The sequence below is a fragment of the Vanellus vanellus genome (assembly GCF_965231255.1).
Source record: "Vanellus vanellus genome assembly, chromosome: 1".
NCBI classification, from domain to species: domain Eukaryota; kingdom Metazoa; phylum Chordata; class Aves; order Charadriiformes; family Charadriidae; genus Vanellus; species Vanellus vanellus.
In genome coordinates this window covers 150,751,926-150,824,014 of record NC_138905.1, presented here as the reverse complement: position 1 = coordinate 150,824,014, position 72,089 = coordinate 150,751,926, and the positions used below count along the sequence as shown (strand labels likewise).

General features: G+C 41.2%; 2 protein-coding genes across 2 annotated transcripts; both read right to left on the bottom strand.

The window, feature by feature from the left end:
- Positions 1-3,370: 3,370 nt before the first annotated feature.
- IL1RL1 (interleukin 1 receptor like 1) lies at positions 3,371-31,240 on the bottom strand. The gene is made up of 11 exons (XM_082484686.1): positions 31,186-31,240; positions 26,003-26,073; positions 23,568-23,769; positions 23,101-23,269; positions 22,851-23,013; positions 20,203-20,271; positions 17,783-17,915; positions 17,535-17,692; positions 9,447-9,590; positions 7,424-7,582; positions 3,371-3,732 (listed from the first exon to the last, which is right to left on the bottom strand). The coding sequence occupies exons 2-11, from the start codon at positions 26,067-26,069 to the stop codon at positions 3,386-3,388; spliced, it is 1,611 nt and encodes a 536-aa protein (XP_082340812.1). The 5' UTR covers positions 26,070-26,073; positions 31,186-31,240; the 3' UTR covers positions 3,371-3,385.
- A 24,405-nt stretch (positions 31,241-55,645) lies between these two features.
- On the bottom strand, positions 55,646-65,171 carry LOC309679702 (interleukin-1 receptor type 1-like; the record flags this gene model as incomplete). Its single annotated transcript, XM_082493084.1, has 10 exons — positions 55,646-56,037; positions 56,510-56,671; positions 58,056-58,199; positions 58,497-58,645; positions 60,721-60,841; positions 61,420-61,485; positions 63,132-63,294; positions 64,108-64,294; positions 64,603-64,846; positions 65,144-65,171. 10 exons carry the CDS (start codon positions 65,169-65,171, stop codon positions 55,646-55,648), a joined length of 1,656 nt encoding a protein of 551 aa, XP_082349210.1.
- Positions 65,172-72,089: the final 6,918 nt, after the last annotated feature.

Genomic DNA, 72,089 nt, shown 5'->3' with positions numbered 1-72,089 from the left:
GCAGGGTCACCTAGAACGAGTTGCCCAGAACTGTGTCCAGGCAGCTTTTGAATAACTCCAAGGATGCAAACTCCACAACTTGCCTGGGCAACCTGTGCCAGTGCTGGATCACCCCCACCGTAAAGAAGTGTTTCCTGATGTTCAGAGTACATCTCCTGTGTTTCAGTTTGTGCCCGTTGTCTCTGGTCCTGTCACTGGGCTTCATTGAGAAGAACCTCACTCCCTCCTCTTTGCACCCTCCCTTCAGATGGGACCCTTCTCTTCTCCAGGCTGCAGAGTCCCAGCTCTCTTTGCTTTTCTTCATAGGAGAGATGCTCCAGTCCCTTCACCCACTTCATGGCTCTTTGTTGGACTCTCTCCAGTATGGCCATGTCTCTCTTCTACTGAGAAGCTCACAATGGGACACAGTAGACCAGAAGTTTCCTCAGTGATGCTGATGTAATGACGTTAAAAGTATCCCACAGTTCTTTCCGTGCTTTCTCTTTAACACTAAAAATGTGATAACATCTGGAGAAAGACATTAATTTTAATACGTATCTCAGATTTCTTTACTAACCACAAAGGAATACAAAAAGAATTGACAACTGTGGCATTTTTTTGTCATTATTACAGTCACATACTCACCCCCCTGATTCTTTGCCCTTTTTCTTTCTGTCAAGACCATACTGTTCCCCGCTGGTAAACCACAGTAAGAGTTGTCAGGTTTTGCTTGTTACTCTTTTCCTCTTTTTTTCTTGGTTGACCACGAGGCTTGGTACAAAAGGACTGTCACCACAAGAGCCATTTAATGAGTTTGGTTTTCACCATCATAACTACACGCCTGGCTAACAAAAGTCAATGAGGTATCGGAATGTTTGAGAGAAATTTGGTTCGTCGCTGACCCCGTGCACTTCCTCATTGTACCTTCTCCTCTTATCCCTTTCCAGCTTCAAAATTCACCCTAGAGTTTTTGTTTCCAAGATACTCAGTTATCATCCTTTCTTCCTCATTAAGTGCCGAGGGCTCAAACTCTGTTAAAAATTGATCTTATAATAAACTTAGAAATGAATAGTCTCTTTGTTCAGAAGCTGCTGTGAAAAATCTTCACAGTGAAAAGCAACAGGCTTTCCTGCCTTTACACATGCCCTAGTATTAGTGCTAGTACTAGTATTAGTATTAGCGTTCTTTCTGTGACTATTGTAGGAATGCCTTGGCTTGAGGGAAAACAGAACCAATTTTCTGTTCAGTAACTTTACTTTTTAGCTGGGCCTCTTCTAACTACTGAAATTAAAAGCTTATTGTGCAGAAACTGTTCGGTCTCAGAGTGATAAGACCTGATTGTTTATAACTTATGCCAAGGAATGGGATGCAGAGAGGCTCCTGCTGACACTGCTCTAACACCCAAGGCAGCTAACTTTGGTGTTTGCCCCGTTGGAAGGTCAGAAGCGGAAAAGTGTAGAGGGGTCCCACCTATGGGGAGGAGTGGACAGGACAGGTGACCCAAAACTGACCCACAGGGTATTCCATCCCATCTGCCTCATGCTCAGTATAAAAGCTGAGGGATCAAAGTGTCGGCTCTCTTTCTTCAGTGGCCGGTGTCTGAGGAGGACTCTGTCTGTTCGTCTGCCTTTGATACCAATCCCTGCATTCCTGAATGCGGATCCAGAATCCAGTTCCCGTCCATCACTGAGTCCAGTCTGGGACTTCCCCAGTGCCAGCTGGTGATGTGATCATCATCTTGGGAGCTTGATACGTTCTTGTATATATTTCATTATTTTATTATTAAGATTTCATTAAAGTAGTTTAGTTCCTGCTTAACTCATAAGTCTCTTTCTCCCTCTCCCCCCTCTCCTTGGAGAGAGTGGTGGGAGACAGCATCTGTCTTTCACCTCAGTGGCCAGTCCAGCCCAAACCACAACAAGGAATAAACCAAGTCTGTCTTACGTTGGCATGAATTCATTTTGTGGAGCTTCCATAGAGACAGTGAGGTCTATCTAGAAGGAACTTTTGGAACAGGAGCCAACACTGCACACACTCTAATGAGGCAATAATACAATGCAACATTAGATCTTTTATAGTGAATGATAAGTGTGTGAATGCTTGAAAATATAACTCATCACTGAAAAGCAGTTTAGTTTGCCATAAACTTTTAATGTAAAGTTGGAAAAAATCTATACATATATTGCATACACATTTTTCGCACTCCAAACAGCCATCCATAAGTCTGAAGATCCACATTCAATAAAAACTTACATTAAAAGGAAACTACTTTCCTGCTCTGTAAGCCCGGACTTGGTATCATTAGATGTTCTGCATCTAATTTTCACTTTTTAAGTCCTTCTCTGTAGCAAGCCTGAAGCTCAAAACCAAGCCTTCCCAACAGTAAGAAAATTCCTGGTTTTAAGAAGCTAAAAAGATTAAAGTTCGCAAAGTTATCTGTACTAGAAAACATTTTGTTCACATACCCCTGAACTAGGAGGAAATTTAGCTCTGACCTTTGCATCTCAAGATATTCCCTATCAGAAGAAAGTATAACTAGGCAAAAGGTCAAAGCAGAAAAAAAAAGGTGGATACTAGCTGGTATAAAAATGCAATAAATCTGAGTTTTCTCAGTAGATCAAAGAAATGTTATCAGTGTACAAAAAAAAAGACAACTTAAACTTTAAAATGTTATTTCTATCTGGAGATAATAACAATAGCAACTGCATGGTCTGTTGTACTTGAAATACTTAAATTTCCCCTTTGTGTGAGATTAATTTTAATGTATACATATTATTAAAAATGCATATAAGTATATATCAGTGTGTATTTATTTCCCTTAACACCGCATTTTTTAAAGAAATGCTGTATTCACATCAGTCTCAAAAGAGCCTTCACTGAGCTAAAGAAGAATAAAATTTCATAGTGTGAGTATTACTGTTGAATCAAAAAGGAATTAAGTGGTGGAAAAAATGAACAAAACCACAACACTATACTTTCTAGTTGAATAATACACATTATGCTTTCTAGTTAAATAAAACAGAAGGCATTTATCTTTGAGCAACTGCATTAGAAAGGCAAAGCAAACCTGCGGAACATTCAGCTATTCAGAATTAAAATTTTCAGTTATATATACAAGTATATATAGAAAAAGTATAGGTATATTTTGTTTCCTGTGACATGCAGTATTCTGCATATAGTCTAGAATGATTTATTTACAGAACTGCCACACCTATGAAAACTTCCCTTAGTTCCCCAGACCTCCTCTGTCAGTTTACCTTCTCATTATTGAATTGAAGGACTGAAAAATGTTCAGGAATACAGCCAGGCTTCCAGACTGTAAAATCATGTACCTACTGCAAGGAAAAGGAGCCGCAGGTATGTGGTTCATCCTGATAGCGTACCAGTATTTTCTTAGACTCACTGTTCACCTGGCATTAGCTGAGTAGGAGGACTTGAGCGTCAGCGGCATGTGGTACCTCACCTGCTTCCAGAACTTAGAATTGGAGGACTGTGGGTGCACAGTGTGCTGCTCTCTCCATTTGATGGTACCTTGCTGCTTAATAATAAACCTAAGAGATTCCTGAAGCTTCTCGTGAGTCCCAATTGTCTCCATTTCCAGCAGGATCACCTTTGCATCGTTTTGAATAAGGGCATTGTATAAAGCAATGTGTTGATCATACGCAGGTTCTTTACAATTAATCAGCTGGTGTGTTAGAAGGATGATCAGCCGTCTGCTCTTCTGCATCTTCTTCTCAATCGCACTGGCTGCATCTAGGAATGTACAAGAAAATGATGAGACCCTGAAATTTCTTTTATGAATTTTTTAGGCACATCATTTTCATTGCTTCTTAACCAGAAATAATTTATGTCTCACTTCAGTCACATACAGTTTATTCAACAGAAAAAAAGCTTAAAAAAAAAACAAAACCCAAAGGGGGTGGACATCATACAGAATGAAACAACAACAATAAAAAAAAAGAACAAAAGAACAACAAACAACAAAACCAAAGCTTTCCTTTCAGATGTTTTCTTTGGACGAAACATTAGTATTTTCGCTGCTTTTAAGAACAGTTAGAAATTTCTAATCCAACAACCTAGGGTCAAGCTGCAGTAGATCTGGATTACATCAAATTTGTGCTTGGTCAATAGTCTCCGTGTAATGAATTGTTTTCTATCAAGTTTAGTGCTTTACAGACTGATCCGGCAATACTTACTGTCCTGGTTTCAGTCGTTTGCAGACTTTAAGGTGTCTTGCTTCTAAGAGGCTCACTTACTGGCAGAGGGAATATTAATTCTCTTGAGCTATAGCATGCTAATTTATACGCTAAACTGTGCATAGGGATAGCATCCGCCCCGCGGGGGTGGATCCGGATTTGCAGGGCATATGTATGTCAGAGTGACTAAAGGTGTTTTTCTTTCCCACTGTCTTGTTAGGGAGAGCTGATCAGCCACAACGGGGACTGTGATGTTGGAGGTGCTGAACTGGGGGAATTCAAGAGCCAGCACGCTGTGGGAGAAACTTCTGTGCCAGCTTGGAAAGGCCCACATCAAGCCCCCAGGAGCTGCTTTTCTCGGAGACCTGATGTGACATCTACAGCAGGAAGACTGCAGATGAATGGCTGTTCAGTGAAACACTCATCCCAGTGAGAAGAGTTTCCTGTGGTCTGTAGAATGAAAGCTGGAGCTGTTTTGGTGGGAGCATGTGATGCTGGGCCAAAAGAAAGGAGGTGGGAGCCTAGCTAAGGAAATTCAACGTAACAATTATTTAACAAAGCCACTGATTTGCAGATGCCATCAGCCCGCTGCGTATGCATCCTCTTTTCCTTTGCTGGGGGCTGCCAGCCCATCGCAAGGGTCTTCTCAATCTCAGAGAGGCCCAGCTTTTTCAGCTCCTGTGTCAGGAACCCTTTCAATGAATTCTCTGTCCTATGTCTTGGCTCTGAGAGTATTCTGTGAAAATAATTTGCCTTTCTGTGATGTTCCCCAATTCAAACTCCTTTCATTTTCTTCTTTTTCATTAGATATTCCTGATGTTAGGAGAATAGATCCTTTGGAACATGAGAAAAAATAGGGTAAGTGGCTACTTATGACATATGTTTAGTTCCCATCATAACACCGCTTTAAAAAAAACATCTTTCTCCATTTTGAGGTGTGGTCCATTGTGCCCAGAACTGAAAGACCATGGGCCTGGGGAGGTATTCACTTCTTCATTTGGATTTCTGATGCCATACTTGGTGCAAGAGGAAAGGTGGGGCTGCATGCTGCAAATACTTTAATCAAGGGATTCATATCAACCTGTTTCATGAATGTTAGAAGTTTATATGGGTTCAGAAATTGACAGAAAATATTGTGAAAGAAAAATCCATCCGCAGCTATTATACACAAAAATTTGAGCATCTGAAGTCCACGTGTTGCTGGGAGAGTACATTAGTGGAAGTATAATATAAGGTTGTTCTGTTCTTAAAATCTTTTCCAGCCCTTTGCCCATGACCACTGCTGATGATAAGACACTTGGCTACACAGAATGTTGCTCCAGTGAAGTCTAATCATTCCTCTGTCATTTGGTCATGGTTTTGTGTATTACGAATCCAGCAGGTCCAGCAGTGTTTGGTTAGTTGTCGTACTGTTTATCACTTGAATCATTCTGTTTAACTTTCCTTTTTACTGGAAGAACACAAGTTTCAAGTAACAAACCTTTGCTTTAGAACTGAGAGTCATAAGCACGTCTTGAAATAATAATTCCATTGTATATCCTCACTGCACTTTTCTTGTTTTCTGGAAATACGTGGAGCTTTACAGTGAAAATTATGATTCATCAAATGCCACGATACGTGTTCAGGAAGGATTGCAGTAATTTGAAGTGGCATTTCCTGTTTTAATCTGCTTAGCCTATTTTAATTGTAAGGTTTTGGATTTGGAAACCTGCTAATGAAAGGCTCAAGATCAGAAGATAAACAAAAGTGAGGACCATATGGATAAAGTCCATCTGCCTGGAAGCAGAGAATTTTTAAGTGCTCCCAGTGGCAGGCAGATTCCGAATAGCTTTTCCATCCAGGTGGAAGCATCTGGGGGCATGAAAGTGGACAAGGAAGAGAAAAGCAGAAGGCTGGGAAAGTAGGCAAGAAGAGAAAAGGAAGGACAATGGTCAATGCTCAGGACATTTTTAGAGTTTTGATTAAATCAGACCGAACAAGTCAAACAAAAGTTACTCACTCTCCAAGGCTGGCTTGGTGAGTCTTCTGTCTGTGACTCCTGGGTTACAGGCATCCATTCATGCCTTTGTACAGTGAAAATATCTTTGTTTTCAACCAACTTATTAGAACCTCTCTTAGTCCCACAGTCTTCAGCTCAGTTGCATGTTGTGCTCAGTTTTCTTCAGGATTGCCATCCAAAACCACAGTTTGAGAGCAGCAAAATATTGCCCTGTCTCTAATCATTTGAACAGGTGGCATAAATTTTTGGCATTGACAGTTTGGAGAGGTACGGTTAATTCCTTGCTCTGGATGTGGCATGCTGGAATGGTCTGGCTCAACAACTCTTACACCTTTTTTTACGTTCTTGTTGCGGTGGGTTTTCTCTAGGCCAGGCGGCACGTTTGCAACTCTCCAAAAGAGAAGGACATCAAAGATCTCAGCCCAGCTCTGGGCAGGTGAATGACACCTGGCCCAATGCAGATGATTTCAGAAATGTGTAACAGAAAATGTGTCAGCTTTGGCTTCATGCCTGCTTACTGACAGGGAGAGAAGATCTGGTCCACAGAACAACCAGAGCACAGAATAGACAGGTCAGCTCTAAAAGGAAGCAGATAGCACCTAGATGACAGCAATCATAAGAGAGAGTGTAGAGGTGTCCATATGGAAATTAGCACAGATTAATTAACATGATTCCATTCTGGAAGACAAGGAAGTGGGAATAAAGAATACCAATTGTCTCCTGAATTAGCACTGGGAATTGTGTGAAATGAAAGTAGGTCATGTCAGTGAACAGAAGCTGAACTTCCTGTGACTCTAACGCCCTCGTAACAGATTGAAAAACCCTGAGTGATAACAGCAAGGTTAGTTCCTCAACTCAGTTTGTGGTTTGCTCCTCTTCCGTGTCTTGTAGACCTACTTGCACACAGTTTGGTTGTGGCTTTGCCAAGATAATGGCTATGCAGAGTTACACTACCCGAAAAGCAGGTGTATGCTTAAAAGAGTCATACTTAGGGTCACATCTGCTGAATGACCCGAGAAGATAATAAACGACCTGTGCCCCTGCCCTGTAGCTTGCTTTTCTTAGCACACTGGCAAGCACAGGGTGCCATCGTGTCACCCTGCCTGAAAGAGCCGACACACAGCTGCCGAGGAGATGAGCAGCCAGCTCAGGAACGTACAGGGACCTCCTATAGCCCTAAAAGGGACTAGAACCACAATCTACTCCAGCTTGACAAGTCATTCTGTGCATTATCTTATCTGAAACTTACCTTCTCCAGGATATATGTCTCTCCCATAAATACACAGTTTATATCCGCATTTATTTTCTAGAATATCTGGCATGATTTGGTAAACAAAATATTCCACAAAATTAGCTTCATTGGTGTGGCTTCTGGGGTAGATAACATACGCATCATATATCTTCCCATCTGTAAGGCAAAGCAAGAGGAAGACGTTAACATGAATTAGTGCTGCTTATTGCAAAAGCTGGAAGAGAAATAAAAATATTAGTCTTTGAAACAGATCTAAGTAGAGTTCCTGCTAATCTGAATAATGTATGTCATCGAATGCCGGTTTGGAAATTAAAGATTGTGCACAGGTTTTCCATGTTAAATTGTTGTGTCCTTATGTTTGTAACTTTGGAGAACCTGACCTTTGTATTATGAAGGCTGTATCCCAAAGTATATAGAATAAGAATTCAATTGATCGATGCCTGTTAGCATAAAATAGAGATGAATCTTTTTATTTGTTATTGCAGTGATACAACAGGCTGTCAACAGCCTTTGTCTTTTAGGACAAGACATTCCACTTAAATTCTTCCACCTTGAAGAAATTGTTCATCGTTCCCACAACATATCTGCTTCTGAGTGAAAAGGTCTTTTATTCAGGAAGTAGTCTTACAGTCAGAACCAAGTACAAAGTCAAATATTTCTTTTGCTCTTTTCTTCATTTCTCTCAAATATGTTTTCCATCATAGCATTTGTTTTCTAATCCCAAATATTCCATTCCTTTCCTTCCAATGGAGATGACCATATCCCTTCTTTTGTTGCTGTCTGAGGTTCTTGTCCAGACCACCTTTACAATAAAAAGACAAAGCCATTTCCAGAGTCTGATTCATTTCATCGTAAAATATACTTAAATGGAAACTGCCCTAAAAAGCCTATTTCTTTCCTCTTTAAAGAGAACATGAGTAACTAGATCAACTGTAGATATTTACCATGCAGACGTCTGTGGTAGGAATCAGCTTCAGTTTTTAAAAACATAAATTTAGGCGTCTACATGAAAGCTAGGTGTCTAAACTCCTGCTACAATCAGTGGAGAATTAGCCAGTAAAGTTAGTGAATTCTAGAGTGACTCAGATTACTCTCACGTAAATTCCAGAGGCCCAGTTGAGTTGCCTAAACATGCCCATCTAGTGCCTTCTGAGGCCTTCCTATGGTGCTCAGCCCGATCTCCAGCCCCTGCTCCAGAAGTCTGCAACGTCCGATAGAACTGTGTTACGTGTTCATTTTTTTGGCCATGCCAAATTACTCTGGATGCCCATGTTTAGACCACTGATGCAAAGTCCCAGTGCCTGGTTAACTGAGTTGGTTTTATTGATGAGGAGCTGGATTTGGTCACATAAAAACATGTACCATATAGTGTCATTAGGCACTGCCTGCCCTTCAGCTGCCACTGCAGAGGGATTCAGGTCTCTCTTAAGTCCTAAGGGAGCTCAGGTGGCACTAGCTGCTCACAGTTCAACAACTGAACCCAGATCAAGGTCTCTAGGTTTCATGTCTATGATGCGAACTTGCACGTGTGCACCTCCATTGCACGTGACGAAATTTAGATGTCTTAATCTTGAGCTGAAATCTTCCACAATATTGGTACCTTTCCCTTTGGCTGATAAGAACTGTATTGCTGTAACACATGCCTGTGAACACACTAGCCGGCAGGCTGGTTCCTTTGCTTTAGAGACCACATAACAAGTACAGTTAATAGCAATGTAAATCGTATTTTCACTGTCATTCAATGTTTCATAGCAAATATTTTTGTTTAAAAAATATGAAACCAGGACTGAATCTCTCTTTTATGTAATACATCACTACAGAACCCAGGAAACAAGGGAATGTAAAGCCCTACTGGAGCTACGTGTCACCACCCCCCTTACCTAAATGATTTTGGAAGGCATGAGAAAGCGAAGGATCAAGCTCAGGTGTCATACGAATTACTACACAACTACCAAACATTCATTTCCATAAGATTTGCCTTTTTCCTTTTTTAAAACTTACTTTCTCAATTCTTACTCACCATCCTTGATGGAGTAGGGCTGAAATATCTCCCGATACAGTAGGACAATATCAACTCGAAAGGATTGATAAAGTATAACAGAGACTGCTATTGCAACTAGCAGAACTAGAGATCCGGCGATCAAGAGGATGTCAGGAAGATCCACTGCAAAGAAGAGGAATATGCTGTTAGCCGTAGAGAAGTTAGCCCATGGGCTGAAGCCTCAGCCTCTCATATTCTTACTTCTGTTGCAGCTTTAAGGAGCTCACGACAGAGACGACAAAGCTTTTTCCTTCCCCAACTGGTGTAGCCAACACAAAGACCCCTAAACTACAAGCATACTGAGCAGTATATAATTAATATTTACTTCTGTTAAATCCCGACCTACCTACACTAAACACCACAGCTGACAACGGTATTTAAGTATTTTGCAACATTATAAAACTGTTAATAACCAGCAACAACGGTCAAACATTTTGTAAGGCATCCAAGCCTACGCATGACAACCATAAGTGTCCACAGAAGGACAAGCGGAGGCTTCTGGCGTAGTTGCACAAACAGGGTACAGAGAAACATGTGCAATTAATGAAATCTGTGAGATAAGAACAAAATACACAAAACAAGCAGGAAAACAGAACATGTCCCGGTCACAAATATAAAATAAACTATGCTGGAAGCAGATGATGTTCTCCCCTGCCTCTTCCTTTGAAGGGCGTCAGGAGCATAAAATAGCAATGACGAGTAAGGAAAATTGAGAAAGAAAGGAGCCACGCACTTTAGTTCCAGCTTCCTTCATGGAAGAGCTCTTGAATCTGACCACCTCCACCTCAGAGATGGAGACTTACCAAGGTTAGATTCAGATCAGATATAAAGAGGAAATTTTTTACGGTGAGGGTGGTGAAACACTGGAACAGGTTGCCCAGAGAGGTGGCAGATGCCCCATCCCTGGAAACATACAAGGTCAGGTTGGACAGGGCTCTGAGCAACCTGATCTTGTTGAATATGTCCCCACTTATTGTACAGGGATTGGACTAGATGACCTTAAAGGTCCCTTCCGACCCAAACCATTTTATGATTCTATAAGGATGGCTTACAGTCACCAGCTCTGTGCTATCGTATGCACACAGCTAGTCTAAGACAAGATTGTCATTATCAGTCTTCTAGGGGAGAACCATGTTTCTACCACAGCTCAGACAGCTGCATTTCTGTAACAGCCTATTTTTTCACTTATTCTTTGATTCATGGAGCAGAATTCAATCTAGATATGTGCGTCTTCTAGCTGATGCCTAGTTCTGCTGCAGCAAGAGGCAATGGGAGGTAGACACAAGGTCGTTTGATACTCTCTCCAAACTAGAAAAACAGAAACAATCCACAGACTGTTACAGCCACAAAGCTGAAGAAGGTACTTTTAACCTATGTCCTGGACATACTGAATTCACCCAGGATTCAGTTTTGAAAACACTATGAATTACAGATAGCCAAGTTTGAAATTAAAATATCAAAGGCTTTATACAGCAATTACACAAAGAAGATTTGTTATTCCCTTGGAGGGAAGATTAATGGCATAGTAGAAATCTCCTCGTAAGCAAATGAAAGATACCTAAATCTACTCCACTTGGTTTTAACTTGTAGACTCAAAGCAGTTCCACATACATTTTTCCTCTGACAACTAAATTCATTAAGAGATTTCCATTCATAGTCCATCTTCTTTACCTAATTATTCCTGCCTAGCATGACAATTCATCATCCTATAGTTGTAACGATATAGCCGCTGTGTGGACTTTCTGTGATTCAGATCACTGAAATGATTTGGATTAAAAAATATAACTCCAGAGGCATCGGACTGGGTGATGAACTTTTACCCCCAAAGGAATGCACATGAAAACATCCAAATTGTGCATCACATCTGCATGAAAGGGCTCATCTGAATTTTTATTTTTACTATAGTATAGCAAACATAATATTTGCCAGCTGTAATGCCCTAACTTGGAATATCACTAGATATCTCTTCAGTGTTCCGGAGATCTGAGGTATGCTGCAAATTCAGAATTATCTTAGCTGAGGAAAGAAATATTCCTTTGAATGTTATCCACATTTAAATTTAAATGCAAGTATTCTGACAATACTAACATGGAGATCAGCTCTGGCATCCTTACTGTAAAGATCCTTCACGGCAACTCAACCCATGGAGGATGATTCTATGTACTGGTAACAACTCCACCCAACCAAGCTTTGTGCATTCAGAGCAGGGATCAGATGGTCAGGGCTTTTCCTCCCTCTGCCTGCAAAACACACACAAGACGTGGCTGGCCATTCACCGGCACTTGAGGAGGTGCATCTTAAGCAGGCTGAAAAGGCAATCTCAGTTTCCTCTACAGAAGAGGCAACACAACAGATTGGAAAATGTTGCAGATTGTATGCAGGCAGCAAGCTGCCAGGTGAAGGCATTGACTACCACCAAGGAACAATTTCAGAGCTTTCTCTTGGACTTGGCACTAGGTGAGTGAAACAAGACAAAATATCCAGCAGTGAAGAGCCTCATACTGAAACGTACAGGTTCCCTGGCTTCTCCAGATGTTGAATAAGGCAGAAGATTGAGCAGTACTTAATGGAGGCAACCTAAAAATACTGGTGCCTGAGAAATTCCAGTGGAAAGCTATATAAATAAAGAGTTTACAAGTACATTTTCCCTTTCCTCTAGTAGGATGCAAAGTAAATCTGACATGGTTTTAACACTCTTCCTGCTTCTTTCTTTGCCATTTAAAGGGAGAAAGAAACATCAGGCACATGATGAAGCCTACCTCACCAGAACTTTGAGCAATCTGGTCTAATGGGAGGTGTCTCTGCCTATGGCAGGAGGGTTGGAACTAGATGATCTTTAAGGTCCCTTCCAACCTAAACCATTCTATGATTCTGCCTGCAGAAACCACCTTCCAATAAAATTGAAGTGGGCAAGAAAAGAACCAGTTTCTTTTATAGTGAAGTTTGACCATTTTGTAGTTTTAACAGTGTTATGTGATACCCATGAAGGAACTTTGTCCTTGTGGACGATTTGATCTGCTTTCCTGGTCAATACACGCAGAGACAAAATGAGAAAACCCCTTCCACTACCTGGTGAGGATGACCCAAGGATCAGAGATTGCCATTATTTCCTATCGTTTCGTTTGTTGAGGGTGTGCTCACCACAACATTACAAATGCTGTTGTAATGCATTGAGTAAGTATCTACAAAACATCTAGAGATCAAACAGGTTTGGACAACAACTTCTGCAGTTACAAACCTAAAAAGTGCTGTTTACATTTGGTTTTGCACTGATTAGACCAAGGTTGGAAAAGAAGTGATAAATTTCCTGTGCATATACAGCTTGTAAAGCATTAGACAAGAACCCCACAGGGGTCTTCCTGGAAGAGCAGGTTCAGTTCCCAGTAAGGCTGACTCAGCCTCTCATTTCTCTGGAATAAACCAGCTATATCCAGCACAATGGGGGCAAGGGCCAGAAGCCACTTTTGGAGGCCCTGAATGAGATTGAACAGATCCTGTTGTTCTATTTGCCTTTGCTGCACCATTTAGCGGCAGAGTTCATGAGTAGACTGTCTTCTAATACTATTTATTTATATTCAAGAGCAATGGGAATACAGAACTATCAGCTTACAAGAAACAATATTGGAGAGGCCAGAGAAAACACGTCAGAAAGCAACATTTGAAGGCTTTCCTGACAAACTCCAGAACAGCAGTTTTTTGTAACTTGTCTGGCTTCTAAGGTGGACACACTTCCAGACTGTAAAGGCAGACATCTGAGTCTGGAATTCCTGTCCACATCCGTCTACCAAAGATGACACAAAATGTTAGGTTCATCACTAAATATCTTTGAAGAAGAACAGAGCTGATGTTCTGGGCTGAACTTTATCTCTGCTCCAAGTGACTGGAATTTCTGGCCTCCTCCAGAGAAGATTGTTCATGCCAGACCAGTTTGTGGTCCTCTGGGCATTTTACACTTCCTTGTGAATGAGAACTGAGGAATGCTCAGGGTGAAATAAGATGACGCTTGTAGGTCAGACATCTCCAGTTTATTTAACCAGCCCTGAATCAAGATCAGGAACTAAAAGCCAGTGGCAGCTTATATATTGATAAAAAGGGAAGGACTTGGAAGGTATTCAGACAGCCCATGTATTCCCTAGCAGGCAGGTTAAAGGGAATGCTGTCCTGACCCTGGTCTGCTGGTAGAAGGAGTTAAAACTTTTAGTGTTTCTCCAGTTATTTGTCATTGCCTCTGTCTCAGGAGCTAACAGCTTCCCCCCCTCTGCCAGCAGAGCTACTTTTGTGAACACTGATTCACTGCAGTTACTGATGAGCAGAACTGGCATGAACAGTATAGCCCATTAGTTTTCTTGTTCTTGAGAGGTGATATCTTCCAGCATGAGAGACACCAAGCAGCTGTGGAGGGAAACGGGGAGTAGTCTGGCAGACAGAGTCACTATCTCTTGCCAGGTGTCCAGCAAGACTACCTACATCTTTGCCAGAAAAGGTGGAAGAAAAGGGAATTAAACGTTGTCACAAATTCCTTAGCCTTACAGCGACCAGAGGCCAACACTCCACAAGTTATGCAGGTGGTCTCAGAGCACATGAGAGGACATGGCTTGTGGCAGAGAGGGGATGTAAAACATGGGGTGATCACCATATCTGGAATTAAAAAGGTAGATGTAGGACTGAAAGATTTGGAGGAAATGAGACAACGTATTTTTTCTGTAAAGAGGTATTATGAGACATAAAGATGGTTTTCATGAACAAGTGTTGGTGAAGGAGTCAGAAGGTACCAAACAGTTTCAGGCAAAGAAGGGCGAGAAAGGATGGGAAATAGCATGGAAGGATGGGTTCCATATTGACTGATCAAAGTCTAGACAGGGGGTGGATGAGAAAGAAAGGAGAAAGATCTTCCTCAGCAGGAGAAGAAACCTCTGAAGGTAGCAGCAGCTGAAAGCAGCAGGGACAATAGCACCTCTTAATGGAGGCAAAAACAGAGCTGCAGAGACTGTCAAAATTCATAGCCAAATCCTCATTAAAGTTCTTGCAGTAAAGCAAAGAAAGAATTTGCCTGATTATGTCTGTCTAACAGACATAGTGTGCACAGTCTGGATACCACCGAAACACGCCAAAAGGAGCTGACTGCATTGCATTACTCCTCGTAACTGAGGTACTTAGGTCATGTAACTTATTTCTAAACAGCTGATCAGCTTCTCTTAGCAGCATTTATTTCCTACCTAAAAAGGCAAGTGAAAAGACACTTGAGACAGACACTTTTTTTCACAATACAGCATTTTTCTTCACACACATATGTGAATACATACATGTGTGCACAGCATATATATTAAACTGCAAAACACACTTTTTTCCCTTGTGAAATGTCAAGCAGTTTTGCCAATGACATCCGTTCCTGGCAACAGTAAGGGAGTATTTTTTATATGCCTTGGAGACAAAACCAAACAGCTCTCACCACACTTGACTGTGCGAGAAACTCCTCCTTTTCTCATCACTCCTCTCTGGCAATTTTTTATTCTTCTGTGGATTAGGATTGTTATCAAAGCAAATTGCTGGGGTTAATCGTAATGATATTGCTAACAGTAAACTAGAACTTAAAGTATTTGATTATGACTCTGAAAAAATAGATTCAATTCCTGGTTCCCATGAAAAACTTCCCTGTGGTGAGCCAAACCATTCATTCAGTTGGTTTTTGAAGACAGAAACTATTGCTGTGAGACTGAACGGGTACTAACACAGAGGAGCTCTAATGCAATTGCTTACAACATCTTTGCTTCTTCCTTTAATCTGTCACCTGTGTGGCTAAACACTATTTATCTAGTTCACTAAATGCTCCCAAAACTGACTAATTTGAGTAGTAAGTGGTACAATCCTATACTTCTTATCATAGATTTGTGCTACAAATAATGATAATGTAAGCCATACTGAATGCCCTGGAAAAAAAATAAATCAGAATGCAGAGCAGGAAGTTACATAAAAAGCGCATTAACAGGATAGTAGCCAGCAGACACAATTCCTGCTGTGGGAAACACTAAGGAACAACCACATATTTAAAAAAAAAAAAGAAAAACAAAACACAAACAACCCACAACTGTGTTTTTTTTCCAGTTAAAACAAAGAAACAAACAAACAAAACACAAAAAAGTAGATTTTTTTTATCACAAATTTAGAAGATGTAAGGCAAAAGCAAACCCTACAGCATTTCTATTATATTCAGAGGCAATCTGTCACTGTTTTAGCATAAATATTGCTCAGTTGTGTGAGGAGCGAGTGAAGAAAACTAAAGCAGAGCACAACGATTTGCAGATGTAGCATTGCTTACACCAGCAGGGCTTAATAGCAGAAGCAGGCATCTTGACAATAGCAGCGACAAGGAGAATGGGACAGACATCCACACAAAACAGGCAGCAGGAAAGGAGGGTCACAGTCAAGAGCTTTCGTGAACATTTACTGAAGACCTAAAAAACCAAAATAAGAGTTGTCTACAATAGAAATCAGATTTAATGAATCGCTTGATGAATACAGAATAGAAAATACACCTTTTTCTTCAAGTAGTTTGTAATATGGAGCTTGTATTAAAGGACTTGTATTGCCTGAACTCGAGCGAATAGGACCTGCTCCTCAGTTTCCTTCCCTCTCATTGCAAGTACGCTCCCACACTCAGATAATTCAGTGCAGAGCTGATGTGTTTCCCACTTCCTGGGTGATGCTAACCTTGCACTCATTGAGTAATATCCAACCAAAACATGTCCTGCCACCTTCCTCTGGGGGTAATCAGTGCTGTCCTACTTCATGATGACCCATCCTCTGTTATAATTCACCTATATCCCTTCTAGTCTAGGCTACGGCAAGCAAATAGATCTGTGCTTTGAAGCCATAATCCTGTAGGAAGTGATGAACACTCAAAAATACTGCAGGAGAGGGAGCTGTGCACACCCTGTGATCACAATACACTCGATTTTGCTCTTTCCAGCATTCTCTCATAGAAAACTAATGCCTGTTAAGGTCCTGGAGATTACTTCTCAAGGTCCTGGGTGGGTCAGCATATCTGAAGGGATAAGAAAGGAAACCATTGACCGCAGTTTCTTGTTGTGCCTTCGCAAACACGATGACATTTTCTGCCATAAGAATCAAAGTCAGTGGTGCTGGTGACAGTGCTTTCTCAGGTATCTGGCTAACCCTATTTAAAAAAAAAAAAATCCCACAGGAGCTAAAGGCCATCCCAGTCCCCACCATTTACTAACCTTGATTTTCCTTCTCTGGCAGAAACTACTAGAACCATGAATTTAAAAACAAAAACAAGGGAAAGCTTCTGAAGTGTTATCCACACCTCTGTGTGGCACACAGTGAACACAGTGGCACTCAGAGGCAGAGAGGATAAAGCTAGACATGGCAGAAGTTGGTCACGCCACTTAACATTCGTTCAGTCAAAAACCAAGGCACTACAGTGGATGTGGTATGGGAGGGAAGGCAAGCAAACTGCTAAACTGGCGTCTGAAACTCTCGCTTTTAAAGTTTGCCTATTTTCTGCCAAGGTTCTGCAGTAGCAACAACAGTTTGATTCTCAAAAGAAGAAGAATCTCTGCTCCTCGCAATGCATTGTGATGCAAGATGGCCAAAGGAGATGTCAGTCCCTTGCCCGGCTCTCATCTGCAGAGGCTCCTCTACAGCCTGAGTATCTTGCGGTGTAGACTGCGCTATACCAGTGTGCTTCAAATCCAAGTGCACCACATGACTTCAAGGCAAGAGGAATTTGTCACCGAGCAGAAATATCCTAGAAACAGGATATCTTATCACATGGCTGATACACTGTCCTGCTCTGCATATTTAATCTTTTGCTGACACCATTTGAGTAATGCCCTCCCCTCAGCACAATTTACCCCAAGGACTTCCATGACTTAACGAAGCCACAAAAATTGTGCCATTGGATTGAATACGTAGGAAGGAAGCAGGGTGGGGTTCGTTCTTACTAGCAGAAACTTTCTTACTAACAGAAACGAATAATAAAATAAAATCCCCAACATATTTCAAACTGAGTGCAAAGTGTATGAAAACAAAATGAAAAAATCTTACCCTCACTTTGTGCTTTGAGTTGTAACGTCACCGTGGCCTTTGTGTTGTACATTTCGTTCACCGCTACACATGTGAAATTTGCTTGCAGATCCTCCTTTTTTATTTCAGTAATATGCAAAGTGGTCTCTTTGTAATATTCCTGCTCACGTCCTTCAAAACTAGTAAAAAGAGAAAGCTGTTACCATTGGCTTTAATGGCGAGGCATGGTTTGCGTAGAGGAAAGATTATTCTGTGTTATGTGTACTTACAAATTAGTTGTTTCATGAAATCTTGAAAAATCTAAGTATTTCACCTGGATGTTATCCACATCCCATTTGACAGCAGCCATTGGCGGTTTCCTAATCCCCAGGCGGGCCTGACATTTCAGAGACAAAGCAGCACCTAATCAAGACACAGAGAGATGGAAACATTCCTTGATGAAGAACAAGTATAATTTTCTTTTCCTCATAACAGCTTTTTCTACAAATCTTCATATCACCTGTGAGTTTTGTCTTAGCAATTTTGACATATTCTTTCTGCTGAGAAAATGATCCATTAAAGAGACTCGAAAAGAAATATTAATAGAAGATTTCAACAAGTTATCTAATACAACACCAAGGATTGCAAAAGGCAACGTAGACGTTACTTGTGACGCTTAACCCACGTAATCAACTGTTGAGGAACATGGAAAGTAAGTGCTGGTTTACACACAAATGCACACAGAAATAACATAATTTATTGTCAATAAATATTATTTAGCATAAGTTTTGAGTGCAGAGTCTTATCTTGGATTTTATTCAAGCTGGACGAAAGTAAAGTGAACCAGTCCAAGCAAAACTAAAACAGGAAATTACTTATTAAGTATTTGTCCTGAGGAAATATTTATTCCAAAGACTCACCGTTACACTGGAAGAAGGTATAATTAAAACGCTTCAAATTACTTCCATGTAAATCTGCATCTAAGCAGGGCTTAGATAAGGTTAACAAATCTTATGACTTACATCCTGAATTGGTATTAGGGAGTATAGAGAAATCCTTTCAGTTTTGCAAATAGGAGACAATAGATCCAGTACAGCAAAGGGTTTTAAAATGTAAAGTAAATTTGCTCCTTGCAAGCAGTGCCAGATTATTTACTGTTCCAGAGGGGCTGGCAGAGTCCACAGAGCACTAGAGACTGACCATCTTATTAGAGAAAGGTGGTCCTGGAACACAGATCATCTAATTTTGAGTGATTAAGCAACTGGGGGAAAGAGGAAAAAAGAACGGGAAGGTAAGTCAACATGCAACTCTCTGAGTATGTGGCACCTTAGAGAGGGCCTTGGGCACCTGCAGTACCTGCTACCACAACAGTCTTGCTGTGGGACAGAAACAGTGGAGTGGCAATTGCGGTCCCTTCTCCCAGTGGCCCAGATTCACCCCACCTGCCCTGCGAGACAGGTATCCTGGGCTACCTATTTATGTTTCAGACGGGCTCAGTCGCTTTCTGTAGAGGTCCGTCTTTCTCCGTTGACTATACAAAACCCCTAGACGGCTCTCACTCCTGCCACAAGCACCTTGCTCTGATGCTGCAAGTTATGCAGGGTGAATCTGCGTAACTGAAAGTTACGACAGGCTGAGAGAATTGGGGTTCTTCAGCCTGGAGAACAGGAGACTCTGGGAAGACCTTATAGCAGCTTGCCAGTATCTGAAGGGTGACTACAGGAAAGCTGGAGAGGGACTTTTTACAAGGGCTTGTAGGATAGGACAAGGGGTAATGGCTTCAAACTGGAAGAGGGTAGATTTAGATTAGGTATTAGGAAAAAAAAATTTCACTCTGAGGGTGGTGAGGCACTGGAACAGGTTGCACAGGGAAGTTGTGGATGCCCCAACCCTGGAAGGGTACAAGGACAGGTTGGATGGGGCTTTGAGCAACCTGGTCTAGTGGGAGGTGTCCCTGTCCATGGCAGGGGGGTTGAAACTAGATGATCTTCAAGGTCCCTTCCAACCTAAACCATTCTATGATTCCATGACTCTATGGATCTGAATCACTGAGAACGTTTATGGTCCTAAACGAAAGGGATCCAGGGAGCAAGCTCTGCATCATGGGCTCTCCAACTGCTATTTCTAAGTTCACTCCTTGGCCCTGTCTTTCAGCCCTCTTGGTATCTTCCAGCCAGACAGGCTGCTCAATGCTAGCCAATGTGGACATGAGACAGGCAGCGCTCCATGGCCTCAGGGCCGGCGAGTAGTCCCTTGCTCTCCTTCATTCATCAAGAGAGCCACAGCCACTGTCTCCAGACTGGAACCGCAAGTAACAAGAAGTATCTCTAGTTGCAAGAATAGTCCATCCTTCTCTCTTAGGGGTACCATCAAGCAGTTTCAAGGGATTTAGCTAAAGCCCTCTTTGAAGTGGACAGAAGCTGTCACCCCTTCAACTGAGATGTAATAACTGACCATGTGAGTAATCTAGTCTATCCCAGTAAGGGTAGAATGGGTTATTTAAATCCCCTTAAACTTCTGCTTAATACCTAAATAACCCATCAATTATATCTAACTTCACATCATTGTGCCTGGGGTGAATTAAATCTGATAAACATTATGGTGCAAAAACGTAATGAAAAATTCCATCATTAAAACTTCTTGAAGACTCCCATGTTCACTACGCCACCACAAAATGTTAATTTAAAAACAATTTATAGTTTGTACTTACCGAGCTCCACTTCTATTACACCTTTATCTTTTGGAAATAAAATTTGAGGAGGTAGAGGTGAATGTTTTGCTTTAGAAATTAAGAAGGGAAAGAAAGCACATATTAGAAAATTGTGAAAAAGCATTTTGTAAGATAATGATCATAATCTGTACAGTTAATATTTAAGATTCCAAAGCAGAATTGCAAACTAACACTACAACAGTGTTTTGCATGTCTGTTGGGACCATCTGATTTTATTCCTATGACCTGGGGAATATTCCTGGGGATTCTGCGCATGTCAATGGTTTAAGTATTTTCTCCTCATTTATTTAATTTTCACCTCTGTACATAAAGAGCAAGGAAAATTTTTAATTTCTCAAGTACTGTTGTAGCTGCTGAGTGGAAAAAAAAAGCAAACGCGGTTATAGGTTTGTGTGTTTTCTCAATTGCTTATTTTGTTTTTAAAAAGAGATAAAGAAATTCCTTCAGACATTTGAGAAATTACACATATCCATGATATGAAATAGCAAATATGTACTTTCATGCAGTATCTGAACTGGGGACCCTGTAGCCCACAGCTGCCTGCCTGTGTTCCCCTCTGTTGCCCCCATCCCTGCAGCCTGACAGCCGAACACGTCTGGTTCCCAGGCCCCTCTTTCTGCTGTCTGCGCAACGCTGCTGCACACAGCTGCTCCCCATTACACCAGTCTGCCATGACATTGAGCATCCCTCATCACTACCTTTTAGAAGAAATGCTGCTTTTCCTTTGACATAAATATTTGTTATTAACAATTGTTATGGACAGGTTGAAACTGCATCCAGCCACTTGACTTGAATTAGGTATTCACATATTTCAGATTTTTTTCCCTTGGTGCATTTTTCTTCTTTTCCTGCCCTTTATATTGTTTCATATTTCCCACTCTAAAAATATTGCTTGCTACTCTTTCCCTCATTAAGCTTTTCCATCTCAAGGTAACTCTCTGAAACCCCTAAAAAATCTGCAGGACCTCATTTAACCCCCTGTTTCCTGGGCTGCCAGAAAAGCAAGTCTCTTTGCCCATCCTAACTGTTGCCAATTTTCATTAGCCGGATACAGTAAAAAAGAAGTCAGGAGAAAGTCAGTAACTTCCTAGCTAGCCGACTATGTTAAGCTCTTAGCTGCCAGCATGCAGAGGCAGAAGGTCCTCTTGGTCAGTGTGGATCTGAACGGCAACAGGAATGTATGACATAAGCCAAAATTATCAAAACATAACATCTCCACTCATCAGCATACTAATTTTAAGGGCTGATAAAAACTCAAAGAATTTGTCATTAAGTACTTCGAATTTTATAAAAATTGGAGCAGACATGACAGACCAAGCTCAGTTTTCACATGTTATGTTGCAAACGCTTCTTTCTGCAATGGTTTCAAAAGAAAGTCAGATTAACTTCAAATTGAAGTCATTTGCCTGAATGCAAACAAAGGCTTTTGTAAATTTAGATGCCTTTGTGCCAAATAAAACCGGCACTTTTCATTGTAACCCAGACACAACAATATTCCTGACCAGTTAGAGAAGTTATGATGAAAGTACATTCAAACAAAAATTGTTAGGCAGAGAAGTTTCATGTAGACCAACAGGGTATTACAGGAAAGATGGGGAGGAAAGGCATGACACCTCATAAGCTACTGATTTTCTAAGTCTAGGCTCAAATCTATCTTCTGTCCAGCGCAGAATAATCAGAACAAATTCCGCTGCTGAGATCTGGGAACAGCAGCAAAAACTGGAATCAAGGCTCCTACGCTCCAAGTCTACTTTCTGCCCACAAAGCTGGGTGACTCCCCCACAGCAAGAAGGTCTGATGTCTGTCTGCAAAATAACATTATCTATTTTGGGAAAAAACAAACAAACAAACAAACCAACCCAAGCCCTGTCCCCAAACCCTCAACAACCCTTCTGACTATTTTTCTACTGATCTGATTGCAGCGCTGCAGACAGTTCGAAAATTGATACAATCTGGAATTGCTGATTGCTGCCCGCTCCTCCCCTGGCCACCATCCAAATCCAAAGCCTCCCTGAGGAGACTGCATCCTAGAGGCACCCCAAAGTCCACACATCTCAGCCATGTTGGCCAAGTTCAACATAACAAAAGACACAATAATCACTGTGCTCCATTCATTTTCTGTCTATACATATATTGCTCATTGTGTCTCATTCAAGGCAAATCTAAAGGTTTTTTAAGGCCTACTATCAAATAAATGCTAGATAATCAAGATAGACCAGAAGGCATTGAGTTGTAGGCCATCGACACACCAGTGATCCATTGACCACAACAAATTTTTCTCCCCTCAAACAAATAGAAAGCAGAGCTCTGTGGGATCCCACTGAGAAGACCCTTCATTTCAGAAATGAGAGGTACCAGAGAGCTCTACCAGCAGCAGTATGTAACCAGAGTCGTCAGAAACTTTAGCAAAGAAGCTGAAAGTGACCAGGTCTGAATTTACCCCCATCTTGCTCCATATGGATCCCTGTCCACAAAATTCACCTAAAAAAAGCTGATCTAAAGTTTCCCTAAGAAGATAAAACAAACCAACAGAAACTCTTTTTCTCTTTAATATACAAAAGGAGATTCCTTTGCTTTGAGTAGACATCAGTCCTTTTTATCTTAACAAGCTACAAAATGACTCTTACCCTCGCTTATGAAAATCCTTGTTGCTGAGACATTAAACACATTTCCTTTATGAGTGTAGATAAATTGACAAGTATAATAACCATCATCCTCCTTTCTTGGGTTGTTAATAAAGATGTATTTTTCTGCCTTGAGGTATCTCTCTCCCTGAAGAGGTTTGCAGTCCTGGAAAAGAAATCTTTCTTTATTTGGCTGCAAATAGATTCTCACGGTAATCTGACCTACAACTGGTGCTATAAGGCTTTTATTTACCTTGTACCACTGGATGATAGTAGCATTCTTATAATTGTCAATTGTAGGACAAACAATTCTTCCTCTTCCAGTGTCATTTGGGTAACGAATCTGACTTGGGAAACATATCCCTTGCTTGTACGGATGCACCTGCACATTCATGTTCACTGACTTTGTGCGATTATCTGAACTTTAAAAATGGAGAAAAAGCTATGTCAATTATAGTATTTTTACATGGAATATATTACATATTTGTAACAAATGTGAGTTTTGTTTTTATAAACATATGGATGGTTACTGTTGTTCAGTCACAGATTGATTTTTAATGACCTGTCAAAAATAGGAATTGCAGAATGAAGTTACATGAACTGGTGTACACCATGAAAAAAGGCATCATTTCCACAGATAATAATTAGACTGTATTACTAAAACGTGGGGGGCAGAGTGTCTCCAGTCTTACGCCTTTCAGTTTTCAGTGTTACACTTACAAATGTATAACACAAGTGTAGTTTCCAGAATCCTCTCTAGAAGTTGGCAGAAACCAAAGAAATCTTTTTGAGGAAAATATGCGTGATCCCTCTTCTTCTTCAGGAATCATTTTGTTAGTAGCCATGTGATACCAGGTCATTTTCACAGATGAACTCCATTGGGGACATTTTATAACTAAAGCCTCACCTTCCATTGCATCAACTGCAAATGAACAAAAGATAAAAAACTCAGATTAATTAAACCTTAGCCCCACTGAGACAGGGAAAACTTGGCATTTCTGGATCAATTGGCCAGTCACGTGCCTCTACCTACCTCCCTCGAGTTCTCAGAGATTATACATAGCAAACATGCTCACAGGATTTTTTTCAAGAATTTTTTTTTTACCTTCAGTTAAGGAGCCATTCATTTGCAAAAATAGTAATTAATGTGTGGGACGGAAGGAAAAAAAAAACCAAGCCTAGATTCAAACCAGAGATACACGAAAAAATATGAGGTTTTAATTGAAAAACGGCGATTTCTTGAAATGAACTTCTTATGCAAATATTTGCTTGAAATCCTGGTTTTATTCAAAATAGGAATTTAAACACAAAAGAAAGCACTGGCTTTAATGCTGTACTATGAAGTTCACTTTCCTTACTTCAGTATAATTAACATTTATTTATCAACAGAAAAGAGCCCTTGCTCTACCTTTTTAATATAGAAAAAGGAAATAATGAATTTTTTTCTTTCACTGAAGAAAAAACTAGAAGGAAGAAGCCTGTAGATAGGATCATCCAAAAAAAAAACCAAAAAGATGAAAGCCAGAAGAGCTTCTCTCTGAAGTTCACAAAAATGTGAAAAAAAACCAAGAAATATAACAGACTGAAAGAAAGAATCTAATGGGAAGGTGAAAAGATGCCAGAAAGGAATAAGAGACAAAAAAGAAGCAGAGAAAGACAAACCACACACACACAAAAGAAATAAAGAGAAAGAACTTGGGAGTAAAGCACTAATTTATTATTTTTTTTTAACTGAGTGTATTTCTGGTTTTGAATACTGAAGCTGGTCCAGAGAAACTTGAATCAATCAATTATGACAGATATTATTTGCCCAGGCACCTAAATAGTGAACTGGCTACTGAAAAAAGAAACCCTAATCTGAAAGCTAAACTGCATTTTGGAGAAGAGAAAGATAAGAAAATAGGCAAGGATGGAGACTGCACAAAGACGGAGATCGGTAGAGGAGTTACAGTAGATAAGGGAGCATGAAAATGAGAGTAGGTAACCAAATAGCTAAACAAAATAGAGACTCTCTATCAAAAATGACACTTTGTGGAAGTATTGCCACTGCCTGGCTTTAGACATGTAGGTGCACAAATCAGGGGGTGAGTCTCTGTACATGGTGAACACTTGACTTCTGCTATGGTTCTTTCCAAAGTAGTCCTTCTCTATGGACAATACTAGTCGCCTCGCTTACTAATTCAGGCACCTAAATTAGCCACATCATGTATGAGTAGCCCCAAGCCCACCATTTTAACAGCATTCCCATCCATGAGCCTCGCAAATATAGTGGGGCATATAAGGGTTGTCAGGAAAGTGGGCATTGCCCCGCTGAAGGAGGCGTGCATCAGAAATACAGCTTTCTTCTGGGAAAAAGAGGAGGAGAGGGAACACATAGAAAATGAGATGTCTCATCTAAACTCAGTGACATCAGTGGAAATTATCTTTGCAAATTCTTCAACAGAATTTGGCCTCTTAATAAATCTAATTCATTTGAAAATTAGCATTCATATTGTAAAATTGAGAATATGGGGAAATATTTACAGAGCATATCTTCGAATATTTTTCAGACAAATGAGCGGCTCAGCTGGAGATTAGAACTACGTGAGTGCTATGTAACGGTGTGTCACTGCTCAGCACTGGTCAGCCTTATATAGCTGAGTCAGCAGAGCTGACCTGTCAGAAAAACCTTACTGTTTTGAATATCCCCCTTGTGCAGGGAAATGTTATTGTTACGTTGCGCTTGTCTATTGACACCCCCAAAACCAGGACATTAAAAAGCATTTTTAGTGAGCAAAGGGCCCAGTTACGTCCCTGGTTCAGCGGGGTGCAGGTGCCCTGTTCAGTGCAATTTAAGCACGCTCCTGGAGACTTTGCCCAGCTGGGGCCTGGAACACCAGCTACTCTCACATCCGTTCAAAAAGATCCTTTTCCTTCTGCTTGCAGAGCCTCCAAGGGGCAGAAGTAGAACCTAGACTTAGCATCACAGAAATGGACAGTACTTGGTGCATTTTAATATACAGAGAAAACACACAAAGCTAGTTTCTAAGCTGTGATTTTTGGCCTGAGGTAAACTAGCTAATTTTAGGTTTAAAAAAAAATTACCAATTTGGGAACAGCCTACACATTTCTACAGAATAAACCTCATCAGAAAGTATTTTTAAAATATGACTTACATGTTTCGGATGTCATGGAAACCGAGAGGAAGGTAGATAGGAAGATCAGATGTACACACCCCATCATATTTCTAAACCGAAAAGAAAAACATTGATATCTCAGAATATACTGTAACTGCATCAGTTCTGCCACTGCCATGGTACTGATGTACATCTACTAACAGATAATGGTATCATGCAATGATAAGCTGCATCATGTGAGTTGATCTGTACAGAGTATGTGTGTAGCAGTGGTTTTGCAGCTTTGAGATAGTGCTCTTTGTGCTATAATCAGTGCAATAGCTGCTGTTCCATTGAAACTACTGTTATGACTTAGTTTAATGGGGGTGGGGGAATTACTCTGCCATGGTGGGCCTCAAGCAGAAACCTCTTCTTGCTGGGTTGCTTTTTTTTTTTTTTGAGGAAGCTCAATGTACGTTGGCATTCTTTTCATAGTCCAATGCAGAAAAAATTTACCTTGATTTAGAAAAGGATAGATCCTGGATTTGAAAATATATACCCTGGCTTTGAATTAAGCTTACATCCAACCAACTGCTTAGGTACATGACACCTTTTTGGCTTTCTATAGAAGTGGAGGTATCTTCAGTGACAGCTTCTCTAGGAAAGCGTTTAGCAGTAAGAACAAAACCAGGTGAGTGTCATCAACAGTGCTAACCTGAAGGAGAACTGAAGAAATGGACTAGAAAAGAACATATATTACACTCAAGTAACAGCAGTAGGGCACATCCACTGCCTCACTGATGTTTTCATTCGTGTCTAATTGATAGCATCTGCTGTAATTCACACCTTGCGGTGTGGTTCAGGCACTGCCCAGCAAACCCCTTTATTAAAGAAACTTGTTATTGGTCTGTGGACATTAAGTTGACCTAATCTAAGAATATCTCAGGAGACAGCAGACATGCAATCCAGCTGTACTACACAGCTGTAAGTATTCTACTTGCCATCAACACAGCCTTCACTTAAATGCTGTCCTTCACTGCAGATCATAGAGTGGTGGGTTCTACTGTCACATGTGAGGAAGAAGCAGTTCCATGGTACTGCAGATGGCAGATAAGTTTTCAAGAGAAATCATGTTAGAAACAAATTATGATATATCTTGCAGATAGTGAGCACAAGAGAAGTACTGAAAAATAGGCAAGAAATGTACAGGCAGGATAAGTACTGTCATCAGACTTACTGAAGGAATTTTTATTTCAGTGCCAAAGATTTCCAGACTAAACAAACTTTGACAGACCTTATCAAGACCTATATTTTTGCCAAGTCTGAAATTCAGAACAAACTGGATTTTGAGCTTTCAGAAATGTCATTGGCTTTTTATTGATATGGAAAGTTTCTTCTTTTAGAAGGTTTAATAACATCTAGAAGCTTAGTCTTAAAACTCTTAAAAATAGTAACAAAAACTTAGTGTTGGAAGAGAGAAGATTGGGAATTTCAGTGTAGGTATTTTGCAGGGATACTCACAAATCATAGAAAAGATGAGGTTTAGACCAAAAAAGCAGCATCCCAGCTCTAATGTCACAGCAAGTGACATGGATTGTCACGGATTTTATGGGAAGCAGGTGACCAGGCAGGACCTCCTAGAAACACTATGCTCGTTAAAGCTGGAGAAAAGCACCACATACAAGCACAGGCAGTCCATTGACTTCTTTAATTTTACGGAAAACTTAGGCCAGGTTAGTAGATTTTTAGAAGGTACTTTTCAGCACAACCAACACCAGGAGTTTTGTCCTGGGATAAGCGGGCCCAGAGGAGGGTTCAGGAGTGACCTGGGACAGGGTAGGCCCTCAGGGGAGAAAGATACAGAGCAAAACAGCACACAACAAAATTCACAGCATCAACATAGCAAAGCATTTGTCTTTGTTCATCCATTCAAGTAGAAGGCTTGTTCCTAGAACTTATTTCTGACACTACCAGGGAGCAAACTAGATTGGCAGGTGGGAATGGGGAGTTGAGTTTCATATAGCCTGATATTAGAGGCCTGGATCCAATTCAGGACCTAAACAGATTTGCATTTGCCAGCACCTCTGTTGACTTTATTCATCAGCTAAGGTCTGCTTCAATCACAGTTGAAAAATGATACGGGGACTCATGGCTCCTTGACTTGGTTTCACTGAGCCTTGTTACGATATAGATCTGCTCTAAAACACCACTTCGTTCTTTGCACTAATTTCCACTCTGCTTAACTGTCTTTCACTACCTGTTATTCTGCCCTAATCTTATTGGTTCAAATCAGCTTTGGCTTGCCTATGTCTCACTTGTTTTTTCTCACAGAAATTAATTTTTTCACTTGCAGCTCACAAGGGCCATTATTGATCATTCCCAATAATTCACCGTCTCCAGATACTTGTCACTTTGCTACTTAGCATTGCCTTATGCAGAGGAGGCCTTTTCTTCTGTCCAGCCAGATGGCCAGTTTTGCAAGCTGATTTTAGACTATTTGGTACCCACGTACATTTGGAAGAGCTCGCTTGTTCCACAGAGGGACTGACTGATGCATCTGGGACCGACGCAGGGTATATACATAATCAGAACTAGCAGTGTAGCAAGGGAAGGCAAATCCCTCCAAAGGGTATTTATGCAGCTTTCCAGAGCACTGTGCCATCAGATGCTGAATGCCTACAGCATGCAAAATACATGTATGGCTATACACATAAGCAAACATGGTATGCAAAACACTAACTGCAGCAGGATTCGTTCATACAACTGAGATTGGATACCTCTATGTCAACTGAGTCTCCGCAGTGAAGTCTTCAAATAGACCCTATTCTTCAAAATGACCCTAAGAATCAGCTAAGTGAAGAACTCTAAGGTGAATATAAATAGAATTTAATATTACAGTATTTGAGTAATTAAATAGACATAAAAAATACCAAGAATATTCCTTCTCTGCTGGCACCCTTTTCCCTCAAAATGGTTCTGTTCCACTAACTTATTTGCCCCCAACAAGGTATATCAGCAGTTATACTGCCCTACTACTTTTCAGAGCTATTTTGTTTAAGCAGGCAGATACTTCAGCAAGACAACAAAAAGTAAAACAATTTACTTTTAAAGGAAAATCAGTTTCACCGACTAGATTTGGAGATTGTCGGAAGTCAGGCTCTTTCTCGTTTCATATTTTATTTGCACGTGTCTGTTTTGTATTTGGCCACAACTGATACCACTATTGGAGACACTGGTGAGTCCTTTATTGCCAGTGCTATTGCAGCCCTGGAAGTGGGAGGCTGGTGATCAACAAAAAGTTTCAAGGGGCTGTGCTTTCTCCATTTGTGAGATACAGTTTTGTCCAGGAATGGAGACAGCCAGTTACTTGCCCTCACCAACTCTTCTAACAAGTGCCAGAATGATCCAGGAGTAAGAAATTTGTATTTGCCTATCATCGTATTTGCCAGTTGTTGTATTTAGTCTTCTGTTTCTTGAAAAAGTATGTCTTCAAGAGACCTTGCACACACTGGGCTACCAGCCTGCACCAAAACAGTGCAAAATAGTTGTGCTGAAAGGACGGATTCTCCCCACCTAAATTTGATGATTGCTTTATTGATTTTCCCCCCATTTTTAAGTTGCCATGTATTGGCAGCAGTTTAAATAGTTTGGGGTTTGTGTGTGCGAATATGTGCAATATTTGGGGCTCTAATTAAAGAGGAATATTCCCTGAAAATACAGGCAATTAAAAGAACAGTGTGATTATGTTTGCATTTTCCAAAGTCAGCAGCAAACTGCCAAATTATCTCAATAAAAACCGAGGCAGAGATTGCAGTTCTAGATAGCAAACAGCAAGAGAAGGACGGGTTCACCAGTGCCTTACAGCTTGTGGCATTACTTGGCATAAAGCAAAATGAAAGCATCCACACATCCGTCATACTTAGGTCAAATAAAAAGGGCATTATGAGGCACAAGACACAGGCACTAAGAGGCACGTCTCACTGTCAAAAGGAAGAAGTTCCTGCAGCTTGAAGCACTGAGAGACAACGGCCATAATTTCTGGAAACAGTGATGAGTTTTCTTTCTGCTTTTGCAGACGTATTTAGAACTTATGTTTTATTGTTGTCTGAAGTAAAATCTGCATAACAGATTTTTGGGTCCTTAGTATACCATAAACTTAGACTGCTAATATTCCAGGGAAAAAAATAAAAGGAGACTTTCCCTAAATCTCTTTCTTCCTATAGTTCACAATGGCTGTACGTTATGAGATTAATTCTAAGATCTATGTAGGAAAACCTCAGAATGATGCTGAAAAGTACAAATACAGAGATTTGGGATAACTACGGAGTATGTAAAAATCTAGCCCCTGAGACGAAATACCAAAGGAAGATGAAAGAACTGGGAACCCTCTAGCTGTGTTACAGAAGTAGGAGCCTATAGAGCTTAACTCCTTGCTTCTCCAAAGGCAACTGTGTTAGTAACACATTTGGGATATTTTTTCCAAAACTGCATTTGGCAACAAACTGTCTATAGTACTGTTTATATAAGTGAACAAACATTATAAAAGTACCATACCTTGCATACTAACAAAACTTGGAAATTATTGCAATTTCTACTTTAAAAAGCTTAACAGACTTTACAACATAAACATACCATTAAATAGCAGTTGTGTGAAATTTGTTTACTAAGACATAGAATTCTTTCATTCACATTTTGAAAACCATTTTTGTTCTTTTATCAAACCAGAAAACCCATTCTGACTGAAAATGAGCTACTAAAATAGCAGCAGTAACACAGAACATCTTCCAGAACTAGCATTTACAGTAGTTAATACCTGCACTAGTTACAGCTGTGAGTGTAAAATTTAGGGATTTCAATATTTAAGTATGGAAATGCTAGAATTGATATATACATTATTCTTACAAGTTATTTTGAAGCAAACAAAAGTACATAATATACTAAAATATGAAAAATCAATTCCACAGTAAATATTTTCTGTCTTTGAATAATTAGTAAAAATATCTGCCAGAAAACTGAGGACTAATCCATTTCTAAATACACTTCATTATAAGATAAGTCTTTATGCTGGTCCCAAAATTATTTGTCTATCACGTAAGTGTATCCCTTATTTTAATATAATTTTTTTCTTGAGATAAAGAAGCACATAAAGGAACTGAAATAAACTTTCTTATAAAATACTTCATACTGTTTTCCAGTAGCATCAGTTATTTTTGGTTAAATGATAATATAAAAATTCAACCTACCATCTGGAAAATTCAGAAAGCAGAGAAGTAGCTTGCTGTGTGTGGCTGGGTCTTTTGCACTGATTTCTCTGCTGTAGCTTGTACCAGATATTACTGGGAACTCTTTTTAACTGGTTTGTAGCAATTCATATCTGTAGGGGCAAGATAGACAGCTTCATTTTGAGACACCTCCCACTGAACAGAGTAGAACATGCAAATTGCTGTAGGAACCTTAGGTACCTATCAGAGATGGCATCTCACAGTTCCAACTAATCAGATATCTTTTACCAATAGCACAGGTTTTCCATTAATCACAAACTATTCCGTTTTAGCATGTTTATACTCCAATAAATATGCTGGCTGGTTATTGGCTTTCTCACACTCCTGAGAACAAAGAAGGGACACTCAGCCAGCAGAGGGTGCTTTGAAACAGATTTTGTTGGAAAACAAGCGACGGCTTTGCCTGGTCTAGTCAGGCAGCAGCTCCCGGAGAATGGCTCTAAAGTCCCTGGAACACCAGGAACAGTTTTTCGTGAAGGAAACTGCTTCACCGAAGCCAAGCTGATAGAAGAAGGCTGCTGAGAAACCACTTGTCTGCGCCAGCAGCTAAATTAAGTCTCTGAGGGAAAGAAGGCTGGAGGGACAGAGCAGTTCCACAGGAAAGCCAGAAGCAGCTCCAGGAGAGCAAGAGGGAGAGGGAGAGGTCGCTGCAGTGGTGGACGTGACCCAGCGTACAGTCACCCACAAAAGCAGGTATTCAGGAGACCATATGGGCCACCAAATGTCTGAAAGACATTTTCAGGGAGGACTGTTCAATACTGCTGAGTAGCCTTCCAAGCATCAGCACTGAACCTGCAACCATCTGACCAAAGGTCCCAAACTATCCCCTTCTTGTGCAGCAACTGGTCTAAAGGGGTAATTTCAATACCAAATCAGCCAAATTCTAGGGCAAAAATCAGTTTGTACATTTTAGCAGAATAACCCCTAAAGACATTTTGAGAATCAACTGTTCATTCTTTCTTTAACCAAACAAGAAGATTTTATACTCTGGTCATTCAAACTCTTAATTTTCCCTGGTGGAGATATGAATACCATTTATCACTTCCAGTGTTCCAGGGACTCTGCTGCCAGCATGCAGCAGCTCCACATCAATACATAAAGATGTAGCAATTATATGCCCATATGCAAAAATCTTACTGATGTCACACCCATGCTTTCCCCAGTTATTGGTGCAGCATTTCCTTTGAAGGGGTCGGGGGGGTTGCACTTCCCATATAACACAGAAAATGCAGAGGAGCTAAAAAAAACCTGCAACAATGAAATTTCACAATGCTTTGGTCAACCATTCAGGGTCAGCTCAGATCCCTACCTTGAAAAGCTCACAAACCGCTCCCTCCTCAGGTTCATGCAGTTTCATCAGAATCGAGGCCTTCCTCATTTCCTGACACCATTTTTTAGAGACTCAGGCAAAAAGTCTGGAGTAACCAGTGGTAGATTCAGCATCCTTTCACCAAAACTTGTCAGGTTACTCCAGGGAAATGTTAAATACATTCAGAATAAGCTAACTTCCATCGCCTGGATACAGAATGAGTTCTTCTCTCATAAAGTCCACTGAAACTTAGATCAGAGATGCACATTGTGTTGCTCTGTACCTCAGAAGAGCCCTTCATCCCATAGTCCATTCCCCATGCCCAGGTTGTTCCCAGATCATGATGGAGGTGGGAAACTGAGCTCCTGGCTAACAAATATAGTTTATAGCCAGCTGAGCAAAAGCCATCCTGCAGCTTTCATAAGAAACTACAATCAATGTTAATGCTTCATAACTTTGCCCCAGCTTCTAAAAAAATCCTATTTGATATGTATGTGGAAAAATGTGCTTACAGAAAAAAGGCAAGAAATTTCTTAGAGGACTTAGATGCATCATGTTCCTCTGGCGTCCTGTATGCATAGCACTCCAACAAGCAAGAGAACCCTTTGTTCTCCAAGCAAAGAGGTCAAGAAGTAATGGGCTTAAACTGAAGCAGGGAATAGCTAGGCAAGACAGCAAGGAAGAACTTTTAACAGGAAAGGTAGCGAAGTACTGGAAGAGTTTGCTGGGAACCTAGTGGAGCTGCCACTAGGTGTTAGACCTTAAAGAAAAATCTGGTATTGGTATCAAGATGCTGCAGATGGCCCCACAGGTCCTTACCAGGACGAGCAGTAAATGGCCCAGAGACTCAGCTGTCTGTGATTCAATGACTGATTTTGGTGCAGCACGGCTGTATGAACTCAACTCCGTTGCATGGGTAAAATGACTCCTGAGCTGTGAAAAGTATGCAAGTTAAAGCCATACTAGATACAAAAAGTGAAAACCCAAATCAAATGAAGTTATTTAGATCATAAGAGTTAGGAGTTCAAGCATTCAAGAGGAAAAATGATGACATGAAAAAAGATAAAATCCTGAGATAAAAAGCAGAGATAGGAAAACAGCAACTCAGCAACACCAGGGTACACACTGCTCCAAGAAATAATGCTTAGCCTAGCAGCGTATTAGTCCTGGGTGTCTAATATCTACCTCAATTAGCCAGGAAATAATTGTTCTGTACATTTTTTGCACCCTGCTTGCAGACTGTCTTTCACACAGTAGGGGACACCTGGACAGAAGTGACCCTGGCAGGGAAGGTTTCACTATCTCATTTGTTGAGGCCAAGCTAGGGAGCGCTGGTGGGGTTAGCAGATGGTCAGATGGCAGGGGAAGATGTTATTGGGTGTGTCCATACCCATGGTAGGTCTAACGTTTTTTGGTTGGTGGGGATCCACCCTACCGAGGTTGCGGTGTCCTTCCTGTTCCTCTGTGTTGTGGTGCCTAACTTGCAGCTATCATGGGCATCTCATGCTTTGTGCAAAAGAGAAATTCGAAAGATTGTTCAAGGGTTATAATAAATGATGGGGGTGGACTCCTCTTCCCCCAAGGTAAGAGTTGCCCCTGGTCTTTATCATTAATCCTATTACCACCCATATTGTGATGAATGGGTTGGTCCTCAAATAGGCCTGCTGGTTCTTTTTGTTGAGAAGTTTGAGACAGTTGTGCCAAGAAGATACTGTTGGGGGATAAATGCCTAACCAGCTTGTATTGGGTTTATGTGGCAAGACTTGAGGGGGTGCAGGGGTGGCTTCTGTGAGAAGACACCAGGAGTTGCACCCATGTTGGACAGAGCCAGTTTTAGCTGGCTCCAAGGCAGACCCACCGCTGGCCAAAGCTGAGTCCGTCAGCAACCTTGGTAGCACCTCTGTGATAACATATTTAAGAAAAGGTAAAAACTGCTACACAGCAACTGTGAGAGACAATGTGAGAGAAACAACCCTGCAGACACCAAGGTCAGTGAAGAAGGAGGAGAAGAGGTGCTCCAGGCACTGGAGCAGAGATTCCCCTGCAGCCCGTGGAGAAGACCACAGTGATGCAGATTGTGCCCCTGCAGCCCACAGAGGACCATGGTGGAGCAGCCATACAGTGGAGTGGATGTGCCCTGAAGGAAGATGTAGCCCATGGAGATCCCATGCTGAAGCAGGCTCCTGGCAGGAACTGAGGCCATGGAGAAGAGCACATGCAGGAGTAGGTTTTCTGGCAGGACCCGTGGGGGACCCACACTGTAGCAGTCTGTTCCTGAAGGCTGCACCCCACAGAAAGGACCCACACTGGAGCAGATCATGAAGAATTGTAGCCCATGGGAAGAGCATACATGGAGTTTGTGAAGTTTGTGATGGACTGTCTCCCATGGGAGGGACCTCACACTGCAGCAGGGGAAGAGAGTGAGGAGGAAGGAGCACAGCAGAAATGAAATGAAAAAGAATTGACCGCAACCCCCATTCCCCATCCCCCTGCACTTCTCCTGGGAAGGAGGTAGAAGAGTTGGGAGTGAAGTTGAGCCTGGGAAGCAGGAAGAGGTGGGAGAAAGTGCTTTTAGGTGGTTTTATTTCTCACTACCCTACTCTGTTATTAATTGGCAATAAATTAAATTAATTTCCTCAAGTTGAGTCTGATTTGCCCTTGACGGTAATTGGTAAGTGACCTCCCTGTCCTTATCTTAGTCCATAAGCTCTTCATAGTATTTTCTCCCCCGTCCTGTTGAGGAGAGAGAGAGTGATATAGCAGCTTGGTGGGCCCAAGGTCAACTGTCATGACAGGGTCCCACCCAACAGTAGGTGAGGACATGTGTGCAGGGAGAAAAGAATTAATAAGACTATGAGTGTTACAAAGCCATTCGTATTTTCATCATACTCATCTTTCTCCTTCGTCCCACCAAGGCAGAGCTGTCAAGTCTCTTATAAGGTTTTCAGCTCCACTGTAGTTGCCCACTGGTGTATTAAAGCTCAGAGGATGCAAAATGGAGGGGAGAGTATCCTGAAGGAAGCAATTGGCTAAGTAACAAGGATTATATCTCTCCTTCTTAATGTCACTGGCATGTATTTACATTTGGGTGGCACCTCGATGTGTTATTTGGGAAGTTATTTGATCACCAGCAGTTCATAAAAGATCTTCACAATGATAGTTATGTTGTCAGGCTAAGGACAATATTGAAACAAAAAATGTCATCACCAAAGCCTTTGTATCTTAAAACCAGATTCCTTTTCTAAAGAAGTTCTCAATTTCTCTGCTCCATGCCTTGCCCCACAAGGAAAGCAGCTGCGCCACCATCCCACAGAGGCTGGATACAGCCAGCCAGAATGAAAATAACAGCAGCTGTTCTGAATGTCACCAGGCCGCCAGCAAGATCCTGGGGGGAGACCTCAAAGCCCACCAGAGAGAGGATCAGTGCATTACATCTGTTGCTTTTATGGAAATAAAAATACTCTGCTGAGTCTCCAGGATCTTCCATTCCCACAGGTGGTGCTCTCCTTGGATGGCAGAATGCCTCAGAGTATGGAGATGAAAGTGAATCTGAGCCGGCAAGTATCTTTGGGCAAGGAACACACCCGAAGTTTATCCACAAAAGAAAAGCTAAATAAACCAGCCCTCCTGTGAGCAAATAACTTCAGGGCATAGACAAGATGTGTCTAAGTGAAATCTTCCAAATTTTAAGTCAAAGACCATTAGATCCAAGAAGTCATTGCTGGATGCAACAGCACAGACTAATACCAGAAGTCCCAGGCCCTTACAGCTCCCCTCGGAGTGCACGGGAAGATAACCTCCTCCTGTGCAGCACCCACTCTATTTCCCGTTACTGTGGAGACAGAAGATTATTCAGCACATCATTGTTGTTCCTATCTGACCTCTCTGCTGAGAATAAGGAGTTTTTTCTGCACGATTTCTTAGGAAGAAACTTCTACAAACACATGACATTCTGGAAATCATAATTCGGATGCGAAAGACACAGCTCTTCTTCATTTACACAACTAAAATGAATTGGGATTCTCTGGAAAATCATTGAAGATAATTTGTTGATAAAGGATATTGTTTATAATGACTTCTTACTAAATAGTCTTGTTTGTTGCTTAATGTATATGAATTACGGAAAGTTAATGTCTTAGTAATAAAAGAGGGTCATGACATACCGGCAGCATGCAGGAGCAGAGCTTTAGTTGTAAAAATTATTTATATTTTTGATAATATCACTATCCAAGAAAATGTCATCTTTTTTTCTATAGGTTATGAACTGGGTTTTTAGAGGAACATTTTTTTGTGATAATTATCTCATTGTATTTACTGTCAGATCTGGCTACAACTTGGAGTTCGCATTCCCTGAAAGTTTAAAGTATTTTGGAAAGAAAAACAAGGCTTCTCGTGAAAACTAGAACTTCTGAGCTTTTTCTATGAAAAGGAAATGTCACCCAACTTATTTTTACTAGAATAAAAAAATCACCATTTTTGTTAATTTTTCTGTAGTTGAAGCAACTGATATCCAGATGCCAAGAAGTCCCCTGCTGAAGTTCAGAAATCCTTAGAGCACCTAATCCTTATACCTTAGGGCACCTGCTAAAGCACGGAGGGCTACGAGCACAAAAACCTTCTCTGGCTCTGCTCCCATCCGCTAGTTACATGGAAACCAGGACAGAGTATGTCAGTAATTGGGCTGTTTATCGTAGAACTGTATATAGCCAGTTTGGCAAGTTGCAAGAAATTTGGGGAATATAGCCAGCTGCTGTAAGCTGTAGAGATACCAAATGGCATGCAGAGTTCCTTTCAGCACTTATTACCTGAGGTTTCAGGCTTGTTTCTTTCACCATGAAAATATAAACACAACACAACCTTTTTTCTCTCCCCTCACTAAACAAAACGCCTCTGTTTATGGAAAACCTTCTTGCAGCTCTCCACATGATTTCCTGCAAGTCTCCTTGGGAGATGAGCTGTTCCAGGAACCAAGCCTTTTTTGCCCGTCAATCTAAAATGAGGTATTTGTTCATATCTGTGGTCACCATGCCTACTCCTCCTGCATAACACAGTCTTGGTGTATCAATTACAGAATCACAGAATCACAGAATTTTCAGAGTTGGAAGGGACCTCGAGAGATCATCTAGCCCAACTCCCCTGCCAAAGCAGGATTGCCCAGAGCACATTACTCAGGACTGCATCCAGGTGGGTCTTGAAAATCTCCAGAGAAGGGGACTCCACAACCTCCCTGGGCAGCCTGTGCCAGTGCTCTGTCACCCTCACCGTAAAGAAGTGTTTCCGTGTATTTGAACGGAACTTCCTGTGTACTAACTTGTGCCCATTACCCCTCGTCCTGTCACTGGGAACCATTGAAAAGAGCCTGGCTCAATTGTTAACCTTTCTATTGTCCCCCAGGTCAAGCCCCTCATTTCTGTAGGATTCTCCATGGAAAACAACCTGTGTGTAACTACGGCCTGTTGCAAACCCAGGCAGGTCTTCACCAGGGCTTCTTCACAGATTTGAGAAGTCTTTGCGTACAAAAATTTGGCCTGCCAGGTGCCAATAAGAAGCACGAGTTGCTGGGAAGGGGCAGGAGAAGCCTTACCCATCTGCTTTCCATGTAGGATGTAGGTGGTATAATACAGGCAACCCACTACTACACAGGAATTCAGTGCTGAGTGGTGGAGCTTCTTCACATTAGGCAAACATTTTTTAAAGCCATTTATTTTGGGTCCACGGATGACTTCTGGGAGGCGGCTCTCTGAAGCAGTGGAGCACAAGCTCCCCCAGAGCCCCCATGAGGAGGTTAATCCACAGCTAATCAACGCCTACTCTAGATATATGAGTCCTCAGCATGGATTCAGCCAGAAATGGATGTCAGTTCATGTTTGATTTTTTATCAAAATGTGCTTGATTAGAAACGCCTCTGTCCCACCTCATTTCCATGACCAGCAGCAGAACTTACAGCCTCCTAGCAGCTTCTGAGGACCTCAGTGCCTTCAAGAGCTGCAGGTTTCAAGCCCTCCTCCCTGATTGCTCTCAGAGTCCGGACCACATGCCAAACTGTTCCTAGACTTATGGTCTACAGCTAACAGCCTGGAGAAGCAAGCTTGTCCGAGACCTCCCACATTAGCAGTGAAGAGCGTGCTCTGCATTGTATGACATGAGCAGGTACATATCTCTGTCTTCCTCTCACCACATCACAGCTTCACACACCAGAGCCCAACAGCCATACTAACTACCTGTGGCTCCCAGACACACCAGTCCAGGACTGAGGCTCTAGGGCAGGACCCAAATATTGGAAGTTTCCTAGATCCTCTGAAACCAGTTGAAATGCAACGGCCACTCTGTCAGTCAGCTCTGCAGCAGAATGATTGCTTTCAGACAATGGATAAATTTTCAGGGGAAATTCCATGAGATCAGGTGTCCTCTAGCTTTCTTTGGTTTGTTATTGTCAGCCATTGATCTACACAAAGCATTATTCTCTGAGAAATAATCTTACCAACGCATAGAAAGCAATCAGCCTTCACTACCTGGGAAGGACAACTTGGAGTGATTTTGGATTTTGTCTGAAAACAGCCTGATGTTCATCAGCTGCCAAGAGAGCAAACAGATTGTGAGGAGTTATTACCAAAAGAACAGAGAAAAAAACAGGAAATGTTATTACATTGATGCGACATACCCTTATCTTGAGCACTGTATGTAATTCTGGTTGCTGGTGACAAAAAGGATATAATAGCATGAAAAAAGTTACTAAAGAGAGCAGTAAGGATCTCAGAGGTACAGAGGGCTTTTGCTACAAAGATAAACCAAATTGACTGGCACTCTGCAGCTGAGAAAAGGAAAAATTTAGCACTAGGAAAAATTACACAGGGAATAATTTTTCAATACCTCTCATGATAAAAGAAATAAGAAAATGATCAGGCACGTGGTTAAAGCAGAGAACAGTACTCTTTCACATAAATAAAAACAGAAACTAATTGTCGCAAGTAGATGCACAGTTGGGTTCCAAAGGCATGACTGGAATTTAAGAAGGAGAGATACATTGATCACCATTTAAGATGCTGTTGGAAAAGCTACTTTAGATTTAAGATGTCCATCCCACATGACTGACACTGGTAGAGTTCATCATCCTCTCCTTTGCCTGTTTTTGATAGCTTGTGCTTTTGGTTAGCAACGGGATAAAAACCTGGAGATGGGGGGTGGGCGAGATTGTGTGAGCTGGTATGATAGTTCTTATTTTCTTACATTAATAGGGAAACAGAAGAAACACAAAAGTAGAGGTAACCCTTATTTGAGTTTAAATTCCTTTTTTTTCATCAGTTATTTCACTTTGTCTCACAAATACTGTGATTAATAATTCTGCTAAGAGCCAAAAGAGAGATTTTCCTTCCCCCAAACCAGGAATTCCTGCAGAGTCTGGAGATCTGTTCCTGTAAGGTCTCAAGTTGTGCTTTTTGAAAAGGCTCGTTCCTTCCTCCCCTTCGTTCTTGCTTTGGAGCAGAAAAATCTGCTGAAAAAAAAAAGAAGCTTACAATAACAAATTTCCATTCTATGTGGCTCAGAAGTACAGAGAAATGTAGATATGTGAAAAAATGCTCTTCCAGAGAGAAGCCAATGAAACTGATGGATTTTGAGCATTGAGAATAAATGTAAGGCGGCAAGTTTTTGCATTTCTAAGCAAAGAAACCCATTATTTTATGTCAAGAGATGGTTTCTGCTTCCAAACCCCAGTTTCAATGATGTGACAAAGCCCTTTTGGGAAACAGACTTTCTGGCACAGTGTCTTCTTTGGCGTTTCTTGCTAGCCACTTCAGTACCACAGCGCTGAGCTCTGTTGAAACCTCACCTGTTTGACTCTCCTGTGCTAGGTATTAGGGCCCGTGGGCATCTTGCTCAGCCGCACATGAGCTGCAGGTCTAGAGCCATGCTCTTCCATTACAGGCATTGCCTCACTGACCATCGCTCCACCTTTTATAACTATTTTTTTAATTGCTCACTCAGCTCTATGTGAGCGCAATAGGAAATGAAACCTATCTTGTGTTGAAATTGCCATTGAAATATTAAGCGAACATTGCTCCACAGAGGTAAGGACTGCTGGCACATTACACAGCTTGACAGGGCCACCACATCAACTGCACACTCCATCTAAAGTGGGGAATCTGGGAAAAAACATGCATACAAAACTAGCTGCTTTGGGCACTTCTGGCCCCCTCCATTGCCAGGGAAACCATACCTTAGTGTCAAAGATAAACCATATTCCACCTCCTTTATCTTTACAAAAAAGCAGTTGAAACAAGTAGGCCTAGAGGAAGGGAAATTCAAGGATGCTCAGTTTTATTGCCTAATGTGGGCCTGTTGTCATCTCCCAGGGTACATAAACCTCCCTAATGCAGAAGGAGAAGTGAGTAATAAAGGTGATAAAAAATTATTTAAAATGCGTATGAGGTCAGTGAATATCTGTCCTGCATAGACTGACAAATCATGGCATGTAAGCACTCATGTATTCTTGATTCCACAGAGTCAGCGGTCACCGTGTACCGGACTCCCAGGCAGGCGCCAGCTGCCTTGTATGGTTCGTTCAGATAATTGCATGTGAGTGAGTGCTACAGCCTGTGTCCAGATTATTAATTAGCTCAGTGATGATCTTGAGGCTCTTGTGTCTTAAATTAATTGCCTGACACCCTCAGGTGACATTACACACACACACACTACATAACACACTGATCATAGGCTAGGCCACCGAGCGGAGGATGCTCCCTGGCCAACTCCACATTGCCTCAGCAGCCTCAGCGCGGACATGCCCACACTGCGGTGGATGTGATAGGACAGGTGGGTGACATGAAGATGATTGAGTCAGACACTGTGCATCCAGACAGCAATAAGATTTGCTATTTTCTTACTTTAAAGAAGTTGCAGACTAGCAGGAGACTTCTTTCCTGGTATGCATTCCCATTACCCAGGAATAGGGTTATTTTTATACATTACAAAGGATAAAGTCAGTTTGCTGTTCCCAAAGGCCATTCAAGCCCTGACAACATAGACACGGCCACAAATTGTCTATCATTCAGGCTCCAGCTGCCACGTATTTCTAGCTCAATATTGCCTGAGGTGGGATTTAGAAAATAAGACTGACCCACACCTCAGGGAAAAATCCCATATATCTGATGTCCAGCACTGCCTGAACTCATTCAAGGTCTCTTCTGTGCTTAAGATAGGCACTCTACATACTCAGAACCCTATCCTCTGGAAAGGACAAGGATTTCTCCCCAGCGTAAACTTTTACAACTCAGACTGAGAACAATCCACAGTGCCCAGGCAAAACTTTCAGGCAGAACACTTATCCAGAAACCAGAAGACCCAGCTTCTAAGGTCGTCAGAGGCTTCTAAGTCATGGGAAGAACCCTTCACCCTGCCCACTGAAACTGGGATGCTATATGTTGGGGTTTATAAATCATGGGGAAGACAGAGAACAGCCAAGAGTGAATTTGACTCTATCCATGTGAGGGGTGGACATTAATAAAAAATTTGTATTCTGAGGCTCTGACTCCTCTTAAGTGGGTTGGGCTCCCTCACATTTGCTTTCAACAAGAAAAACTGCACTACCAGGTACAAATTGGCCCAGGTACCTCAGAAGCAGCACAAAGTGTCCTAGGAGAAGTTGAGGGAGCACGTTCTCCTTCAGGGCAAGAGAGCTCACCAGTTTCCTGACCACTGCTCTAACCACAAGGCTAGTATGAGAACAAAGAACCGAGCGGGGGTGCACCATGCATTGAGATTGTTTGTATCATCAGAGCTACTTCTGCGCTGTTAGCATCTATTCTCAGAAGACAGATAGGCAACTTCCATCATGGCTTAGGGTGGAAGTAGGCATTTCCTATTAGATCTCTCTACAGTCAACAGCAAGGGTCAACAGTAGCCAGTTTAGGGATAGAGCTCCCTCTGAAGGTCGTAGAGGTCCTCACCTTCTGCCGCTAACCAGACAGGCATGTTACACCATCCCTTTCCCTTCGGGGGGTGACTAAATTCGGGCAAAGACATTGCCCATAGGCACTCACATTGCTAGCTCAGAAACAATACTACGTTCATGCAAATTAATTTATCCGAATTTGCTCAGACAACCAGAAGTTTTCTCAATGACAGTGCTTGTGTGGAGAGCTCTTTCTACAGACTTTCTTCCTGCTGCTATCACAGAGCTTATTGATACAGCAAAGTCAGCATAAAGTTTCTGATAGGTTAGTTTTCTGCCCCAGCAAAACCTCAGGTATCAGATCTGACCTTTGGGTAGCCACAAATTTTGACTTTTAAGAGCTCAGCAGAAATGGCATACCAATCATACGAAATAAAACCAGAAAATTGGTGTAATCTCTCTCCATATCACTAGCAAAAGCAGCCTTTTTCTACGAATTCATATGCTAAAGGATGGAAAGACACAGCTGAAAAGTAGTCATAAGTAGAACAGCAACTCTGGCTGATAAGCCAATGAAGGAAACATACATATAAAGCAATTGCTACATTATATACTCTTTGAAAAATGGCTGGGAGAGACTAAAGTCCTTGAGTTATTATTCTGTTCAGTTTATGTTGTCTTTCTAAAGTAGTTTATTATGAAGTTTCAGAAAATACTGAATTACACTACAAGAATGTGATAAGAAAATCTAAATCAAAGAAAAATAAATTCTCGGTAAACACTTAAAATCTAGATGGAAACTATATACACTTAGCAAAAGAGATGAAAATGAACAAGATTGTGGCATGTTTTCCAGCATATTCATCACAACAGAAGATTAGCATATCAAACCAGCATAACAGCACATATCTCAACTACATTTTCAAGAAACAGCATAAGGAAAGCAGGGACATATCTCTGGTCTGCAGAATTCGGAAGAAGAAACTTTTAAACACACAACTAAGTATTGTAATAAATGCTACTATAACCTCTTCTAGCCAGCATGAAGAGGAATGAGATTACATGCAAAAATCCCACCTGGGATTGTACACCTCAGTGGGCATACCTTTCAGTTGTGTTTCCTTTCAGTCAATCAGTCAACCAATCAATCAGCTTCCCTACTGTACCTATTTTTCCCATCAACTTCACCTCTAACTCCTTACTGGAAATTCCATTTGCCAGTAAATATTTCCCATGTTCCAGCTAAAGTGAAAATGAGTAATTCTGATTTTCTTTTTTTTTTTTTCTTTTTTTTCTGTTTGTTGATGATGTTGCTCTTTTGAGCTGGAGAACAGACAGCCTAGAATGGAAATCTTACCATTAAATAACATCTGCACAGAGAGGTTGTTGAGGCCCCATCCCTGGAGGTGTTCAAGGCCAGGCTGGACGTGGCCGTGGGCAACCTGGTCTAGTGGGAGGTGTCCCTGCCTATGGCAGGGGGGTTGCAACTCGATGATCTTCAAGGTCCTTTCCAACCTAAACCCTTCTATGATTCTATGATTGTTAGGGACAATTCCACTGACCATCATAGCTAAAAAGGAGGTTGTAAGTAGCATTTGCCATAACTATCAGAGGCTCATATAGACTCCGGGAGAAGTTCAATTCCAAATACACTGTTATAACTGCATTTAGGTCTAGTCCATGCATCTCCCTGCACGATGCCAACAGAAGAGTCTGTGAGGTTAGAGGTACGGGGGTTTACTACCTCCTAATTTTTCTGGTTTGGTCATTTAAGTCAAACAATGTCTGGAAAGAAGGAGCTAACTTCTTCTGACTGAAATTCTGGGTAAATTAATGAGAATTAAGAAGCACCCAGAAGTTTCAGTCAAAATGTAATATCCAATAGGGAGCATTAAAAGTATCCTCTGCATCAAGACAAAATAAATATTTATCTTCCAAAGACTAAGGCAATAGAATAGCAATGACAAAAGAAGTAGAATCTGCTCTAGCAAAAGGTTTCCAGGTGGTTTTCACCAACAGAGTCCCTTCAGATGGTCCATTAAAGCTTAAAAAGACAAAAAATACTGCAACAAACAATGGAAATACCAGATCTTGAACCAACAAACAGCTAGTTGGGGTTACTGAAATCATGGCAAAATGACAAATTCTCAGAAGGATAAAAAGCAACCGTTGAACCTGTTGAAGCACCGTAATGGACAATGATGACAAACTTTGTTGACACAAAGAAACAGGGAGTGGTAGACAAAAGAAGTAGATAATGATGAATTTCAGAGTCTACGATTAAGACAAGACAATTCCTTCCAAGACTTACCATTTACGGAATTGAACCATCAATAAATGACATGAAAAAAGATGTGAAAGAATGCTTATCAACCGCAGTGGTAGCAAACTTTGATGGAATAGCTCCATCTTTGTATTGCTTTTATAGTTCAAGTCAAAGAAACATGACAACAGCTGTGCTGCTTCAGACCATCTAGCTCAGTACTTCTTTTGTAGTAAGGACTATTAAGAAAAATAAAGAGTAAGATCACATCCAAAATACACTGTAATTCCAGCTCAATACTTTCTTAGCCTCCAATTGCTCTCATCACCAGGAATTTCCTGAGCCTGTTATGTTTTGTCTGTTTATTCACCTCCTATTGGATCTCCCTTCCAAGCCTCGTCTCCCCAGGAACCCGTGTGGACTTCCTACTTCTGCAGTGTCCTCTGGCAAGGAGCTACACAGGGTTGCTATCTCTTTCCTGAAGATCCACCATCTTTTTCTCTTTAATGTGCTGGATGGCCAGCACTCAGATTGTGCTGAAGTTTGTTAAAGGAATAGGCAGAAACGTAAGAAAAGTCGTATTGTTTGCAGAAAACCAGACACCAGCGTCAGAAGCTGGTGTCTCAGACCATGCTGCTTACTGTGGGATATGACCTTTTTCGCTCAACCCCTTGACCAGGGCAACTGAAAGTCTATCAGATGCTGTGCAAAGAAAAAAATCCTTAAAACCCAAACACGTGGCCAGAGAAGAGAGATACTATCTCAGTGCATTCCTGGCATGGTACTTCAATCTACAGAGGGGGCTCCAAAGGACCATACTCGAGTGCTGGAAACGGTATAGCCACACGAACACACACCATCAAACAGGTGCTTAACCCTACCAAGGCTGTGCTTTAGGAGCAATGCTTCTCATGACATCCTAATCATCCACCCTTACCTTCCCTGCCTCTCCTGTGCCAGAAAAAAAACTTTTGTGTTCCTAGATGGCAGACAGCTCAGAAAACAGATCAACCTAAGAAAAAAAAAATGACCAGGAGGAACAACAAAAGCACAGTTATTTTTCACTTTGTTTGGTTCTTGAGTGGGTTTCATGGACAGGCAGCTTTGCTGGCACAATAGAAAGGGCAGCCTTGGAGCGGGTGTGGGCAGAGAGAAGGAGCAGGACAGTCCAAACTAGCGAGGACATAAGGGAATAAGCACCAGTCAGACCATGCCAGAAGAACAGCAAAGTGGCACGGCTCTCCTGATACCCAGCTGTGCTGGGTGGCAGCACCAGCATGATGCCCGAAGACATTTCCCTGGTAACTTCATGTTGCACGAGGGTTTGCTAACCAAGAAGCAACAAAGAACGTAGTTTACTTCAAGATAAACGTTGACTGGTTTAATACCTCCCAGGCTCCAAAGTCGCCTTAATAGGGAAGGAGAGCTCTATTGTTTTTCTGGGGGAGGATGTGGTTAATTGTGTTATGCAATAACAGACCAACTTAGCATTATTATATCTGAATGGAAATAAGCTCTGCTCTGTGTGGTTTTCAGGGCTTATAGAACAGTGTTTGTGTTCTGATACTTCACCCCGGGGACTTACTTTCCCACCAACAGCAACAGACTTTGCAGGAAGCGCAAAAAAACTCTTTTTTGCTCTCAGGAGAGAAAGTCAACAGCCTGCCTGAGTCTAAATATTTGCTGAGTAAGCATGATAAAAGCATCTCACTGTAAATACACAACTTCATTTGACACCTATTGCTACAGGCAGTGGCAAAATGCCACGAAATACTGGAGCAACACCAGCCAAACAAACTACACAAAACCCAGCAGGTTTCACATGGGTTTCTGTTTGTTGCTACAGAGGGGAAAAGGAACAAAATACTAAAGAAACTTGAGGGTTCAGACACCAGAATGTTATCCCGATCCCAGGGTTTCAGTGGAGCTCAGATTTCATATCTTGAGTGCTGGAGATGAAATCCGTGTAGTCTGAATTAGCCATGGCCCAGCAGCTACAAAACGTGCACAGCTCCCTGCTGGCATTTGTAGGCAAACAGGCGGGAGACCAAAGCACCTTGAGAGCTCGGAGCAACCCAAGATCTCCAGGAGCGCTTATATGACAACATCACTTCCTTTTGTTCAGCCGCCACTGTGTTCTGAAATTTGTGGCACTAAACCACCGCAGCCAGTTGCAGCCAACAGCTAGCGAGGGACAAAACCCATTAGCCTGCCAGCACAAGGTGTTTCTGCAACCAGCGCTGCAGCTTGGTAAGGCTGGATCGAGCAAGAGGATAGAGGCTTCACGTGGGAGCATCTCTGGCGTACAGGAAGGGCTTTTTTTAGGGACCTGCCTGCCGTTGGCTCCATTCCTTGGTCTTGAGGGAGTGCATGAGGAAGTACTAAGGATGACAGGCCCAGAATCAGACCCAAGACACTGCATGAGCAGCCCATAGGACAGTCACAGCACAGAAGTGACACGGCCACGCTAGCTTGAGCTGACAGCAACAAAAGGTGCAGCTGGAGCTGGCACCCTTGGGAGGCTGTCCATGTGGGTGCAGCACCAGAGCAAGGGTAGCTTCAGCTTGGACGCCTACCTGAGCCCTCAGAAACATCACCCTTTTCCCCTGATGACAGAGCATCCTGCCAGAAGCTGGAGCGCGCTAAAGCTGGGCAGGGAGGTGAGAAGGCAATTGGAGAGCCAGCCCAGCAGCTTGGGGCAGCTGTTGAGTCAGATTTTCAGCAGCTCCTTTCACCGCTGTTGAAGACAGAACGCCTGGCTCAGTCAGCTGCTGGCCTGACTCTGCAGAGCATTTCTTGTGCTCTCTTCCAGCATTTGTTGTTCTTCTTCTTTCCCAGCAGCCCTCATAAGTAAACTGGGTCCTTTGGCTGTGAGACAGCTCTTGGCCTGAGGAATTGGTTGGCTGTAGCTGTTGCAGACAGCACATCTCCCTCCAGCCCTTACAATCCCCTAGCCCGAGGAACGTGCAGACTTGCAGCATTTGTAACCAAACTTCATCACATGTCAAAAGCCTTGTTTTCCTCCCCGAGGCATTTAGGATCACCTGCAGGTGGGTACATCCTGCCCTCCGTTATGAAATACAGGTGCAGGTTTTCAGTGTAGGTCAAAAATAACTGCTTCCACAGCTCCCCTCAAAATGTTCTGTACTTACTGCTTGAAAATATTTTGCTGACAACAAACCAGGAGCCTTCAGGGGCAGAAAAAAATCTGTTCTGCATCTAAGGCAAGGCAATTTCCACAACATCAGGTCTTGTGAGAGGAACATGGTGATCCAGGAGGTGGCCTCGCTCAGGAAATCAGAAGATCATCAGGTTGATTGGAGTTATCTTCGAAGAGAAAAGCCAAGAACAGTGAAATATGCCCGTGGTAAGTAAAGTTGTGGTTAGAGAGAGGTACATACAAAGATAAAACAGCGCTTTGCTGCTTCATATGTCCCACAAGTAGCTCAAAATGCTACATCTGATCTTAATCAGTAATTATGTAGGGTGCTGCTGGCTTTATTCCTCCTCACCTCCTCCCTTCTTGTCCCCCCAGCCAGGCCACAGAGATTTATAATACTGCCAGGTCTAGGTCAAATTGGCTAAACACTTTTACAGCATTACAAGGATTTTTTTTTTTTTTTCAATTAGCCTCTGACATGGTATTTAGCTGCCAAAGAAGAAGTCATACAGTTATTTTTAAAATAGCGTGTTTTCTTAAGCAAAAATATGCACTTTGATTTAACCCGCATTACGATATGGCCAAGAATTCTCATTTTGTTTCCTGTGAAAGGCCATCTCATACTATCCACCAGGACCCTAATCTGTAAATGGAAATAGCCGCTACCCTGTATTATTCGCATCCTTGAGAGAAATGTATGGAGTCACACCCTTCTCAAGCTCTCTAGCCCAATTCCAGCTAGGACCTGTTGTAAGTCCCCAGTGCAGGCCTATGAGTAAGGTTGTTGGGCTTTGTGAGAAGCAGCTGCGTGCCACTGAGTGTGAGGGCGAGCAAGAGGCACCCTGTTTTGGTGGGTTTCAAGGAAGAGAGAGAGAGACTGAAGAAGAGAAAGAAGCGCATGGCCTGACTCCCAGATTCCTGGAGCCCCACCAAACCCACTGAGCCCCTCTCTCCCATAACTCCCAGCCTCCCCCAGGGTACCAGTGACTGCTCAGGGCCTCCCCACAGCTGGAGCAGAAAACTGCAGCTTTGGCAGCACTGTACATTTGAGGGCCACACAAAGCACACCTGGGGCTGCTCTTGGACACTTCAGTCATCAGATGACCTTCAAATATTCCAATACTACTATAACACTTTAAGAATTGCCATCTGAGTGCTCGCTACAAAATCCAGCTACTACTGAGATCTCCTTGAATTGATGACAGCATTATGAACCACTCTGCCCCAGCCATCCTGCGCTAATTGCTTTAATCACTTTCTACAAAGTCTCGTGTTCACCATTAATTCTGGAACTCAGAATCATTTTGCCTGAGCCGTGGCAGGATTTTTGATTTGGCTGCATTTACTATTAATATTAACATTAATAGTAATAATATTATTAATATTAATAATATTATTATTAAGACAGGCATTAATCAAAGTAAAAAATTTTGCTCCACAAAGATTTTGACAAAGGTTCTAGATAGGCTTTGAAACCACCCAATCACTTCCATCTTGCAAACTCTTTTCCAACTTACAAGCCATATGGTTGTCAATTAATTAAAAAAAAAAAAAAAAAAAAAAAAGAGTAAGATTAAAAAAAAAGCGACATACCAGCAAGGAAAAGAGGGTTTGCAGGATCCCTTGGGGCCTGGGCACACCATCCAATGCAAAGGACTGGGGACTGATCATTTCAGGTAGTAGAGACACTGCCTGTGAAACTGGACTCCCAAATCATCAGAGCCAGGGACAACTGCCCTGTGCTTCCTGTTCCCAGGAATGTTGTGACATTCAGTTTCAGATGGTCTTCATGTTGCTGCTCTCTGATGGCAGCCCTGAGGCAATTCTTCTCCAGGACTACTGAATCTTGCCTACTGCCCGTCTGCAGACTGGGGTCTTGCAAACACTTCAGCATCCCAGACTCCAAGATTTTCTCACCATGTGACCATTGGATCCATTTATTCCCAGCTCAGTGGGCTAGATAGTTAAATTAGGCACAAATTCTCCGTACTTCACCATATCAAGTGAGCTGTAGGACTCCAAATTGCCTGGGGACCACACGCTTGGTAACAGTCCTCCAGCCATCACGCACGGCTGATCTGCTGGAACCCAGATCCCAGATGAAGTGGTCTCCATTCATAGTCTTTTTCTTGGAATAATCAATGGGAAGTGTTGCTCAACATAAAGCAGTCAGATCTAATTGACATATGCTGGAGGCTGATAAAGAAACACAGCTCTAAAGAGGACAACTCCTCCCCATTTCCCAATTAATTCTGAGTCAGTGAATTAACAGATGTACAGACTCAAAGGCCAAAAATCTCATTTTCCACTAAATTCCCTGCTAGTTCCTATAAAGGATGGAGAAAACACTAAAAATAATAATTACAGTATAATTCAGAACACCAACTGTCACAATATCTTCTGTTTTTGACTCTCTCTTGGTGGTTTGTATTGGGTTTTTTTTTTTAGTGTCGTGGCTTGGCATTATTAGCAACAGAACTTCTTTATGATCTTCCATAAACAGAGTGGCTTTTTTTTTTTTTTAAAAAAAAAAGGGGGGGGGGGGGGGAGAGCTTCAGCCTCAGGCATCGCTAGGTGGAGGCATTGCACAGCGCAACGCCGGTGCGGCTCCCTGCTGCGGGGTTTTGGGATCCCCACAGCCGCTCCCGATGGCAGATGTCACCCTCGCCCTGGCACCTCTGATCCTTCCCCCACCCTCAGCTGTCTGCTCTCTTGGGCGTGATCCTTTCCCCCCCAAAAAAGCCAGTTCACCTCCTAATTTAGGTACCCAACTAACTACATGGCCCAACCCTCCAAATAAGTCAAACGCCAAAATTAAGGGTTTTTAAAAAACAACAGCAGACGTTGCTGGCACATCCTTGGCTCATTTAAATACATATGTGTACCAAGCCGTTCAGATCTAGGCTGAGGAGACATATTTTTATGAAAAACTTGGCTTTTCTTGCAGAAGTCAGCATGTGGTCTATTCTCTTCAGTCTCTGAGGAGAATCAAGTCCCGTTTACTCTAAAAATATGGGAATCGGAGCCAGATATCAAGCAGAACCAGATGTCACGACCCATAAGAGAGCGTACACAGATGGTAGGGGGACATATGGCACACACGTTCTTTCCCACTGCGAGCGTCCCTGTTGAGACAGCTCTTTAGCTTTTTCACTATTTGTTCCTGTAGACAATACGTAGGGGAGTTAACTGCCAATTTTTTTTTTTCTGTTTTAAAAGAACAGATGAATCTTATTTTTTGTAACTCCCAAATACCCTGCTTACTCGCCATTTCAGAAGTGGGAGAATTTATAACCTCCTTTACCTGTCTGTAACTTCTTTACTCCTACAAAGACGCATTTGTCCTGCCACTTTCTCCTATGCTCCATTTGAAATTCTGTGGTTGTGACACACCTTACCCAGAGAATACAGACCTAGTTGATGCAGTCTGAGTGTGCTTCCCTAGGAGTGAGAAGTAGGATAAGAGTAGATAGCTCAAATTTCTTTGCAAATCCAACTGCTTGTCCAAGTTATCCACTTCCATGGCATAGAAGAAACAGTTAGTTATGCATACTTGAAAAACACAAAACAAACAGTATGGGTATTAGAAATAATGTGCTCAAAGAGAGAAAAAATATTTTCTTAAGGACTTTGAATGTGGCCCTTCCCACTTTCAGGGAATTTGTGTATATTCACAGTAAATAAACTGAGCAAGAAAGTGCACAAGATCAAAATCAGCATTTGAGATTGAAGGAGAGATGAGGCAGCACTGGGGTGTCTTACCATGGACAATGCAGGAAAAGGAAGCACTCCCCTGATACATATTTCTGGTGAGATAAGGGAAAGAGAGAACACAGATTTTAATAATTGCCAACAGAAATAACCCATCAGGAAAACCGCTTAGTGCAAAAAAAAAGAAAAAAAAAAAAATCTAACGACACTGTTCAAAATTCCCCTTCTACTACAGTCATTGCTGTGCTCAAAAAAAAATTTAGGGCAAGATCAAATGAGTGGCTGGGGGCAAAACTGAACCAGAAAAGGAATTTACACATCTAAGTCACCTGATCTGGAGCAGCAATTCAAAACCAACCTTTCTAGAGCAGAAAATTCACCCTACTGATTTGGTGAGCTTTCTACCTTTCTTCAGGGTGAAATACCAACTCCTGATAGTCACCGTCATTGCCAAGCAGAGGTTCAGCTCCAGCTGTAATGCCACAGTGACCCAGATGCTCTCTCAGAGGAAGTCACACATGAGCTGTACTTTTAACTGTGCCTCTTGATGCCCAGCAGACATGAAACTCCTTTTTTCAATTGTTTTCACCATGGGAAGCAATCTTAGGGTGGGCTGAGGACACAAGTGGTTTGTACCACGTTCCAGCTCACTTTCAGCGACTAGTATTCAGTTTGTCTCAACAAATGCATCAAGTCCTGGTTAATATTATCCCATCTTAAAAGAGAACAAGCATACACATCAAGTGGTGTACTTTGCCTTTACTCTCAGGAATAATGAGTGTAAGGCTGAGAGGAGGAAAGTCTATTGCCCCTGTGTTCATGCGTTGTAGCATCTATGACTAAATCAGACACCTGGGAGTACTCTGGAATAAAGCTGCTAGCCACTGATTTCACTTACATGTATTCTGAAGCTCTACAATGCAATACATCCTTAAGTATTTCTAGGGAAAAAAAAAAAAAGTCTTTCCTTTGCCCAGATTTTTATAAACATTAACTGTGTTCTGCCTGCTTCATCTTCAAGCTAATTGCAGCTATGGAAGGAGGTACAGTAGTTAAATCACTGTAGCCTCTGAACAAAAGGCAGAATAGGCTTCCCCCCTCCAGCAGAAGCTCAAGGCAGCCAGGGGAAATGTGAAATTACATTTGTGCTTTTCTACCTACAGAGGTAAATTAAAAGGAAAAAAAGAAAAATTCATTCAGGGCTGTCCTGTCTGGGGTCATCGCATAGACTCCACGAGGTTGTAACAACTCATTCTGCGTTTGGGCTCAGAGCACATGGTCTTCCACATCACATAAGCCGCTATCCGTGAATTAACACAGTCATAGATGTGCACATTAAAACATGAAACAGGTTATATCTCGGCACTAGCTTATGTAAAGGCAAGAAAGTGGGATATGGGAAGGAAAGGAGGAAAGTCTCTCAGAAGCAGATGCAGTGGAATTAGAGAATCTGAGACAAGTTAATCACAAGGCAAGAAAGGGAAGGGGCAATCCAGAGTGCCAAATAAATTGACAGGAACAAGCCAACAGAAGTAGTATCACATAGTTACTGTTGAAAAGTGAAAAATGGTGCAGAGAATGCTTCCAATGTATCTCACACCACATAACATTTGAACTGTTTTCCCTGTCAGCACAGAAAAACAATAAACTGAAATATATCTACCACATTGTGGTGAACAAATACTTTTTCACAGATTACACTGCATTGGGCTTTTCCTTCTGAAGCTACCAAGTTTCCAGAAGCAGGCCTCTGGCCAACTAATCAGTTGGGGTTTTTTTTTTGTTAAATAAAGAGCAATCAGCACATCTGTCTCTATGGGAATTATTTTATTGTACCACAAAAAAAAAAGAGTGTTTTCTTGCAAAAAAAAAAGTTTCCAAGGGGAGAAAACAGAGACAAAATTCAATTTCAAAATAAAGTCCCATGACAAAAGGATAAGCCACTTCGTGCCATGCTACATTCAAGTAGTTAGCTAACAATTAACCACGATAACTGAAACCTTTCTCCCACAAGAAAACTAAAAAGCCTAAATAATCATACTAAATGTGGTTGTTTAAAAGAAAGTATCAAGTAGATAAATGCTGAATCACAATCATGTGTCTTCATTTAAAAGTCTTTAGGAGTCTCATTTAGTGGGAAAATGCTTGTCTTGAATATTGTACCAAACCTCTGAAAAGAACTATGAAAAAAGTGGTGAGGTGAAATAATGGCACATTCACAGATGAAACAAAAAATACCAGCATAACTCCATGCAAATCAATGTACTTATCCGTAGTACTGCAAATCCTAGAGTTATTGCTATTTTCTTATTTCACAGCATATGCAATTAGAACGTTGAAAAAAAAAAATACCACAATTTCTTTATTATTTCTCTCATTCTACATGGAAATACGAGGATTCTGTTTTTAAACACAAGTGAAAAAAATCTTTGAAGGAAAGTTTAGTTCTCAACATTTTTCTGAGCAAGTCTAAGTCTAAACACAATGTAAAATTTGACAATAATGACTACCTAAACTCTCTAGGTTCCTAAATTTATTTTCTAAAGGTTTCAGCTTAAACATTATGCGTTTCCGAAGACGACTGTTTCAACATCTACTAGAACAATAGTCCTGATGGATCTATTCTGTTCTCAGTTTTCATGGTGACATCTCCAAAGAAGTCTCCAGTCAACAGAGGCTGTGGAAAATTACACATCTGTGAACCCCACAGCCAGGATAATGAAACACTGCTCATAAGGAGCATTTCTAAACCTTCCAAAGAAAACAGTAGCATGAAATGCTATGGCAGATCTTTCACTTTAAACATGCGTTCCACCCCTGGATCTTGCTTTCTCTCCCATCAATATAGCCCAGCAAAGAGTATATTCTACAGCATACACACTTCTGAGAACCAGCTGAAAGGAATTCAGTGATAGATGCTATCCTAGCAATAAAGATAATGTAAGAACCTACTTAACTTCAGAAAAGAACAAAAAAGCAAGAATTCACATTTGCATCCAGATGATGCTCTTCCAGGCTGGAGAATGAAAAGTCTTACTGCTTCAGACCACCTTGAAAAGGAAGCAGCATATTGCTTTCTCATGGTGATGCACACAGAACAATGAACTGGGGTCCAGAAATACCAAGATACTCCCGAGTAGGTTGATATAGCCACATGCCTCTAATTTTTTCTTTCACAAGTAGACATGATGGTATTTCTTGCCATTAGCACCTGGTCATGTTTCAGAACTGTCCATTTTCCACTCTCTCCAGGATACTCAGCCCAAGCACAGTCCTTTGACAGACTCTCAGTGAATTTCTGTGCTTGTAGTTAGCACAGTTGAGACACGGAATAAGAACATCTGGTTTCCAGAGTAGCAGCACAGTCTAGCAAGCTTCCAGTTTGCAAGAAATCTATTTTAAGTTTCCTGACCATTTCAAGAGACTAACTTTAGAAACACCCCATAGACCAGATATCACAGAATTATTCAACAACTGTCTTAAAAGCCACGGATTCCATTCCATTTGCTCAACACATTTGGTACCAACTGTTCAGCTGAAACACATTTAGTGTTGTGAGGAGTTTTAAATATACCTGCTGGCATGTATTTTCCCAACCCCTTCAAGAAGCAAGGATAAGGCCTATTGCTCAGGAGGACCCCAAAGCTTGCACAGTGCAGATTCCTACAGTAATGAGGAAGTCAGACAAGCACAGAGAGCGAACAAGAAGAGGAACAGAACGACTAGGAAAGTGCTGACAACAGAAAGAGATTTTTAATTTATCAACTGTAATTTCAATGTAAAAAAAAATTACTTCACAGCTGCTTCTTCAGTGGACATTACATTTATGTGGACCATGACTATTTAATAGTCTGCCACCATCAGCTATGTTTACTTCCCCTATCCGTGTGAGGCTAACACAACAAATTGTGTCCAAAACCCAGAACAGAAATAAAGTTAAACAGAGCTTTTCTTTGAGGGTGTAATTTGGGGAATAGTTGAGTAGCTTTTACTCCTTGAAGAAAACATTTACTTTGTAATATAACGAATTTGTGTAAAAAAGACCACATTTCAGAATTACCTTCTCAATACTATTTTAATAAGTACATCCTAACTTCCCCTTGCTGCAGAACTGTTCAAAGTTAGGGGCAATAAGTACACTCCAGAATAAGATACATTCTTCCTGGATGGCATTTGATAGCGCACGTTTTTCCAGAACCTTGTATTTGCTGAGCAAGATTTCTCTGAGAAGTCCCCTTTCCACTGGATAGCTCCATGTTTTTGCTTAACATATCTGATTGATTCCGGCATGCTTGTGTAGTCCCGTGTTTCATCCATTTCTATAAGAATCACTTGAATCCCATCACGGATGAGAGCATTATATAGAGCTAGCTGTTGTTCAGAGGTGTCTTCTAACAGGCAGCAACTAGATGTTTCTGATCCCAAAATAATCATCAGTCTTCTGCTTTGCTTAAGGGTTTCATCAGCAACACTAACCACAGCTGCAAGTAATGAAGTAAAAATCAAAGTTTGCATTGAAACTTTAAAACTGATGTAAAATATTTCTTATTTTTAAATTTGCATATATACAGAGCAGTGGCTAGCTCAGAGGGCTGGTAGTTTTAAGATCTCCCCACTGTCATTCATGATCCATTGCATGAAATTTCTTTCTTCAGTCCCCAGGAGCAGATATCATTCAAAGAATAATATTATTAATGCTGCCGAATCCTCATTTTTTCATCACTAAAAAGAAAGTGCAGACCCTCATAACACCAGAACAGATTTTTTTGTAAGAAACAAACAAAAAAATTAAAATAAAAAAATGTCCATTGTACAACTGGACAAATTAGGCACTAAAAATGAACAAATATAACTTTGTTTTCCAAAAATGTGGTTTTTAATTGTATGTATAATCTTCTAACCTGAGAACAGGTGTCAAAAGTCAACCTATTAACTCTACTAATTAAAGCATACCTTCTCCCGGTAAATCATCCCTTCCTAATATAAAGAGTTTATATCCACATTGTTGTTCTAAAACATCAGGGAGTATTCTACGAACAAAGGTTTCCAGACAATTGAAGCTTCTGCCTCCACTGCTTTTTGTGTACAGGACATACGCATCATAGATTTTCCCATCTGAAACAAATACAAATGTTTATATTAAAAAACTAAAATCCAGGAACATGCCTTTATTGCAAGGTTTTATTCTGGACTGTTTAGAAATAGTAACAGAGGGCTGATTCACCTATCTAACAAAATAACATCAAAGCACAAAATGCTCTACAAATCAAAAGAAAGATGATCAGCCACAGAAGCTGACCTCTTTTTCCATCATGGGGACGGACATGCCAGCAAGTGAGCTGGATGCAGGACCTGGGACCTGCAGGAAGGAACCCCCAGCCCTAGAGGTGTCAGGATATTAAGAAAGTGTCCTCTTCCAGGACTTTCATCACCACCTCTCCTGAAACAAACTCAACAGCAGTTCTCTCCACTTCTGACTAACCACGAGAGAGGGTGGAAATGGCAAGTCTTTCTTGTAACAATTCTGTGAGGGAAAGGCAGGCAGAAAGCCAGAAGGCAGCTGAGGTTTTGAGAGTTAAAATTCTATTATCAACAGGAATGAAGAAAAGAAACCAAAATCGGATTTAAGTCAACAAGTTAAGTTTAGCTTAACAAGCTACAAAATGTAGTTTCTTTGATATTTTTTTTTCCTTAGAACTCTATTAAAGTGTTCTGGGAAAACTGAACTTTTAACCATAAGTTAAAATTACTTTTCTGTGAAAACATTTAGAACAGCCATGAATAAGTGTTAACTATCTCAATGCACGTAAACCCATTTACTTTGAAGCTATGGGGAACTTCAGGCAGTCTAATTCTTCCACTTTTTTCACACTTGTCCAATATTGCTGCTGTCTACACCGCAGCAATAAAAACAGGTACGAAGAATCACAGAATAGAGAACTAGTAGTATTTTTTCTCTTTGGCATGTAACCATCATAACTGACAGAATTTAGAAGTATTGGGTAAAAGAGAGAAGTTGCAAAAAAAAAAACCCCAAATCCCAACAAAATTAATCTCTGAGAAAATGAGAATCTGATTTTCAGTATAAATATTTAATGCAGGTCTTTAAACAGTTAGTTTACAGGATGTAGCTCTGCTGACACCTATTGATCATCATCAGTGACCAAAAATTTACATGTAAAGAAACTACTTTAAAGAAATGCAAAAAGCAACATGCTAATTTGAGGAAAACCTGGAGTTTTTTGACCTATGTCACCATGACTGCCTTCAATATTATGCAGTGTTTATTGCCTCAGCTATGATTATATATTTTACCCATATGACTGAAAAAAAAAAAAAAAACCCAAACAAATTAAAAATGTCTTTATGCATATCTGAAAATTCCTCAAGGAAATTCCACATACTTTCTACTAAATAATGACATTATTGCTTAGAAGTCATGGCCAGTGAAAAAATCAGTAGGCTTGTTACACTAACATACCCAGTCACACTCACATACCTTCCTTACTTGCAGAGGCACAGACAGAATTACGGTACCAAAGCACCAAGTCAATCTTAAAAATCTTGTAGATTATTAAAGAAATAAATGTTAAAATTAACAAAGAGACAATCGCTCCAGTCAGCCATCTTCGTATATCAGGAACTGCACAAAAATATAGGAAGATTTTGTTTTAAATGCTGAATTTGTCCAAATCTGATCTTTTACACAAATGTAATACAAACTCAAGTATCATATTTTTCGCTTTCGTCTGCCTATTATTTTAATAATGATAAATACAGCACTACAGTGACGCCTCCCCTATGCACAGGTACATGCATACATACAGCAAACTGTAATCCACCTGTCTTCTAGCAACGTGACATATGAGCATTTGGTATCAAAACTCCTCCTGGGGAAGTCAAGACAAACACAAGCCTCAAAAATAACAGCATTTCTTACCTCTGTGTTTTAATATAATATAGGATGCCACCTGTCCAAAGGCATTTGAAGCTTGACAGACAAATGGTTGTTCATAGTCTTCACTATTCACTTCCGAAATTATTAGCTTCACAGAATGCACAGGGCGTCCATCGTAAGACATTTCCTCCCTATCCAAAAGGTGACAAATAGAGCTATAAAACCACGGTCCTTTCTGGAATGGCTTCATCACTACCAGCTGCAGCATGACAATGGTTGTTTCCATCTCCAAATCTCAACCACACTTCAGAATAGACGAGCAATTACATTATATGAAGAAAACCCAAACAACAGTCAGGCCTCTTACTGACATTTAACATAACGTCTTGATGTTTTCCAACATCTATCTTATCTACAGTTGTGTTTTCCCAATGGAATATACAGTTTCTATAGGCTGAAGTACAAAAATATACCTTACAAATCTAAGCAAACCCTTGTTATGGGCTTCTCAGTGCCTGTAAGAGTAGGTGGAGAGAGAGAAATTCCACAGTGTTATACGACACAGAAAGAGGCCCTGGTACAAGGGCGTCATCTTGTGGTGAGCAGCTCTGGGACAGGGAGGAAGGACAACAAAGGTGGTGACCTGCAGCAAACACCAACTCACAGTGATTCCTGCTGCAGGGAGTGGAGTCTAAACGACTGCTTCATCCCATGGATCAGAACAGAATTGTAACAGCTAAAGTGTCAGGCTGCACCATTAAGAGACACAGATTATCCCCCACACATTGTACAAGGGCACAAAAATGGTCATTACCTGCACATTCAGTTAGTCATGTGTGCCATGTTGTGTGACTAATATATGAACTAAACGACCTTTTAACCACCAGCAAAATGAGTGATACCACTACCTTGTTAACAGTACATCTCAAATGCAAAATTAACTAACTGGTCTACTTAGCCAAACACTATTCTTTCCTGAAAACATATTCTAGTTACCATTTAAAATGCAAAATAAAAGCTTGAAATATATCATAAAGGGCATATATAGGACCACACGAATTACTTTCTAAGCAAAAAAATACAGTGATTGGAACACTGTAACAAGGAATGAATGAATCAACATCACTAATGCAATGACTAATGGTTGCAAAGACTAACAATATAAGTGCTAGGAAGTACAAAAAATGAGTGACAATGTGCCTCTGCATTTCAGCCCAATTGTTTATGGCAATACAATTCTTTATAACTGTAAAATATATTGCTTTTGTACAGGGTTTTCTCTTGGTGAGTGCTCAAAGAATTCAGCATTGTATTTCCCCCTTTGTTTTATGATAAGGAATTATTTCTCACAACTATATTCTTACTTTGAAGATATCATTCTCATTTCTTCATCAGTTTCTCACTCACAGATAGTGCTTGAGAATTTACAAAAATGATCACATTTTTTCTTCATAACACCACCATGAGACCAGGGCTGACAAAAAAACTGCAATTTTTAGCTCCCAACCTGTCATATCTAAGAAACTTTCAGATTGCCTTCTGCTCCGATTTTAGATGACTTTTCAGGTCAGGTCTAATTTCTTCTCTCCTAACTCCATTTAACCTGCTTTTCACCCTCACCTTATCTCCCAGTTGCCCTTCTCATGCTTTACTCAGGCCAAGTCTGTTTTTCCTCCCAAACCCCAACTCATCACTGGACATCTCTCTTCCTTTTCTCCTCTCACCCCACTAAGCTTCAGTACAAATGTCCTCAACAAAGTCTTCCATTAGCTCTTCAGCTGATCTCAGTTACATTTCTCTAACTCAAGGCTCTGAAATCTGGAAGTCTCAATTTCTCTTGTAAAGCACAGGTTTGACCTCTTGCAGCCTTTCAGAGAGGCAGATGTGAAGGGAAAGAGGAAAGAGACAATCTGAAGATCATGTGCCTGGATATGCTTGATCCAACTGAAAGAGGTCTCTGCCAGGTCACAGCCTGCTCAACAGAAACTGTATTACAATTATGAGACTGTAAGTCAAAAAAACACCTTTTCCCAAGGTTGGAAATTAAGATAGATTTTTACAGTGACCAAAAAGTGAAGCCCACGTGCCTACTATGCTTCAAGTTTCTACTTCAAAGTAGAGGAATTGGAGGAAGCAAGCATCAGAATTTTTTAAAAGCAAGCTATTTAAGCAAGTAAAAAATGTTGCTAAATATTTTAATGTTAAAGGGAAAAAAACTCCACTTTGGTTGCTAACACGGTATTTTCTAATCTGAAAATATACTTACTCATAATGACTTGCAAAAATTCTGCTCATATAAAATACATCAATATACACACCGTTGCCTGTCCAAAACACCTCATACCCATCAGCACCTGTTGTATTGCAATCCACTGTAACCTGTGAGCCTATAAAATTGTGTTACAAAGTGAAAAGTTAATTTCCATACTTTAATTAAAGACTATACAATTCTGTTCACAGACTCCCACACAGACCAGCTAAGGATGGTCCCACACCCTTACAGAAATGTTACTCTTAACAGAGGGTCTGTATACTCAGTAATCTGCAGGTTCAGAAAGAGACTGGTTGGGTGGAAGAGGCTAAATCCAGGAAGAAGATGCCTCTTTCTGGGCATCACTTTCCCTGCAGATTCAAAGATGGATCTGTTCTTAGAATCTCTTCCAGAGTGATGGGAAGCAACAGATGTGACAGAGAATCATTTGGGCTCCCTACAATTTTCTTCACATCTGAGAATTTTCCCTAGGGCTTGGTAAGCAACATGCCTTGTCTCCTTCCCTCTCACCCCCAAACACTCTTCCTTCAGGAGATCAACACAGAGAAACTGAGATGGTCACTGAACTAGTTTTTGTAAAAAAAAAAAAAAAAAAAAGAAAAAAAAAAAAGAAAACACAGAATATGGCACTCCTCAAGTATAAATTTTCACTAGAATACAAAATCATATTTCCTTATAGAGAAAACTACTTACCAAGTTCCACTTCAATGGAGTTATTTCTTGGATAAGATATTTCTGGGGGCTTTTTCGGTGGGCTCACTAAATGAAAGAAAAAGCACTTTTCAGAAAATCTGGGACAGTTGCAGTCTGTTCTATGTGCTGTAACCCAAGTACAACCTAAAATCCCCTTTCCTATGCACAGGGTTGTCAGCAATTTTGTAACAGACATCATTCAATACTGAAAATATTGTATCTCATGTAGTCGTTACTTCTGCCTTGAAGCTAAACTATTCTTCACCCCACTTCTTCCAAAATGTAGTGCCACAAATCTCCACACACTCATGGTGGACTGGCTGCTCCATGACATAAAAATCCTGTAATATTGTGTGCACAGGTGCTGAGAAGGGTATGGGTAAATATCTACAGTATTACCCCTCTACAATCTGGACAGCCTGTCACCCAGCACCCCACAGATACAAACTGGAGCCAAATCATTTTAGAGTGTAATTAATCTATTTCAGACTTTTACTGTTATAAAGGGGAAATTCAATTTCTGTACTCTAGTTAAAGGCTTTACAATTCTTCCCACAGCACTATTTGTAAGGAAGTACACCACCAGTGGGCCCTTTTAGATGTTTACATTAGGACTAGGCATATGACACACTGGAAAGCTTATTTCTCTCTACAGGCTACAAAGGGAGAGTAATCAACAGGTGGGGATCTAGACATCTACATTAAAAATATCTCAGTATGGCTAAATGAATCCCAATGTGGAGGGGATGAGCTTGGACGGACTGAACACACATACCATTTCCAGCTGTCTCAGGCAGCTGTAGAACATTTTACAACATTTCTGATCTGATACTCAAAGTTCAAGAAAGTTCCTCCATAAGCACAAATTAACAAAAAGAAACCATAAAGCATATATATACACACAAATACACATACATATGTATGCATATATATATACACAGACAAAACAGGCAAGCACAAAACGAGACCATTAAATAGTGACACAATCTATTAGTAAACCTGCAAATGTCTTTCATCAGCTGGATTGTAAAAACAGTATTGGCATTTCATACCTTGATACAGCACAGCCTTTTCAGTGATCCAATATCAATCTCATAATGCTGTGCTAGCAAAGGAGTTCGCGTTTTACAGCTAGGCCTTCTTTTATATTTTGGTGTTGTGCTGGTGCCCCCCTGATATAAATCAGGGTCTACTGAGCTAGACACATGATATCAGAGATCAACAGTTCTTGTGCTGAGGAGCTTAAAACCAAAAACAGAAGAAACAAAGGTGTGAAGGAAACAGACAGGACACACAGAGTCAAGATAGTGCTACAATTTGGGCTGGTTTAGTTCGTTGTTCTTGCAGCAAGAGGATAATGTAAAGCAGAGAGAAGTAAGATAGGCAGGATAGAGGGTGCAGCTACAGCAGAGAAGTACTGTGCCTACCAAGCATTAGAGGGCACCTATTTAGGGACCGTGGCAGCTGGTCTGGGTTGCAAAGCTTTGACATACTGCAACTTTGAACTGGGGAACCAATCTTCAACACAGTGGCAAAAACAGACAAAAATACATAAGCTCTCAGACAGAATTTCTCTCCCTCATATTTAAGTGAAAACTAGTAGCTCTAAGCATGCCTATCCACAAATTGGGCCTTTTAGCTTTAGTCTTTAGAAATTGGACAAAAACCTGGAGTCCTTGTTATAAACACAAACAGTGAAATTATCTACTTACCTTCTACAGTCAGATTGACATCTCGCGAAATGTTATATTGTTTTCCATTGTAGGTATATGTTGTTTCGCATGTATAATTTCCTTGATCGTGTACATTCACATTAGAAATTATGAGATCACTGTTTGAGAAGGCAAACCTTTCCCCTTCCAGCAGCTGGCAGTCCTAAACGTGTGCAGAGAACTCTGTTAATTCATACCACTATCACTTTGCAGGCTTTTTCTCTCTTTAATGCAAACTGAATTTTCAGTGGACCACAGCATAAGGATGAATGCCTTGCAGAGGCTGAGGAAGAGTGAGGGGGGCGGAACAAAAAGCAAAACATACTTCATTTTGGCTGTGAGTTTTTAATTCAAAGACACTCCAGTTCACTTCCTATAGAAAACAACTTTCAATTTTAGAGAAATAAGGATGTGAAATGCAAGTGTCATGATTTGTAAAAGTATTCATTAATGAAGAATTGCTTAATAATTAGACTTAATTTTTTCCAGTATTTAAATATTCTTGGTACCATGTGGACTGCATGGGCATAAGGGAGGAATGCTACAGAAGGCGCTACATTCTGGTAACAGAAAGAGCCTTTAAATAAGCATGAACAATAAGAAATGGAATTTATTTAATGGAACAATATTGAGCACATAATGGATACACCATCTCTCACAAATGACATACTAAACCTGTTTCTGCACAAAAGACATTCACGACAGTGTGTTTTGCTAGCAGGAAGACAGATGCCACCTGGTGGATACGTGAGTCAACGTCTCCTACATCTAAGCTGAATTTCTGCCCCGTTAATCAAAACACCTGTATACACCTTTAAAAGATAAAAAGTCCTGATCCTTTACCAATTTGTTTAAAAAGCATTTTTCTCCCATTTACAGTAAAACTTTATTTTTTATCTTAAAATTCACAAATGTCAGTGATTTATATTTTAAACAACTGACAGTTATAAGACAGTACAAAACACAGCATTCTCACCTTATACCAACGAACAGGCTGAATATTCTTCTCATTCCTGAAATAATCCAAGTGTGGACACACAACCTTTGCAGATGATAAAGTGAATATCACCTCCTCTACAGCAAATTTTTCATTTAGGCATAAACCATCAATCCTCTGAAAAACTGTTACTTTTGTACACATTTTCCTGCAGTTTGTCAAATTCCTGCAATTAATATAACGTAATTAAATTAACCTATTTGGCGTCTTTTCCAACTCAAATATAGGTAGTATTCTTTTTGGAGAAGAAAGAGAGGATGAGAAGTTTACAGTTTCTCTAATAGGATTACTTTTGCCTACTAAGAGAAAACAACCAAAACTAGACTTACTTACCCTCACGTAAAGTTAGTTTTTGTGAACACACTCTCCCTTCTTCATCAGTATTTCTCTTATCCTCAAAATTCTATTTGATTTCTAAAAGTTATTCCCTTTGCAAGTAATTTCTGTAACAATGTAATTTTTTTTAACTTTCACCTTATGACACATTCATAATCTCCAGAATCTTCTAACATTGCAGGGAGAAACCAAATTAAGTTCTTCTGCTGATGAATTCTAGAAAGTTTGTCTCTAGGCACAGCTGTCTGGTTACCAACTTTATACCATGTTAAGTTGTAGTCTCCACTTTCCAAGCTCTTTTCCAGTGAACATTTAATAGCAAGAGGCTGCCCATCAGGCACAAGACTTTGCCTCAACATCACATCATAGGCTTCACATTTCTCTAAAGGAAAGAGATAGACATTAAAGAAAACCTCAAATGCTGTGAAAGGATATACTGAACAGATTTCTTGATTACATTCACAAAGTTCATTGGAGTTTTCACCTCCATTCTCAAGTCATCTACTAAAAATAATCCCTAATCTTTACAGTTGAGAGTACTACTCAGTGATATACAGATATAGTTATGCCACTGAAATGAAACGCTGGTTTTTGAATGCAAATTTCGTGCTCAGTAGAATCTCATTTGCAGCAGACTGTCATTTGTATGTTTTAGTACAGATGCAAATTACTAAAGTACTTGTATTTCTTGAATGTTTCGTGCACATGCACACGAATTTCACATTTAATGGTTTTATTTCTTAACTTTGCTTAACTGTAGTCAAAGTAAGTCTTCAAGACAGACTATGTCTGTCACTCATCTCTCTGCCTTTTCTGATACAGTCTTTCTGAGATGGAATGACCAGAACTGCAGGGTTCAATTGGTTCATTTACCACGGTGTTATAGAGTAGCATAATGAAGCTTTCTGTTTTCTGCTCTACTCCCTTCCCAAAAATTCTGCTTTTCTGACCACCACTGCTGACAGAGCCATATACTTCCAGAGAGCATCAAGAGATGTCAAAGTAGCATTTTTCCCAAGTTGCTATTAACTAACTTAATGTTCATACCACATACATACAGTATGCTCGTTACTGCTATATGTGTATGACCCTTCCATGCCCCTACACATCCATTTGATTTTACTTATTGACATTTTACCACTAAACCATGCAATATCCAGATATCCTCTTCATAGCCAGCATTAGTTTTAACCACCAGGGATAATTTCATATCATCCACAGTTCTCACTGCTTCGCTATAAATTACCTATCAAAACACTGAAACTCAGATATCTATATTGAATGCCCTATAAAAACTTTGATGGTTACGAAATGCTGTGGCCACAGGAACTGATAACCCTTTTCTGCCACTAAATGCTAATACTCTGAAATGGTGTCATTTATTTTTTTTACACACTTCTTGCCTCAGGTTCTCTGAAATCCCCCTCCTGCAATGCCCTCCATTATTTCCATGGAGCAGAAAAGAATTATAAGGTACACACATAACTCAACAGACAATAGAACTCTCTGCTATTGGGAGAAGGGCAGCCAAATAATCACCTTTCCATATAATTACTTAGTTAGCCAAAACCCAGACCATTCAATAGGCTGGTGAACCTTGCAGCATGTCTATCCATGGGCAAAAAAACCCCAAACCAAACCAAACCCAAACCATTTCCAACTAAATGGCTTGCTAGAAACTCAAGGAATGGAAATTCGTGAAGTTTTTCTTTTAACAGTCTGGCACTGCTGCAAGATTCCAGGTGGAATGATAAGATTATGACAGCAACTCATTTGAACTGTCCAAAATATTTCAAACATGAAATGGATTGTTGGTTAACAGCTGAAAGGCGGAAACAAGCAGTTGCAAATGAGTAGCCTAGCAATTTTATAAAAATCTAGATGTTACATTATTGTCAAATGGCTATATTTTCCAATATGAAAAAAATCCTAATGACACATTCTGTAAAGTTAAAACCACGACTCATTTCATCAGTTTTATACACCAGAGGGTCGTGCTGCCATCCAGATGGACCTCGACAGGCTGGAGAAGTGCGCTGACAGGAACCTCATGAAGTTCAACAAAGGGAAATGCGAAGTCCTACATCTGGTGAGGAACGACCCCAGGCACCAGCACATGCTGGAGACCATTCAGCTGGAAAGCAGCTCCTCAGAGAAGAGCACTGGCGTCCTGGTGGACGACAAACTCACCATGAGCCACCAATGCTTCCTCACGGCAAAGGTGGCTAACGGTGTCCTGGGCTGCATTAGGACCTGCAAGCAGGTGGAGGAAGGTGATGCTTCCCCTCTACTCAGCACTGGTGAGGCCACATCTAGAGTACTGCAGCCAGTTCTAGGCTCCCCAGTACAAGAGAGACATGAATTTACTGAAGAAAGCCCAGCACAGGGCCACAAAGATTATTAAGTGAACAGAGCATCTCTCACATGAGGAGAGGCTGAAAGAGCAGGGACTGTTCAGCCTGGAGAAGAGAAGGCTCGAGGAGTGCCTGGGTAGATCTTATCAATGTGTGTAAATACCTGATGGGAGGGAATAAAGAACAAGGGGCCAAACTTTTGCCAGTATTGCCCACCGACAGGACAAGAGGTAACAAGCACACGCTGAAACACATAACATTCCATCCAAACACACGAAAACACTTTTTTTACTGTGAGGGTGATCAAACACTGGAAGAGGTTGCCCAGAAAGGTTGCGGAGTCTCCATACATGGAGATATTCAAAATCCAACTGGACATGGTCCTGGGCAACCTGCTCTAGCTGACACATAAGTGTTTTATGGGTTCCTGCTTTTAGGACCATTTAGAAAAAACTCACAGGCATGCACATAAATTTGACTTCTACAGCCATTTTAACAGAAAATTAGTATTGTGTGAAAAAATAAGTTTCACAACAAGACCTTCCATACTAATAAACTTACCTACAATAATTAAATACAGAAATGCTGTTGTGATATCACACAAAAACAATGTTTTTGCTGTCATGTTTCCCTGAAGAAAAGGAAAGAAAACCATCAATTAGCAGTTTCCAATATCAACTTCCACAACTGAAAGTCAACATTTGCACTACACAGTTAAGACAGGAATTACACAGTTAATACAGTACACAGGAAATATCGGAATCATCTTTGCCTTGTTTTCAGCCTGTTACCCACTTGTTTTACTTGTCAGCTGCTAATTGTTATACAAGAAAAAAAAAAAAGAGTGAACATCTCTTCAGCTTGACAAGCACTCAAGATGTTTTTTTACATCTCTAGCACACTTCTCACCAGTTCTTGCTTTCCCAAGCTATAGCCTGAGACTTTCTAACTGTCCCTTAGATGGAATCTGATTTCATATTTCTGACCATCTTTGCCACCCTCTTCCCTACCTCCTCCAGTTACACTACAGCCTGTCTGAGCTAGAGAGGGGAGAACAGAACTCGCATACAGTCTTTAAAACATAGGTGCACTATGGACTATACTAAAAAATTATTTTTTCTGATTTTCTTCCTAAAAATTTCATAAGAATTTCTAACAATCTATCTGGTTTTCATGTACTACTGAGTACCAACCTGGTATTTCCATGGGCCTATGTAGTAAAATACCAAATTCTCATCACTAAGTGTTAAAAATCAGGTGAACCCAGTCAGCTGCTGATCATGTGATGTTAGGATTTTGCCCATATGTTTTGATTTAAAATTTTATTTACATTTATCTACAACAAATTTCTTCTGCTATTATTACCCAGTCATTCACTATCATGACATCCTTTGGCCACTCTTTGCAATTAACACCTCTGTGTTCTAGCCTGAATAGCTTTGTTGTTGGCAAATTCTGCCAGTGCAACATTTTCCCTCTGTCTGTTCAGACCATTAAAAATACATGCTGAGCAGAAGAAAGTTGTTTGGGAGTCCACTAGTGATCTTCCTCCACTTGAAAAACTGAGCATTTATCTTCTACCTACTTATTTATACCTGTGAGAATAAATATATTATGGCAGTCTGGCTTCATGGACAGACTCTGCTGAATGTCTTTTGGAAATTAAGGCAGATTGTATCAACCATGTCTCCTGTATCCAATGTGTTCACATACACATGTACAATTCTAACACATATCAACCATGTCTCCTGTATGTAATGTGTTCACACACGTGTACAATTCTAACACACTTCTACTCTTTGTGAGCCATGACTTTCCTTTACAAAAGTCACTGTTGAGTCCTTCCCTGCATAATTTATCTTCATTTGCATTGGTTCCATTCTTTAAAGCAGTTTCTACCCAGCTGTCTGCTACACATACCAGACTCACTGGTCTCTACTTTCCCGGTTCTCTTTTGATCACTTGGGGAGGATAAAAAAACATTTACCATTTTCCAATCTTTTGGTCTGAAAGCTGCTTTAAATGAGATATTTACAACATGAGAACACAAGAGTGAGTATCAGCCAGTTATGGTGCTTTGTAACAGACAATTTTGTTCTATAACTGCCTTTTACTGACTTTTCAATTTGAGACAGATACTTTCATGGAAGGTTAGCCATAACAAAAGGTACTGGCACTGAAATCCATGCTCTTCCAAGATGAACACAAATGCAAATCATTTTTTTTTCCCCTGCTATGTTCGCATCTTCCCATAGTGCATCCCATTGGGCTTTTTTAATACCTGAATGATCTAGGGCCTCTCAGGACTCCTTGGTAGGCTTCTTATCCCCAATGTGTTTGGACAAGGATCTATCAGTTGCATGCCTCTGACAAATTGTTCCTTAACTTTGCCTGCCTTACTGCTTTTTTTCTATTCAGCCTACCACAGTTTGTACAGCATTGTGAAAGGCCAAATGCAATTATTCAAATTGAAGGATAAGAAGGAGAACCTCAGCCTGTTGTGAAGAATCTTTAGCTGATCACCAATTTCTGTAACAGTCAAAGCTGACACTTCCGGCTGCTGTGTTTTTCTTCATCAAACTGACTCAGATGCGTGCCACCTATTGAGTCATCCACACTGCTTCTTGCAGTGCCTGCTTTCTTCCTTCTTCCCCTTCTCTTCCCTCCTCCCTCATTGCAAATTTCCGCTCAAAATTACCAGGCAGGTCTTTTCTTGCCTAGCTGCAAGAAGGAACGAGTCCCCACAAGCAGGCAAAGCATAAAAAGAAATACACAAAACTTTAAGATCATTGGAAGGGGTTTATGTGCGTTTGTACAAAAGCTCCAACCTTCTTCACTAATTGTGATGGACAGTAACTCTTAAAATCTCTAGTTTTCAATTTTACAGAAGATGAAATATTATAACGGAAATATTTTAAAGAGAAAATAGGACTGAATAGACTCCATTTATGACCAGGTGTTTTCTTTATGATTTCTCTGAATTGCTGTTTTTTCATAAGCTCTGTTTCATTACAGCGTTAACCTTACTCTAGTGTTCTGTCTCACACATGCTCTTTCAAGCAGTTTTTGCCCCAGCAGTAGATTCAGTAGATGCAGCAGTAGTATTTTGCCATTTTCTGAAGGAAAGTCTTCCAGAATCCTGCTTCTCTATAAATTCAACATTCTTTCTATTTATTCAAATTTATAACTTCCCCTTTTGCCAACAGGGAAGACCCGCAAATATATATAGACCTGTGTAAAACCATACACATGAACTGCTCTGAGGACACTCCTTGTCTCTGACATTCACAATGAGAAAACTTCCATTTCTGTGGAAGGTATATCCAACAGAAAAATCAGGTTCTGCTCTGTTCATGCATTCACATAATTCATGATGAAAACAACGAATGTATGACTGCAGAATCAAGTGCAAATGCTTTTCCTACCACATTCCGCCATGATAAACAGTTAAATTTCTCCCTTTTCCCAGGCATTTTCTCCACATCTTGAGACTGAAATTGACTTGTGGAGCTTTAACACTCAGAACAGAATTCAGCTGGAGTTATTTTTGCCCGAATTTTCCAGAGAGGAAAAAATTCCATGTATCTGAGGCCACATCCATGAAGTTTCACCCTGAAAGGAAATATTTGCATCAAATTAAAATAAAATAAGAAAAAAAGACAAGTGTCTGAAAGAGGTCTTCACTGATTACACACACCTGAATTAGTCACAGCATCCACGATAGCACATAGTAAAGCACAATTCTCATCAAAATCTGTGATTAAATTGGTACAGCCACCTTTCCCTCTGCTCTTTACTCCTCTCAAAGTTGATCTACTCAATTTAAAAAAAAAAAATAGTCTCATCAGAACTTCAAAGATTCACGTCTTTCAGTAACTTTTGCACACTCGTGGCACTTTTTCTTTGAATGTCTTATTCAAAAACATGGACAGATTAAAACATGCCAACAGCCCTGCTCTCAGAATTGAGAGAACTAACACAAAGAATATCACACCATTTCTTTTACATAAGCCTATGAACATTTTAAATCAGAGAAGTATATATATAAACATTACCTCAACCGCATCTATTAACTGCCAGGTACGCCATGCCTCTCCAAGAGAACTTAATCAAGTGTCTCACTGCTGATCTAGGAAAAGCGATTACAACAAATATGTATATTGCTTTGTTGCTGAGGCATCCCTCAGCGGGTATGGCAGGAAACCAACTTTCAATATTCTTCCTTTAAGTTCTTGCGTACTCCTGGAAACATTGACCTGGAAAGGGGGCTGTGGCTGCTGAGCGGTGCCGGGCCCGGCCGGGCTGAGGAGAGCCCCCGGGCCCTGCCGGTGTCCCTGTGCCCCCCGGAGACCCGCCAGACAGACACAGGGGACACCATTTACCTTCCACGAAAAGTCGGGATCACCTTTTCTCTCAGAAACCCGGCCGCGCCGCAGAGGAAAACGCTGGCCTTTCACAACAGCTGTATGTCCCGTCCTCCCCCCGCTCCTCAGCTGTCCCCAGCCCTCAGTATTCCCCAGGAGACACCGCCTCGCTCTGAGCCACCTCCCAGACCCCCCAAAAAAGGGACATGGCGGCAAAGTAAGGCCACCGGCGCACCTCTACGGATTCCTCTGCCGTCCGCTCTGTCACACGACCGACGGAGGAAAGCGGTCCCCGCTACACCTGACCGTTGCCCGCCGCCCCCCTACCCGCTGACGCCCTCCGCCACCCCCGGCTGTCGGGGGCTGCCGCGACCCCTCACCGCCTCCCCCCATCCCCCGGCCGGCATTGCCACGGAGGCCGCCCTCCACCCTCACCGGCAGCCACCGCCGCGAAACGTCCGCGTCGCTGCGGGGGAAGCCCCGCCGCCTCCCTCAGCGCCGAGGGCAGGCGGGTTCCCTCAGGACGAGCCAGCGCCCGGGGGGAAGCCCCGCCGCTGCCTACCTGCTGCGCGGTTGCAGGCCCGGCCCGGCCCGGCCGTGGCGGGGGGCGGGAAGGAGGCGGGGGGAAGCCCCCGCTGCCGTCTGTTAGAAAACCCAGGCCGCCTTGTCAACGGTGGCGTCGTTGCCGGCCCTCACCTCCTGGTACAGGTAGCTCTCCTGTCAGAGAGGCCTCACCCTCCCCCGGCTGCCGCTTGCTAAACCTGGGTGCCCCCCGTGGCGGTGAGGTGGCCCCGCGTCAGGGCCGGGCTGGGCCGCCCTCCCCTCCGGTCCCCGCAGGGCGGGAGGCGTCCCGGCGCAGGCCAGGCGGTGGAAAATGAGGAGTCTGAGCAAGAGCCGCTTTCTGTTG

Bases quoted from the DNA above. Each gene is read 5' to 3' on its own strand.
- IL1RL1 (XM_082484686.1), bottom strand. From the start codon at position 26,069: ATGATGGGGTGTGTACATCTGATCTTCCTATCTACCTTCCTCTCGGTT. The intron at 20,272-22,850 runs GTAAGAGTCATT...TAATTTCTAAAG, and splicing joins AAGGATTTTCATAAGCGAGG to CAAAACATTCACCTCTACCT. The intron at 17,916-20,202 runs GTAAGTACAAAC...TGTCTTGATTAG, and splicing joins TGTAATAGAAGTGGAGCTCG to GTGCTGCTTTGTCTCTGAAA.